At 35.6% G+C, this 60,948-nt stretch overlaps 4 protein-coding genes across 5 annotated transcripts; 2 read left to right on the top strand and 2 right to left on the bottom strand.

The window, feature by feature from the left end:
* The first annotated feature begins 14,092 nt into the window (after window positions 1–14,092).
* On the top strand, window positions 14,093–21,968 carry LOC115708259 (lysine-specific demethylase ELF6). 2 transcript variants are annotated; one of them, XM_030636480.2, is made up of 7 exons: window positions 14,093–15,928; window positions 16,159–16,237; window positions 16,439–16,506; window positions 16,919–17,069; window positions 17,262–17,839; window positions 18,653–18,844; window positions 19,060–21,968. In XM_030636480.2, exons 1-7 carry the CDS (start codon window positions 14,788–14,790, stop codon window positions 21,609–21,611), a joined length of 4,761 nt encoding a protein of 1,586 aa, XP_030492340.2. In that variant the 5' UTR covers window positions 14,093–14,787; the 3' UTR covers window positions 21,612–21,968. The 2 variants fall into 2 exon arrangements, with proteins under 2 accessions (XP_030492340.2, XP_060964464.1); XM_061108481.1 differs by having other exon boundaries at window positions 14,116–15,928; window positions 19,051–21,968.
* A 2,341-nt stretch (window positions 21,969–24,309) lies between these two features.
* Window positions 24,310–28,800, bottom strand: LOC115705494 (uncharacterized). The gene is made up of 3 exons (XM_030632833.2): window positions 27,016–28,800; window positions 26,145–26,584; window positions 24,310–26,030 (listed from the first exon to the last, which is right to left on the bottom strand). Exons 1-3 carry the CDS (start codon window positions 28,483–28,485, stop codon window positions 24,560–24,562), a joined length of 3,381 nt encoding a protein of 1,126 aa, XP_030488693.2. The 5' UTR covers window positions 28,486–28,800; the 3' UTR covers window positions 24,310–24,559.
* A 13,270-nt stretch (window positions 28,801–42,070) lies between these two features.
* Window positions 42,071–43,743, top strand: LOC115708340 (receptor-like serine/threonine-protein kinase At2g45590). Its single transcript, XM_030636582.2, has one exon. It carries the CDS (start codon window positions 42,311–42,313, stop codon window positions 43,667–43,669), a length of 1,359 nt encoding a protein of 452 aa, XP_030492442.2. The 5' UTR covers window positions 42,071–42,310; the 3' UTR covers window positions 43,670–43,743.
* An 11,682-nt stretch (window positions 43,744–55,425) lies between these two features.
* Window positions 55,426–56,287, bottom strand: LOC115707436 (3'-5' exonuclease-like). Its single transcript, XM_030635396.2, has one exon. It carries the CDS (start codon window positions 56,248–56,250, stop codon window positions 55,639–55,641), a length of 612 nt encoding a protein of 203 aa, XP_030491256.2. The 5' UTR covers window positions 56,251–56,287; the 3' UTR covers window positions 55,426–55,638.
* Between the last annotated feature and the right edge of the window lie 4,661 nt (window positions 56,288–60,948).

The following is a 60,948-nucleotide window of genomic DNA, read 5'->3' as shown; positions in this document are numbered from 1 at the left end:
GCGGGGACCATGGGTCTATATAACCGAGCTTCCAATAAGTAGATCAAGAATTTAGCACTAAAATTCACTAACTTATTAATTCTTCGTTGAATCCACGCATAGAACTTAGAATTGCACTCTCAGTATATAGAATGCTCTATATGTTCCACCATATAGACACATCATTAGTTATCCATTATTATAATCCTAATTTGATCACTGATCCTCTATATGAATGATCTACACTGTAAAGGGATTAAATTACCGTTACACCCTACAATGTATTTATTCCTTAAAACACTTGACCCCGTATAAATGATATTTCAGCTTATGTGAAATGAGTACTCCACCATTTATGTTCGTTTGGTCAAGCTCGAAGGAGATCATCCTTTGCTTACTATTCGCCAGATAGAAGCTATAGATTCCATGTTTATGATAGCACTCCCACTCAATTGCACTACCGTGTTCCCAAAATGTACGTTTCACCCTGACCTAAAAGTAGGCTTTACTAACAAATCAAAGAACACGAATAGCCTTTCAAGATTGAGCCTAATCATATCAGGATTAAGATCATTTGATCTAGGATCAACTAGGCGATATTGACTTGAATAGATATTACGGTAAGTTTAATAAATCTAAGTCAAAGTTCAATATCGGTCCCTCCCGATGCATACTCCATGCATCCAACCTGAGCTTTACTTTAACCAATGCTCTGGAAAGAACATAACACTTCTCCAAATGCAAGTAAACTCTGTTGTAGATTATCATATCAGTAAAACCCTATGCCTGATAAATCTAGGAAACTTTATTCACATAGTCATGTTTACTTTCCAATGTGTTGACGGCACAATAAACAGGATCAAGTATGTGAAAAGGGTTTCAGATGAATTCATACATTATGTACATATAATCATGAAATAAATCATGTGAACCATGCAACATTAAATGTTATTTCTGATCTATATTAATAAGTAAATCTGATTATATTGAAATGAGTTTTATTTAGGGCATAAAACCCAACAAACTCCCACTTGCACTAATATAAAACAAAAAGTGCGTTTCAAATAATCTCAACACCTTGATATATAAATTAAGTGTAGTAGTAGTAAACTCCTCGTAATAGGATATGAAAGGTTGAATTAAACACAACCTTTTCTCCACCATTACTCTTCCTTTAATCACAAAATCATTGATAATGTGAAATTCCTCTTCTATATGTCTACTCTCTTGGGATACTGGATTCTATACATACCTTTGGCAACTACTTTTGGTTAATCAGTAAATTAACACTAGTAGTTTAGGCAATTTGGAATGGTGCTAAAAATGTATAGAACTTTCCTTAGACTGAATAAGTACCTTTCCTGCAGCTTTAACATTCAGTCCCTTCCTGGTAGACCTAGAGACTTCAGATAGGTTTTTTTACACTTCTCCAAAATCACTATTCCACCCCCAGAGTAATCACCATCTTATCAGAAAGATTTTCTAGCACAAAGGCAAATTTCGAAATCTGATATGGTGTAGTCTAAGAGTTTTAAACACACCCTTATAGACTAACATATAGTTCCTCTTCTTAATCTTAAAATTTACTTGATTGTCTTCCAATGTTCTTCTCCTGGATTAATCGGATACCTACTCATTACTCCCACTCAACAGCAGGTGTCTGGTCTAAGGCATACAAAAGCATATCTAAGACCTCTCACTGTTGATATAAGAAATTCTTTCATGGCTTTATCTTTTCTGGGATAGTTAAGACTTTTCCTTAGATAAATAAAATCTATACCTAAGAAGTTGTGAAGCTTCTATAGATTGCTTTTAGAAAGAAAATGCTTCAGCATCTTACTAAAGTAAGTTGCTTGCATTAGAGTAAGTAATTACCAGGTATACCACAAGCCATAGGTTTAGATAAACTCAAACCTATAATACTAGGAACAGGAAGTTTGTTAAGTCCATTGAATAGACTTATAAACGAAAAATTTCCTTTCATGTCCTTGTAATAGAAAACTTTAGGTTATTCCATGTGAATGGATTAAACCATAGTTCTATTGGCTTTTCTTCTTAGTTTCTTATCTTGACAATCCATTACTTGTTTAAACTCACAATGGATTTTAATCACTAGTGTCTCCCAAGTCATAAGAAGGTGAGTTCCTAGAAACTCTCCCACTACGACAAGGTATCGTGAATTATGTCGAAGAAAACTAAATGGTATTAACCTCTTTGGTTGTGACAAGACAACAGAGGCAGTGGGATCATCATATGTCAAATAAGATGATAGAACACTTTTGGAATCAAGAAATAAATATCTCCTTTGTTTGCTACTTGATTTTCAGACTTAGTCATTTTCTTAGAAAAATAGTATTTGTTTGAACAAACACTTTCTTATCTATTGACAATGGGACGGTCCACCCCTAATCACTTAGAATAGCTAACAAACCATGGTTAACAGTTCTAGCTTTTCTTAAGATTTTGATTAGGTCATCCATGAATCTAGTAATGATTTACATTAAGTATACAATCATTACATCATTCTGAAATTGTATTACCATAGAAGGAATTAGGCAACGACTAGTAACTAATCATCAACATGCAACTCGAAATTTCTGGGAGGTAAGTTTGGATATAATTCAAAAATCAATTTAATGATCTTTGAACTGCATATCTACTAACTATTTCTCCACCCCTATCAGTTCGCAAGATCTTTAACCACTTACCTTAATGGTTTTAACCATTGCTAGAAATTAATGAAATTTTTCAAACATTTCAAATTTCTTGCTAAAAGGTATAATCTAGAGTTATCGTTTTAAGAATACAACGAAAAACTCATATCCACCCCTGAATGTACATCCATCTGCGAATGAGATGAACTACTTTCAGTGGATATAGGCATATTAACTCTTTGCAGAGATTGATCTTATCAAATCCACTATGAACAAGATACAAATGCCATAGATTAAAGAAATGTGGTAGTCTTTTGATGATTTAGGTATAGTTACATCAATGAGTTCATAGAATACTGCAAGTGGATCCTGGTCACAGAATACCTAAATCATATTCCATACAGTTTTAATCCATTAATAGAAGATGGATATTAAACACTTGAGAAAGTGTAACCGTATTGTATTCTGGAAGAAAATTTCTGTTTGGAATCTAAAATTAAAGTCAAAGACTTAAATTTATACCAAATATTATGAGTAATTCTATCTTGGACCACCACTATTAATTTAACTCTAAGTCTGATTTGCCCATACAAGTAGGAGATTTCTAAGATTGAGGATTTATATCAATTGGGAATAGAATTTCGGGATTATAATCATATGCGTCATTTAATTTCTTAAGAAAAAATATAGAATGACATGAAATGATTTATAGACCATTCATCCAATGATATGTTATTGAGCTAATTCGAAATGAATAAGCTAAGAGGAATTAGGATAATTTCGTTTATAAATAAGAATCCAACGATGCTTCGATTAGCGAAAGACAAAGTAATCTTATTTATGTAATCTTCTTGTTTCATATTGTAAAAATATTAGTCTAAAGTGTCATCAATTGATGAACAGCTAGATGTTGCATATACAATATTTATCTTTCGAGATCTTACACTATTATGTATGTCTAATGGTGAAAATCCATTAGGGATTTATCTCATTAGAAAAACAAACATGTTAGACCAACAATGAAGATTCGAAATTAAACTACAACTTAATAACAGAAAATAACATGGTTCAATATAAATTCATTCACAATTCAGAAATTATAAACATATAGCAAGTAGGAATGACTAGTGAAAATACTAAACCATACAATCCTAAATAATTTCCAAGGTTTTCAATAAACTGATACAGTATCTCGGTAGGCGAGAGTCAAAGTATCATTTATTGAATAGAGTTGTCAGCTCATCTAAAATAGAAATCATTCTAGCAACCTGTTATTCGATCAAAATAAGAATCCAACGTTGTCCCGGTAGGCGAGAGTCAAGGTTATTCTTATTTTATGAGCTTCCACCATTGTTTCATGTTTTATGAGTTTATCTCTAAGTAGTCACCGTAGGGGAGAGTCTAAATAGAGACGAAAACTCACAAAACACTTATCAAATGAAATCTTACGGTGTTAAATGCGTTCAACGAATAACCATCCATAGGGGGACGAAGTCTAGCGTCTCGAGGTTATATTGAAAACATTTAACTTTTGTAAGACCAACAATGGAGATCGAATATCTTAATAATAATCAAGCTCATTATTTAAAGTGAGTTGTATTTTCTTTGATTCTCTTTATTTAATTTATTTATTTTAAATATATATTTATTTAAAATTTCCAATTTAGAATGAAAAATTCTAAATATAAATTTTAATTTAATATTTATAAATTTTACTTAGATGGATATGAAAATAACATGAATTATTTCCATCTTAGTAATAATTTCCAATAAATATTTAAAAAAATATTCAATTTAAGTTGTTACAAAATTAATTTAAATTAATTTACAACTCAAATTTAATTTTCTATAAATATATATTGCATTTCGAAAAATTAAAGTATTCAAGGATACAATTTTCGAAAATGCAAGTTAAAATAAAAAATTAATCCTGGAAAAATTATTCTAATTTAATGTTGGCCCAAAATTAATTAATAAAATTAATTTACAACAAAAAATATAATTTTCCTATTTAATTAAATATATAAGAAAAATTTCAAATATTTAAATATGATGATGAAAATCAACTTAAATATTAATTTTCTATTTAATTAAATACACTAGAAAAATACTTTAAGCAAAAACATCATCTATCTAGATTTTCCTTTGACTAATTAATTCAATTTCTAATAATATACTTTAATTCAATTTATTTTAATTAATCATTAAATGAAAAAATTATTGATTTAAGTTGGTCCAAAATTAAAATAAATAATTTACAACTTTAATCTATTTTTCAAATAAAATTCGAAATTCCAGCATTTAAGAAATGCAATTTCGAAATTTGATTAATAAAATAAAGAAAAAATATATTTTGAAAATTATTTAAATTTAGTTGAAAAAAATAAATTTCAACTAAAAATAATTTTCTATTTAATTAAGTGTCATGAAAAAGAAATATTTAAGTATGATGATGAGAATCAACTTAGATATTTAATTTTCAAGTTAATTAAATTCAAGAAATAAATAATTAAGTGTAGAGAAGGCTTAATTATTAATCTCTAGTTTAATAATAGGAAAAATATACTTAAAATAAATTGTACCAAAATTAATTATATAAATAATTAATTTCACAATGTATAATATTTTCCATTTAAATATTAGAAATAATAAGTAGTCTAGAAATAACTATCTAGAAAATATCTTATTTGACTAAGTATCTTTTCCACAAAATTTGAAAAACTATCTAATTTAGGTTGTATTAGAAAAAATCTAGAACCTAAATATTTTTCAAATTTAAATTTAATTAAATATCAAAAATTAAGTTGTAACCACTTAATTTAAAAATATTCCATTTTAAGTTAATATTCGAAAAGATATTAACTTAAATAAAATATCTAAAGAATCTTAATAACCAATGCCTCAAATTCCTCAACTTAATTTTGAAATTTGAAATTCAAAAGATATTCAGATTTAAGTTGGTTAGTTGTAGATAACTAAATATCAACTTTAATAGGAATAATTAATGAAAAATTTAAATTAAGCTCCAGAAAGAATCTAGATGGTTATAATTCTATATTTAATTAAATACAAGAAAATACATATAGTTTAGCTTAGAATAAAAAATTCTTTAAACTATAATTTTCTTAAATTAATTTCAAAATAAATGAAATTAATTATGTTGCTAATCAATTTTATTAGGTTAAACTAGTTTAATTAACCTAGTACAGTTATTCAAATCAGGCAAATGGGCCTTCACAATTGAGGTGGTTCATGTGAGGGGGTGCTGGGTTCAGTATGTCGTACCCACTACTATGGCTCCCAACTCTCACACAAGGCCCAAAAGAGAGGAATTTAACCTTAAAATGAACATCTGTTATTAATTGAATAGGCCCAAAAACTAAATGGGCCTAAATAAAATCTATCAAGAACTATGATAATTTATTTTAGCAACAACAACCTATATGCATCTATAATAAAATTAAACACATAGGCTCACACAGGCACACTTTGGATGGGTCCTATCATGTTGCTAGGTCATACACAGATGAAAGAAGATTGTAAATATACCTGTTACAAATTATTATCTTGACCAAGGGAGCCATCAGATCAATAGATCTGGCAAAAGGTAACCATGGCTATTTGCAATCAAGTAATAATAGGTTTTGAAAATTTACACACAAGCTAAAACACATACTCCTGCAACAAGGTTAGCTGGATAGTTGGATGTAGGATTTATTTAATTTTAAATTAAATAATTAATTTCAAAATAATTAATAAAATAAATACAATATTTATTTTCGAAAATTTAAAATAAAATTTGAAATATTCGAAATTTTAAAAAAAATTAAATCAAAAATTAAACCTACAATTTTGAAAAATTAGGTTTCAACCAACCTAAATATCATTTCAAAATTTGCTAACTACTTTTAAAAATTAAATGTTATTTTATAAATAAAAATTAAATAAAAAATTAAAAAAAAATAAATGAATATCTTTTTCAGATTTTAAATGTAATTTAAATAAATAAAATAACAAAATTTAAAAGTTAGCAAAATATCTTACATCTATTTAAAATTACATGATTATAGTTATCTTATTTTAAATTTAAATAAGGTCAAATTATTTAAAAAAAAATAATTTAAAATATTTTAAATCTGACCTTAAATTTAAAAATAAGATAAGATATAATCAAATTTAAAAAATAAGATAGATTATTAAGCAAAAAAGATAGATACTAACTATTTTCAAATTCAAATTACACTAATATCTTGAATTAAATTTAAAAAATATTAAATTAATTCAAAATGATAATTAGAATTGAATTAGGAATAGTAATAGTATAAATACAGAACTACACAAAAAATCGGAAGTTAATTCCATGAAAAAGCATGAAAAAACGAAGAAAAACGAAAAAATTGTGAGTTGTACGGACAGTTTTCGCGATCGCAGGAGAATTTCAGCACAACTCCGATTTTTTTGAATCTTCAAAAAATCATAACTAATTCAAATTAAATCAAAATTGAGTTCTGTAAAAAAGTAACTTGCTTAATTTTTTCCATACTATCCAATAAAAATAATTCCAGAAACAGAATCGCAATTATTTTTCACGAAAAATTCACAAACATCAATCAATCATCAAATAACACTCAATACAACATGATACCATCCAAAAACAAACAAACAATCGTTTTAAAGTCCAAATTTCTTGCAAGTAAATCAATTACCATGGCTCTGATACCAGTTGTTGGAAATTATTTTACCAGGATCTTAGATCTACTCACAAGTATGTTTATTAACACCCTAAATATGAACTTTCTAAAATAATGAAATAAACACATATAAAGTTTAAGAAACCTTACATTGGGTGCAGCGGAATATAATGACTCCTTCCGTTCAGATATCTAGCCCTTGATTCCTTTCTGTAGCAGAGCATTATCAATATATGAACCTGGATCTCTTTCTCTGAATCTTTGATGCTGAAACCTCCTTCTTGCTGAAAGTCTTTCTTCACGATCTTCCTCACTATGATTGAGGTATCACTTGCTGTGTGTGGGCACTACTCATACACTAAGTATTTCGAAATCTCAATGAGGAAGAGAGAGAGTGGGTTCGGCCAAAGATAGGGAGAGAGAAGGTTCAGGTTTTTCTCTGAAGGAAAAATAAAAAATTTAAGTGTAATTTTCCTGAAGCCTTCACTATCTATTTATAGCATTCCACTAGGGTTAGGTTTGAATTATTTGGCATTAAAATAATGAAAATATCAGTGGGAAAACCCTACAAAAGTGGCCGGCCCTATACTAGTAGATTTGGGCCTCACTTTTTGCAATTTTGCAGTTTTATCTTTTCTGCATCTGATTTTCTCAAAAACGCCAATTTTCTAATTCAACCATTTAAATGCCAATTCTAACTATTTAATAACTATAAATAATTATTAAATAATATTGTCATTTATCATATTTATTAATTGAACCATACAAAGTATCATAATTAACAAATATGCCCCTAAAACTCTTTCTTTACAATTTCGCCCTTACTTAGTGAAAAATTCACAAAAAGACATAGTCTAATTTGAGAATTATAATTGATTAATCAAAACCAATTACATGAGTCTTACAAGCAATATTATCTCAACTAGTGCGGGGACCATGGGTCTATATAACCGAGCTTCCAATAAGTAGATCAAGAATTTAGCACTAAAATTTACTAACTTATTAATTCTTCGTTGAATCCACGCATAGAACTTAGAATTGCACTCTCAGTATATAGAATGCTCTATATGTTCCACCATATAGACACATCATTAGTTATCCATTGTTATAATCCTAATTTGATCACTGATCCTCTATATGAATGATCTACACTGTAAAGGGATTAAATTACCGTTACACCCTACAATGTATTTATTCCTTAAAATACTTGACCCCGTATAAATGATATTTCAGCTTATGTGAAATGAGTACTCCACCATTTCTGTTCGTTTGGTCAAGCTCGAAGGAGATCATCCTTTGCTTACTATTCGCCAGATAGAAGCTATAGATTCCATGTTTATGATAGCACTCCTACTCAATTGCACTACCGTGTTCCCAAAATGTACGTTTCACCCTGACCTAAAAGTAGGCTTTACTAACAAATCAAAGAACACGAATAGCCTTTCAAGATTGAGCCTAATCATATCAGGATTAAGATCATTTGATCTAGGATCAACTAGGCGATATTGACTTGAATAGATATTACGGTAAGTTTAATAAATCTAAGTCAAAGTTCAATATCGGTCCCTTCTGATGCATACTCCATGCATCCAACCTGAGCTTTACTTTAACCAATGCTCTGGAAAGAACATAGCATTTCTCCAAATGCAAGTAAACTCTGTTGTAGATTATCATATCAGTAAAACCCTATGTCTGATAAATCTAGGAAACTTTATTCACATAGTCATGTTTACTTTCCAATGTGTTGACGGCACAATAAACAGGATCAAGTATGTGAAAAGGGTTTCAGATTAAATTCATACATTATGTACATATAATCATGAAATAAATCATGTGAACCATGCAACATTAAATGTTATTTCTGATCTATATCAATAAGTAAATCTGATTATATTGAAATGAATTTTATTTAGGGCATAAAACCCAACAACAACTTGGCACCAATGTATCGCATCGCCTAACCAGACAAGCATGTGCCTCAATTTGACACTAATATATTGCATCGCCTAATCAAATGAGCTCGTGCCACAACCTGACACTAATGTATTGCATCGCCTAAATAGAGGAGTGCATGCCACAACCTGGCACTAATATATCGCATCGCCTAAATAGACGATGCCTGTGCCACAACCTGGTACCACTATATTGCATCGCCTAAACAGACGATACCTGTGTCACAACTTGGCACCAATGTATCGCATCGCCTAAATAGACGATTCCTGTGCCATAGCCTGGCACCCACAAGTCACTGCCGCTACCTAACCAGGATCGCCGACAAGAAGAAACCTAACAACAGTTTTATTTTAGAGTCATAACTTTATGACGGTTGCCTCACAAGAACAACCTGAATACCAGTATCCACATATCACATTGCCTACTCAGATGAATTCATGCCATAGCCTGGCATTCATATATCGCATCACCTAATCAGGTGAGCCTATGCCATACCCTAGCATCAATATGTCGCATTGCCTAACTAGGTAAGCCTACGCTCTAGCCTGGCATTCATATATCGCATTGCCTAATTAGGCAAACTCATGTCATAGTCTAGCATCCAAATGTCGCATTGCCTAATCAGGTAAGCCTATGATCTAGCCTGGCATCAATATACCGCATTGCCTAATCAGGCAAGCTCATGCTATAGTTTGGCATTCATATATTGCATTGCCTAATCAGGCAAGCTCATGCTATAGTTTGGCATTCATATATTGCATTGCCTAATCAGGCAAGCCTATGTCATAGTTTGACATTCTTATGCCACATTGCATAATCAGGCAAACTCATGCCATAGTCTTGTTGGGTTTTGTGCCCTAAATAAAACTCATTTCAATATAATCAGATTTACTTATTAATAAAGATCAGAAAATAATATTTTATGTTGCATGGTTCACATGATTTATTTAATGATTATATGCATATAATGTATGAATTCTAAGTCCAGAACATATGAATTTGTTAATGATTATAGTGTTGTCAGCACAATGGAATATAATCTTAATTATATGTTCGAAAGTTCATTCCCTGATTTGTCAGTTCACTAGATTTAGACTGGCATGATATAATCAGCGATAGGTATTCTTACACCTTCGATAAGTGTTATGTCCTTTCCAGGGCATTGGCAAAGTTTACCAATATCGAATGTATGGAGTATACATCGGAAGGGACCGATATTGAACTTTGATTAGATATATTAAAATTTACCGTAATATCTATTCAATTCAATATCACCTGTTGATCCTAGATCAAATGATCTTAATCCTGATATGGTTAGGTTTGATCTCAAGAGTATTATACATGTTCTTTGATTTGTTAGTTAAGCCTACTTTTGGGTCAGGGTGATATGTACATTTTGGGAACATGATAGTATAATTGAGTGGGAGCGCTAACATAAATATGGAGTCTATAACTTCTATAGGAATTTAGAAGTGAAATGATGATATCCTTCGAGCTTGGCTAAACAAAGATAAATGGTGGAGATCTCATTTCACTTCGCTGAAATATCATTTATACGGAGCTAAGTGTTTTAAGGATAAAATACATTGAAGGTGTAACGGTAATTTAGCTCCTATTCAATGTAGATCATCTATTAGAGGGTCATTGATCAAATTAGGATTATAACAATGGATAATTAATAGCGTATCTATATCGTGGAACATATAGAGCGTTCTATATGACTGAGAGTGCAATTCCAAGTTCTAAGTGTGGTACCAATAAGGAATTAATAAGTTAAGGAATTTACTTGGTAAATTCGGTTCGACTTATTGGAAGCTCGGTTATAAAGGCCCATGGTCCCCATACTAGTTGAGACCATACTGCTTGTAAGACTCAGTTAATTGATTTTAATTAATCAATTATAATTCTAAAGTTAGACTATGTCTACTTTATGAATTTTCACTAAGCAAGGACGAAATTGTAAAGAAAAGAGATTCTAGGTTTTATTTGTTAATTAAGAGACTTTATATGTCTAATTAATAAATATATTAAATGACAATATTATTTAATAATTAATTTTTAGTTATTAAATAACTAGAATTAACATTTAAATGGTTGAATTGGAAAATTAGCATTTTTGAGAAAATGGGATTGAGAAATGACAAAATGGCAAAATTGCAAAGTGAGGCCCATTATCCTCTAATATGGCCGGCCACTTTGTATAGGGTTTACCATTTATATTTTTCATTATTTTAATGTCATACAATTCTAACCTAAATCTAGATGGCATTCTATAAATAGAAAGTGATGGCTTTAGGAAACTATGAGACTTGCATCTTATTTTCTCTCAGAGAAAAACCTGAGCCTCCTAGCCACCCTCTTCTTCTCTTTTCTTCTTTTCAATTTCAAAATACCCTAGTGATAGAGTAGTGCCCACACAGCAAGTTGTACCTCAATCATAGTGTGGAAGATCGTGAAGAATCCAGATTTAACAAAGAAGGACATTCGGGCTCAGATCTTGATAATACTCTGCGACAGAAAAGATACAAGGGTTAAAGATCTGAGTGGAAGGAGACATATTATTCCGCTGCACCCAATGTAAGGTTTCCTAAACTTTATATGTGTTTATTTCATTGTTTTAGAATTCATATTAGGATGTTAATGAAACATACATGGTAGTAAATCTAGATCCTGGTAAAATATTCCCAACAAGTCTAACACCCATATACCGCATTGCCTAATTAGGCAATCGGCAATCAAGAAACCTATCATGCTATGTGATACATTATAATTTTCTTATCTTTAATCTAAATTCATGCATGTTGGCCAACCAAAGTGGAGAAAAATTCCCGATGGTCTCGGCCCTATGTCATAACAACAGTAAACTAATAAGTGTTTATTCTAAAACATTGCTTAATATTTGCAAAGGACAATCTAGGGTTTTCTACTAAACCCCGCGGTATAAATACACTAAAATAAAATTTATATTTTGGCTCTAAAACATATACCATATTATAGAGCTCGTCACAAAATTCGAAACAATATATAGAACGTCCAAACTGGACACCCGAATGAAAAGTTATGACCAAAATACGATTTTCTAATCTCCCTGATATTTCTAGAAACGAGAAACTGTTTCGGTAAAAATGGTGAACCGTTTCTTAGCACGAAAATCTCAAATTTTACACTCCCTGAAACACCACTGAAACCTATCCAAATTATTTCTAAATTTCATAGGACACACATATACCATATATACTACAGTACCAACGTAACAGAAATTAAAAACGAGCCCTTAAACATAAAATGCCATTAAAGCTCGTGCTTAAGCTCTAACAAGTTCCAAACTCAATTTCTAACTAAAAATCATCTCAAATTCAACAAATAAACATCAAAACTAGTTCAGTAGCTACCCAAAAAAAATTCATGAAGTCAAAATCTTCACAACTACTCTAAATAAAGTCAATATATAAAACCAACCGTTTTCAACTTAAAACAAAACTAATCCTTACCTTAACCTTTCTCTCTTTAATGATTTACTATCTCGCTACTACTGGAGCTTAAATCGCTGACAGCCCAATTGAAGAAATGTTCACAAGAACTCCTGAAATTTGTTCAAGAAAATGCAAACGTGTAGTGATTTTTAATCTTGACCTAAGAAATACCAATATTTATATTAATACATCTAATAATCCACAAGAGATTACTAAAAATATTAAAAATAACGACGATTATGAAGAGCCTGAGGTAATTTCCTTAATACGTTTTTCACAACAATCAGATTTTTATCGAGACATAATCACATGCACGATGCTCACCCAAACGCGTAAAATGCTTATATGGAAATCCTTTCAAGCGAATAGTCATTTCTCCCTTTTTTTTGGACAGAATAGACAAAGATTTTTTTCTTTTTCCGCACCGGTGAACAAAAAAATTCAAAATTGGTTATGGAAAAACAAAGAATTTTTAGTTTCAGATTATAGAGAAAAAAGGAAAAACAAAAGGATTAAAAAAAATGAAGAGAAAAAAAAAAGAAGAAGAACGTATAGAAAGAGCCGAAGCCTAGGATAACATTGTAGTTGTAATATCACTTAGGCATAAAAAAGTACATCCTAAACCCTTTTTTTTTTTGGCCCAACGTCTAGGTTGACATTATATGTCGACTTAGACGTTGGAATCAGAACAACCTTCAATAAAACAAACATAACTCACTCAATATTGATTCGATTGATGCGATTCAGCTTGCGTTTCAAAGTTATTTCAATATTCTATCAAGTCATGCCTCACACTCTAATCGCAATTCTGAAGTGATCAAGTTCAACTTTCGTCCTCAAGAGAGTTGCAAATTTAATCTATAACTTACCTTCAGAGTCTTTTCACCATTAGATTATCATCAATGGTCGAAAATAGCCTAAATGTATTTTTTTTCATATTTTATTATTATTTTAATAGGACCTCTTCTCCTATTAAAAGATAGCTCCTCTAACTCATTTTTTACATCCAGAAAAACACTCATAAGGTCAGAGCATCTCTCTAAAAATTAGAGCTTTCAAACTTAGCTATTTTTCTTATAATCAATCTCGTGAGAATAAAAACTTGAAGTAAATATAGCTCTATTACTATTGTGACACAGGGAGTGAATTATTATAAATTCTTATGCGTGCTCTCTATTTTTAACTTTCATCTCGTCTATACATATGAGCGAGTTGGCCAGATTTACGCGTCGCCACTAGTACCGAGCCTATGCCCATCACCGAACCTGAATATTGATACGTAAGATGGTGCTAGACACCGCTAGGACTTTTTAAGATTTCTCATAAGATGTGTCAGCAAAATCTTGTGGGATCCACTACAAACCACATGTCCTTCTACGTCACGACTGGTTTTCAAGATGGATGTCATGGTACAAATCATACACACCGTCGGTGTCGCTTTCTACCGCTTCCCACTAACATGCGCCCATTCGGTGTAAATTGACGCATGCAACCTATTGATAAGTTTGCGGATCAAGGCGAATAATAGTGATCCGACGGTTTACAACCATTGACTCTAATATGCGCCATACTTTCCCCGGTTCAGTTTAGATAAGTTTTATGAAAAAAACTTTATTTTGCGCAGGTTAAGAATGTCACACAAAGCCTAGACAAATACCTCACTGCCTCTCCTCTGTGTTTCTCTCTCCCTCTCTCCTTTTTGGGTGCTTTTGATTTTGATGGCATAAATCATCCACAGTCTCGTGCATTTACAGGTTCTAACAGCTCTTTTCTTCTTTTTTCTTTTTTTATTTTTCCCTTTTTGCGTTTTATTTTCTTTTTTCCAATCCCAATTTTCACTTTTATTGGATGTAATACCAAGTGGAAACCTCATTTTGGGAGTTCACCGGTGATTTACAGTCTAGGGTTTTGAGAAAATTGATGTATTTGGGTGGCTATTGGTATTGGGTTGAATTATTGGACAATGTTAAATGAGTGAAAGACGCTATCTTTGTGCCGTTTATCAGTTATGCTGTGGATTTGAATTGTAAATAGTGAATGGGTAATGTTGAAATACCCAAATGGCTAGAAGGGTTGCCTTTGGCTCCAGAGTTTCGCCCTACCGACACCGAATTCGCTGACCCAATTGCTTATATATCGAAAATTGAGAAGGAAGCTGGTGCTTTTGGTATTTGCAAGATTATTCCGCCATTGCCTAAACCATCTAAGAAATATGTTTTCAACAACTTGAATAAGTCGCTCTTGAAGAGCCCTGAATTGGGTTCTCATGGAAATTCGGTGAACAATCATTCTTTGTCAAAAACAGCTTCATTGGATGGTAGTAATGGAGAGGAGGTTCGGGCTGTGTTTACCACTAGGCAGCAAGAATTAGGTCAGAATGTGAAAAAAGCGAAGGGGGCAGTTCAAAATCCACCCCCATCTGTTCATAAGCAAGTTTGGCAAAGTGGGGAGATCTATACTTTGGAGCAGTTTGAAACTAAGTCCAGGGCTTTTGCTAAGAGCCAATTGGGTATGATAAAGGAAGTTTCTCCATTGGTTATAGAAGCAATGTTTTGGAAAGCTGCTTCTGAGAAGCCTATGTATGTGGAATATGCTAATGATGTACCAGGTTCAGGTTTTGGGGAACCCGAGGGTCAATTCCGCTATTTCCATAGGCGTAGGAGAAAGAGAAACTTTTACCATAGAAGTAGAGAAGGCAGTAATTGCAAAAACAATGAAGTGGTTACAAATGGAATAGTTGTTTCAAATACCAATGCGGATGCTTCTCATATAAATGGTTCTGATGTATGTGAAACACCAACTTCCATACCAATGAACCCTCTTAATGGAACTTCACAATCATCTAAAAAGAAGAGTCAATATTCTTCTTGTGAGAAGGAGGGTAGTGCAGGTTGGAAGCTATCAAACAGTCCTTGGAACTTGCAAGTAATTTCACGGTCACCTGGCTCACTTACTCGTTTCATGCCAGATGATATCCCGGGTGTTACTTCTCCTATGGTGTACATTGGTATGTTATTTAGTTGGTTTGCGTGGCATGTTGAAGATCACGAGCTTCACAGCATGAATTACCTTCACACTGGATCTTCAAAGACTTGGTATGCTGTCCCTGGGGATTATGCATTTGCTTTCGAGGAAGTTGTGCGTTCTGAGGCATATGGTGGTGATATTGACCACTTAGGTATGTTAAATTTTGGTTTGAGTGCTTGGTAATTTTGTGTAAATTTTCATAGACCTAAACAGACTTAAAACAAGAGTACACATCCCATCCACCGTCTGAGGTTTTAATCTGGGTTTTTATCGCCTAAATTTTCTTAAAGTCTGGTACAATGAGAAACTTGAAGTTAAAATGATGGATTTCATTATTTTTATAGCATCTTTGTACTCAGGTTCAGTTTCTCTTATTGTCAGCTGCACTAACACTACTTGGTGAGAAGACTACTCTAGTGTCCCCTGAGGTAGTTGTTGCATCTAATATACCTTGTTGCAGGTGAGATTCTGTGTTTTTTTTTTCGCTTTGTCTTTTGGTTTCATTAACATTTTAGTACTATTGTTCAAAAGATCTAATAAGAGAAGAGAAAGAAGATATTTTAACAAAAACATATAGTGGTTTGTAAAACATGGTTTGGTTTGTTCTTTTGGTTATATGGTTGTGACTTTTTGCTTACATCTTTCTTGGTTTCTTGTTTAGGTTGATTCAGAATCCTGGTGAATTTGTCGTGACATTTCCAAGGGCTTACCATGTAGGATTTAGCCATGGTAATTGCTTATATAATGTTTATTTACTGGATATTTGGGTAGAATAATTATAAGAAGATTATTCCTTGACTATGATGCTATGCTACTAGTTTTCTTGAAGCAGAATCATTGTAGATAGATAAATAATGTCTGGGAAAGCTTTTGAGAATACAATTTAAACTTGATTTTTCATTATATTTAGAACACCAGTAAATAAGATCTAAGATGCATACTTCCACCAATCAATGTAATTATTGTTAGTTTTATTATGGTGTTCTGTTTATGTCTAATATAATGTTTGCTCTCTAGTTGTCTCTGTTATTTACCATATTTGTTTTACTTCACTATTTGTAAGCTACTATGGTCAGGACTTGCCGCCCATTCCTTATTTATAAATTTCATAACTAATTATAGCGTTTGTCACTGAACTTAGGTTTTAATTGTGGGGAAGCTGCTAACTTTGGGACACCACAGTGGCTCAAAGTGGCTAAAGAAGCTGCAGTGCGTAGAGCTGCTATGAATTATCTTCCCATGCTTTCTCATCAGCAGTTGCTATACCTGTTGACAATGTCATTTATGTCAAGGTCAGTTTATGCTCTAAATTTGGAATCAAAACTTATATGTTTTTATAATGGCCATATAAATATCAATTTCAGGATATTCTCATAGTCTTCTTGATTTTTGTGTACTCGATATATTTGCATATTCTCTTTAGAAAAGAACTCAACTGCCCATCTAATACCTATTTATTATTTAATTGAATTGTTTGTATCCAGAGTGCCGAGATCCTTGCTTCCTGGTGTGCGGAGTTCTCGTCTGAAGGATCGCCTGAAAGAAGGAAGAGAGTTTTTAGTAAAGAAGGCATTTATTGAAGACATATTGAATGAAAACAATACCTTATCTATTGTTCTTCAAAAAGATTCAAGATATCGTGCTGTATTATGGAATCCTGATATACTAACATATCCAAGCAAAGAGACTCTTGCACCCACTGCAGGTGCCATTGTTAGTACAAGTTCAACAGCAACAGAAAACACTCCCCTCGATTATAGAAAACATGACAATGAGCAAAACAATCTTCTTGATGAGATGAATTTGTATATGGAGAATTTGAATGATTTATATTTGGGTAGCGATGATTTGTCATGTGATCTTCAAGTTGACTCAGGGGCATTGGCATGTGTAGCTTGTGGTATCCTTGGTTTTCCATTTATGTCTGTGGTACAACCATCCGAAAAGGCCTCACTAGAACTTCTTCATGATAATCATCTTCTGTTTCAAGAATGCCCTGGAGGATATTTGAACTGTTTTTCCTCTCTGGACCTCGATGTCTCTAATAATGCTTCTATTACAGGTACTGGTTACTTCACTGGTCTTGTATATTGTCCTTGATTTTTTTTTTTCTATCAGCATTCTTTTGTATGGAAAAGATTAGTAGTATATATTATTTTTTCGGCTCATTGATAACAACCACAACAGACATATTACGGAATAATGAGATTTACATGAGTAGTGTTGATGTAGTTGCAAGTGGATAGCTACAATTTTGAATGTCTAAGTGTCCACATAGTTATCAATATAATAAGACATTGGCTGCCCATTTGGCTTTGTTAAGGAATTCTATGTGATTCCGTTCTCTGATCTATATAGGGAACAACAATATTTTATGTAAAAAAAATTAGCCCTGTTTGAATTTGTTTTCTGCGGGTTTTTTCTAACCCACTTTTTTTTTTATCATCAATCTAATACAAGCTTGGGGTTTTGTTTCACCAGGAAAAAGAAAAAAGTTAGTGGAGTGAAAATAAATCCATTTTCATTTCATCCTTTGTTTGGTTGTTACATAAAACATGAGTCAGTCATTTTTATATTTCTCATTGTATACTTGGTTATTTTTTTATTACCTTTTTTTTCTCATTCAATTTAATTTCATTTTACTCCTATTCATATTCCCATTTTCATTTTTCTGTTTTCATTATTTCCAACCAAACCTACCCTTAATTGTGAATGTTTTACCGTCGATATAGTAGTTTAAGTGAATCACTGTTTTATTTTTTTTTTTCTTTTTTAATGTTTTTGTTTAAACACAAGACAAGTTTGCTTGCATTGGAAACATTTCATTGGATCTTTTAAACACCAAACTATATGCAATTCCTCTTTTGTTCTGTAGAGAATGTTTCTACGGTTTCCAATCCTCCTTCAATGGATCTTCCAGTACCTTCAGTTAACAAGTTTGATGGTGGTCAAAATGCTTACAATAAATTTCTGAGACCACGTAGCTTCTGCCTGGAACATGCTGTTGAAATTATAGACATTTTACAGGGTATAGGTGGAGCAGAGGTGCTTGTAATTTGTCATTCTGGTAAGATTGTCCTGCTACTTCATTGTCATTTGTACTTGCTTTTTCCATTTTCTTGAGTTGCTCAGTTTCTCTTATAAAAGGTGCCTGATGGCTCATAAAATTTAATGTCATCGTTGAAAATTGAATCGGTAACTGGTAAATGATATGTTTCATAATTTTTTTTTAACTCGTAGTTGATTATTTTTTTATTTTTATTTTGGGATGAGTTTGTGCAGACTATCAGAAGATAAAGGCACATGCTGCTGCCATTGCAGAGGAAATTGGTAGCCCTTTTAATTATAAAGAGGTTCCTTTAGATATTGCATCGAAAGATGATCTGAACTTGATAAATATTGCTATTGATGACGAACACGATGAATGTGGTAAAGACTGGACATCAAAATTGGGGATCAACTTGCAGCACTGTATCAAGGTCAGAAGAAACTCCTCCTCTAAGCAAGTTCGACATGCTCTTACATTGGGTGGGTTGTTCTCTGATAAACCGTCCTCTCAAGATTTCTCGCCTCTCAAGTGGCAGTTGAGAAGATCTCGTTCAAAAAAAATTTATGTTAAACCATTTGATAGTGCTCAAGTGAAGAAAGTAGTGGGTGAAACATCTTCCACCATTGAGAAGGAAAAAAAACTGATTCAGTATTCAAGAAGGAAGTTCAATAGAAAACCAGGTGGTTTAACAGGAGCAGGTAAATTTTGTGGACAACATGCTAAAGGGGGAGATCTTGATGAACTTGCCAAAAGAGCATCTGAAACTGGTAATGATGTTGGGAATTCCACAAGCTGTAAATTCTCAGCTTTAATTAAGATATCGGAAACACACAATGAAAACCAGACATCTGAAGCAACTTGGAACAATAGCATGAAAGCTAGCTGTGGAAGTGTTGAGAATCAAGTTTTGAAGGAAATGAATTTGGATAGTCAAGCTTGTCTTGTAGCAAGTTCTGATGCTTCTAAGATGCAAGATGAGAGCAGTGTTCCAACCCAAAAAGTCAGCATAACCGATAAGCTTGTTGAAAAACTAGAGGCTTGTCCATTTTCCCATGATACTAAGGAAAGCTCCGGACTTCTAGGAGATCAGCTTAAAGTAGGACAATCTAACAAAACTGATGGGGCTAATGTTGATTCTGAAGGGCACTCCAATGTCAAGGCTGGCAAGGAGGGTGTTTTGACTGATTTGAATTCTGATCTTTCTAACATGACAAACTCACATGCTATTGAATCCCAGGATGACAACTTGATGGGACAAATAAAAAATGCTGTAGTGGAGAATGTTTCCATGACTGTTGAAGTTTGTGATTCTGTTTCTGTGGATAAAGAAGTGACGCTAGTAGTGCATGCTACCAGAATTGATGACGGGGAACCAGTTTCTTGCAACTCTACAGTCATAATAGATAATATTGGTACTTCAAAGGAAGAATGCTTTAATTGTTCAGGAGAGATCTGTTCTGTAGAAGACCCCAGCAGCAATGGTAAAGCTCTTAAAGTTGAATCAGAAGAAGAAATTAAAACTAGAATAAACAAATACCCTCTTGCCTCAGTTGAAGAAACTTCTAAAGCTCGGAGCGAGACTCATTCTACAAAGGATTTTAGTGAGACCATTCCTGTCTTAATTGAAGAAACTTCTGAATTTTTAAGTGATCCTTCTTCTGCAGCTAAATTATGCTGTGCTGTGGCTTCGGAACAGATTCTAAAGCAAAAAGTTGGGACTTCAGATGGGAGTAGTGAGGAACTTGCTTCTAGTTCTGTGACACAAATGGAAGTCCACCACCGTCATTGTGTTTCAATAGAGGAACATTCTGATGTTCTCAGGGAAAGCTCAGTGGAAGACGACTTGGGAACGGATGTGACTTCAGATAATGGATTTCATAAGGAAGCCTCGATGAAAAATGGAGAGCAGAGATCAGTTTCTCCTGTTACACAAACAGTTGATCAGCCTACACCCATAAGTGTTGGAGAATCTGAAACTCCATGGAATCCTTCCAAAGAACATCCCGGTGATGGCTTGACTTTAGATGATAAAAAGAGGAAAAGTGAGACCACTGCTTTGCCAAATAGCATTTCCTTCCAAAAATGTTCAAGGGTTAGAAGAGAGACTCATACTAATGAAGACTTGTGCAACGGTAGTGAAGTTTGTTCGTCGCAGGATGATAGAGCATTGGATAGCGAGTCTAAAGATATAGACACTTGTTCAAACCCAGTAAAAGGAAGAAAGAGGAAGAAAGAGATAGAACTACTAACAGAAAACCAGTTCAGTTGCAATGGCTTTACGAGGAGTCCATGTGAAGGGTTAAGACCAAGGACTTTGAAGGATGCAACAAGTTGTGAAACTGATACCCTTAGAGAAGTCGAGAGAAAGCCTGCAGTGAAGGTAAAGAAAACTTCAAATGTTAGAGGTCCTCCTAAGGATAAGAAAGAAAATTCAAGGAAGCCTCACAAATGTGACTTAGAAAGCTGTCGCATGAGTTTTGACACTAAGGCAGAGCTAATGTTGCACAAACGTAACCGCTGCCCACATGAAGGGTGTGGAAAGAGGTTTAGCTCTCATAAGTATGCGATGATTCACCACCGTGTTCATGATGACCAGAGGCCCCTCAAGTGCCCCTGGGAAGGTTGTTCAATGTCTTTCAAGTGGGCATGGGCAAGGACTGAGCATATACGCGTGCACACCGGAGAGCGACCATACCAGTGCAAGATTGATGGATGTGGCCTCTCTTTCAGGTTTGTATCAGATTTCAGCCGGCATAGACGGAAAACAGGACATTATGTGAACTAGCCAGCCTTTCTGGGGGTGACTGGGAGGCCCTAGATTCGCACATCATTTGGTCTACTTTTCCAATTCTTGTTGATGAGAATTAGGTTAGGGACATTTCTTTTAGCAGTTCTCATTCACTGATACTTGAATGGCCCTTTTTTGGTGGGTTCCCCTTGTTAGCTTTTCATTTGAGCATTCTGAAATTGTATAATCTTCTGGCATAGCCACAACGGTTTGTATAAGTCGAGGCTTGAAAGGAAGTCTCAGAGTTGTGGCTCCTGAATTCTTGGCTGGATGTCTAGATGTAGATAATGATGCTCCTAGTTTCTGTAAATCATTTCTTTTTTCAAGTAAAATTTCTACAAAATTCTATTGTGAGATTGGATTAATATTTATTTTTCTCATTATTTTGAAACAAAATTCGTACAAACAACAAAACAACCAAAAGTGTAACCAAAGCTTACACAAATCTTTGTCTTAAACAAGTAGCGGAGTTGATGCATAGATTCAAGTGGTGGCAGAGCTGTGCAGTGGGCATGGATGGCGGAGAAGCACGATCGAAGAGAAATGGTGTAGCCAGGTTAGGGCCATCAGAGGGAATGCGGCTTGCCACCAGAACTGGTGGAGTTCCTCGATAGAGCTGGGTTGATGAATAATAGCAAGGAGTAAGAAAAAGAGAGAAAGGGGTTTTGAGTTCTTTTATTTTATTTCCATTTTTCAGTTATAAACTTTTTATTACTTTTTCCATATGAAAGTATAATTGATGTGGCAATGACATTTTTTGAAGCTTTGAGACCAGATAAAGTTCTTTTTATTCTTTAAAACTAATAAAATGAACTAACTTGGAAACCCAACCGGTTTTAAAAGTACTTTTTAGAGCGTTAGAAACACTATAATTTTTAAGAGACTGTTTGGCTATGTTTTTAGTTTTTTATTTTTTTTTAAAAGTGAGAATAGAAAACAATATTTTGTTATTTTAAAAATTGAATGGTGTTTGACTCAAGTTTTTTAAAAATTATTTTAAAATTTTTTTTCTAAAAAAAATCAATATTCTATACCATACCATGACATGAACTGATTCTACTCCGGACCAGACCTTGTAACCAAACATGGACTTGGACCCCTGACCCGAACCTGGACCCGAATTCGCACCCTGGACCCAGACTCGGATTTGGATTCTTCGACCCGAATTCGAACCCTAGACCCGGACTCGAATTTGGACCTTGAATCGGAATCTCGGACCCAAACCTTGACCCGAACTCGGACGCCAGACCCGGTCACCCGGACCCCAAACCTTAGATCTTGGACTTCGACCCGAACCCTAGACTTGGACCTTGAACTCAGACCCTAGACTCGAGGCTAGGTCCGAGGTCCTGGGTTGGGTCCGTGATTCGGGTCCGAGTTCGGGTCTTGGTCTGGGTCCAGGTTTGGAGTTTGGGTCCAAGATTTGGGCTCTTGAGTTTGGGGTCCGGGCCTGGGACCTGGGTCTGAGTACGAGTCCGAGGTTCGAGTATGGTCGGGATCCGGGTATGAGCAAAAATGTAAAATATATTATGTTAGACAAAAAAAAAAAAAGAAAAATTATTTTTGAAAATAAAAAACAACGTTTCGATGTTTCTGTTTTTTAATTTTTTAAAATTCAATTTTTAAAAAATTTGGCCAAACGACTCCTATTAATTTTTAAAATTCATTTTTTTTGTTTTTAAAAACTGAAAACAATTTTAAGTTATAAAGCTAAACAACGCCTAAGTCCAACCAACTAAGCATGATTATAAAAAAAAACCTAAGCCCAAGCTATTTGGCTGTGTTTTTCAATTTTCGAAATTTTGTTTTTAGAAGTAAGAATAGAAATAGTTTTATGTCATTTTAAAAATTTAATGGTGTTTGGCTCAAGTTTTTTAAAATTATTTTTAGATTTTTTTTACTAAAAAACTCAATATTTTACACCATACCATGACATGAACCAATCCTACTTCAGACCGAGACCGAGACTTGGACCCAACACCCCGACCCCAGATCCCACCCCAAGCCCATATCCCGGACTAAGACCCAGGCCCGGAGTTTTGGGTCCGGAGTTCAAGGTTTGGGTCTGGGTCTCGATCCAGGTTCGGGTCTGGGTCTTGGTCCGGGGCGGGTTTAGGTTCTGGTTTTGGTCTTGGTCTGAGGTCCGAGTCAGAGTTTGAGTCTGGGTCCGAGGTTTGGGTTCGGGTCCGAGTTCGAGTCTGAGATCCGGGGTCTAGATCCGTGTTTGGGTTCGGGTTCGGGGTTGAGTTTCGGGTTAGGGTCGATGATCAGGATCCAGGGTCGGGGTCCAATTCTTGGATCCGAATCCTAGTTTAGGTCTAAAGTCTAGATATGTGAGCCAAAATATAAAATAATATGTTAGAATAAAAAATTATTTTTAAAAATAGAAAACATTGTAATATTTTTTATTTTTTAATTTTATAAAACTCAGTTTTTAAAATATTTAACTAAACAACCCATATTAATTTTTAAAAGTTATTTTCTGTTTTTATAAAATAAAAATAATTTTTAAGTTATGAAAGCAAACAAAAAAGAACCATTTACACTAAAGTTGAACAAAAAAAAATGCACATGTAAAATGGTTACAATTTTAATTGTTCCTGAAGATTATTTGCATACACAGTAAAATTTATACAAATTGGAAATAATAAAAAAAAAAAACCACCTTATTTAAGACAAGAAGCTTGTATTCCAATTTCGAAGCAAATTAACAAGAATGGCATAAAATTATTATTTCAAAATTCTAGACAACAATAGATAATGATACAAGGACTCTCACCCGCAGAGGTATGTACACAAGCTTATTCTGGGTACAAAAAATTACCCTTCTCACTGTTAAACAAATATTTTGAAAGAATACTAAACAAAATGCCTAGACCTCATTGAACAAAGTACTCCCTAAATGGGGATTTATGAAAGACCTCCCCTGCCAAAAGAATATCATTCTATGCCAAAAATAAGGCCTCTAAATAATCATCTATATATGCCAAGCAAGGCCAATGATCAGTTCGAATTCGCACCAAAGTTGAAAAATCGCTTACTTCCATTTGGAAGAGGAGATGAAACCTTGGTGGAAGAAATATCAAAACCAAAAAACTACCCAAGTTTCTTTTACTGATATTGATGATGCTTTCCCTTTCACCAGCATCCTCAATATATGTAAGATGAAGAGGGCCTCTCTCAAAATCAGCCCTCGAGTCGCTATCATCAGGCGAAGCCATATCTTCCCAAATGATGTCCCTAATAATTCCCCCATCCTTCACAAGAGTGATGAGTGGTTCTCCGCTTACACTCACAACAAATGAAGCCAGGTACTTCTCCACAGACTGAACCAAAGATAGAGCAGGGACTTCGAGCAACTTCACTGATCGAGTCCCATTAATGGCTGCAATACCTTTCCCGCCCTTTAATGGAAAGGTCTCCCTTCCAGTATTGCTAGTACCACATGCTTCCCAGAGAGCATTGAACAATTCTGAGTAATAGCCAGGTATTTCATCTTCCTGGACATCAGGTGGTATAATAGCCTTGAGAAACATGTCTTCTATTCCAACAGTGATACCCTGAAGCTGACCACGAACAATCTGACCATTTTCTGCATTTGTTTCAATTGAAACATCAACCAGACCAGGCGTTGGCTCCCTCGGTTCCAATTCAATCATTACAGACGCTCTAAACCTTCTGTCTTCTCCAGAACCATTTTCTAAAGGAACAATGTCTAATGCAACGATTTGATCAGAGATGTTAGCATTTTTTGGAGGTTCACCAAGAAGAAAAGGTATATGATATGATGGAATAGACCCATAAGCTGCAGAGGATGAAAAATTGAGGACCGTTGCATACATAGCAGGAAGGGTGTCTACTGAATCCAAACCACCAGCTGGTAAATTTACTTCGCATGTGCGGTTAAAAGGCTCAGATTCAAACCTCAAACTACAGGATATTCTAACTTTAAGCCCTGCCATATTTCTAAAATCGGGAATGCATGAAAAATGCCTTCTTAATCTTCCTAAAATCTCAGAAATCTTTGAATCCATCACACGCAATGGCTCGGGTGGGTGATCAATCCTATCTTTTTCGGGTAAAATCTGGATAGTACTATCACCACCAATTTCCTCCTCCTCTATTATGGGCTCTGCGTCCCTGATGTCCTCTATATAGCCAGACTTATTGCTTCCAATAGTAAAAGATGACAAAGACAAGGACCATGATTGTTTGACTAGTAGGGGAATCAAGCGCTCTAGGTGGACAAAGGATGATATATTTCTTGGTGTCTTGACATTATGACTAGACCGAGGAGATTGAACATTAAAATATGAAGTCGGTGGAGAGGGAGAAATTCCAAGGTACTGTTCCCCAAGGTTAAGCATATTCCTAAGCTTATTTCCAGGGACGCAGATAAGCATCCGAAGGTAGATCCTGCAAAGAGCAATACTTGAAGGTGAGGGGAAAAAAATGGCAAACACTATCTATTAAAAAACAGAAAAAAGTTCTTACTTCTTATTGAATAGAAGAAAATCAGTTTTATTGTACCTTGCATTGTCACGAACTTCCAAATCAGGGAAATAAAGGCAAGCAAATGCAAGAAGACGAGATAGCCCAAGAAACAATCTAGAGCTTTTGTGGTGCAACAGCAGTGTTCGACAAATGCTAAGAACTTTGCTCCCCTGAGACCAGGTTTTTAATCCTGTATCCGGGCCATGTTTATCAACAAGGAACACCATGAAACTAGTAAGAAGTTCCAACAGTCGTCGAGGAGGGATTGTATCATTTTCAGCAATTCTATCAAACATAGGGAAGCATGTAACCAACTTGTAATCTATCTTGACTTTTAAGAATAAGTGCTCATCAAAAGTCTGAAGCAGCCTCTCTCCCAACCACTGGTGCTTTTGACAGCTCAAAAGGCGATCAATCAAAGCAACAATCACTGGAACCAATCTCTGACACTGCAATATCACATCTACTAGCATTCCCTGAAGAAGAAAAGAGAAATAAAGATGTAAACATTAAAATTTACGCAGATCTGAGGCTGAACATTGACCCTTCCTCCTTCCCCATCCCGCAAAGTACCATGAAATTCGTAAGCTAGTTCTTTTTGTTCTTTCCTAGTTACCAAGTATTCAGCACTGAGATTTGCAAAATACAGACAGACTAATGAAGAACATACACATACTGTGACATTCATAATAGAGTGGCGAAAACCCTTCTGAAGCAAAAAACATGCAGTTGATACTTGATATACTAATATGAACTAAGCGGTCTCTAACAACAGTAATTAGAAAGAAGAAAATCTGAAGGAACTGAACATATCCTATCATCAACAGGTTCAAGAACTAAAAAAATAAAGCTACTCCAGTCCAGCAGATGCAAAACCTCATATTTCATTTTGAAACACAATGAGTACCTGCACAGTATGAAAGATGGTTGACTCCATCAGAGTTCTTGTGGTGGAAGGATCGGTGTCAGAATGAGATGACGCGCCAATCAAGAACTTACGGAAGGTACGAAAGGCCAGTGCAGTTTCAGTGCTCTCGGCAGGCAGCCATTTAAAGGCTGACACAGAGACAAGGCCATCTTGAAATAGCTTCACCACTGTCTTTCCATTGCTCTCACCCCCAACCAACCCAGTCTCTATATTTATGATATCAAGACAAACGGAACAGAAAGCAAGCATGTCAAGCTTCATGGCTTTAAGAGCAAGGGGATCAAACACACTAGGATAGAAGTTTAGATTCATATCAACAAGTGACTTCGTTTTCCTAGCATCTCTTTTCAGCAGTAATTCATTGAAACCCAACAACCAATGAAGAGCCAGCAATCGAAATACCAACGAATGTTGTGTTTCTCTAGAAACCAACATAAGCCTACGGGCAATCTCGCCTTCCTGCCCGTCAAAAGCGTCTAAAAATTGGGAGTACATCATCAAAACAACGTGGCACAGCATAGGATCAAACGAATAAATCATTCCAAAAAACTGCACCTTTAACATTGATGCCTGCAATTCCAAAGCCACTGCCACCGGCATAATCATGGCCAAGAACTCCATCATAGCACAAGGAGTCAAAACCTGCGGCCACTCGAGCAAAAAAGCCAAAGCCCTCCTCAGCTCCTTGAAGTTCAACCCGGCAGAGCCCTCCTTGACTGAACCAAAACCACTCAGCAGAACCTGCGGCACGCTAAACGGGACCAAAGGCACAGAATTACTCAGGATGGAAACACTCAGCTTATGGGCAACGATGTTACGAACCACAGAAGTGAACAGGAGAATGTAGCTCTGGCAAGCATGAGTCCGCTCGTTCTGGCAGAGGCTCCACAAGTGGCCAACAATCTCCGAGAGCAAACAAGGGTAAGCTTGTTCCAACTCTCGGAGGCATTCACAGGCGACCACCCGAATCTGCCTATCAGGCCCATGATTAGGCCTATTAACAACCATCAAAAGCAACTCTACCAACCCCTCTAAGAGCCTCACCGGGATTCGATCGGAACAGGTTTCGAGCGAGATCAAAATCGAGGTCACAGAGACCATCATTTGCTCTTTAAGAGAGATTCCCACAGAGACTCCATCCACCGGGGTTTGGAGAAAGGAACGGAGAGTATCAATAACACGAAGGAGAGAATTTTCCCTGGAATTGGACTCGCCATCATCGTCAACCCCAAAGAGCGAGTCAGCAAACTCTTCAAGGAAAAGAATGATGGAAAGCTTAGAAGAGAAGTCCCGCCTGAGAATACATGAGAGAGCTTGATCCAGGAGGGAAGGGATGATAGCATAGGCTGCGTTCCACTTTCCGCGACGTGCACCGCCGAACTGGAAATCTTCGATTAGGGTCTCCCATTCTTGAGCTGAGAGAAGCTTCAAAGGCGGCTTATCAGACATAATGGGCTTTTACGAAACCCTAGAAGAAGCTGGGCATGATCAGCTAAAATAGGCGAAATTGGAGAAGATGAGGGAGACAGATGGTTAGGGTAGCATCATTGGAGGATAACCGTATCTCCGGTGAAGTTAAATCGGAGAAATACACCGGCGGCGAATTGAATATGGGAAAGTTTGAAGTTTTCAGTTCAGTAAGAATTTTGATTTTGGTTAGACTTGGACACAGTTGACACAACCATAAATAAATTTATTAGTAAGAATTTTGATTCTGCTACACACTTATTAAGAGCATCTCTAATTGTAAAAATTTAGAGAATGCGTAAGGAGGTGTAATATTGAGATATTATGTTATTAAATGTAATTCTACAAATTTAAATGTATATATTATAGGTTAAATATTATTTTGGATGTTTTGAAAAAATTATTGATTGGATCTTCTATTTTGTTAAATGACAAAATAGAACATGTATTTTCTAAAATGGTAAAAATCTGACTCTGAACAAATTTTTTATCAAAATAAAATTTAACAATAATCCGATCTAAAAGTGTTATGATAAAATTGTTTAAATTTTCTGTATCTGTTCCTATTTTCAAGTTAGTTATATTAAAAAAAAGTTATCAAAAATTAAGTTAAGGGTCCTATTTGTACCATTTTAGAAAATACAGAGTTTATTTTATCATTTAACAAAATAGAAGGTCCAATTATTAACTTTTGTAAAACACAGGGTCCAAAATGGTATTTACCCTATATTATAAAGGCTAATTATGATTTTTTTTCCCTCGAACTTTGACATTTACCAAATCATCTCTTGAATTTTTTTGGCCGTTAAAAATTCTCCTTGAATTATTGAGATTGTTAGATTTAAATTTTTTTGTCTAATTTTAGAAAAAAAAAAATTAATATGGATGAAAGTTCAAGGGCATGATTTAGTACATATCAAAGTTTGAAGGACATGATTTGGTAGATATTAAAATCTGCGGAGCATAGTTTAATACATAAACAATCAGTGAAACAGTAAAATTAAATAAAATTAGACAAAAATCCTTAAATCTAACGATCTCAATAGAATTTCTAAGACTTGACTACCAATCCATTACCAAAACTAAAACAAGACTAAAATTAAAACCAATTACAAATTTTCGAGAAGCTCCAAGACTCAATCATCAACCCACTACACAAAACAGTCACTAACCACTAAAACAAAATATTAGTCGCAATAAAAGCAGAGAATAGAATGAGAATGTTCAACATAACTGATATCATCGTCGGGAGAGTCGTCGCTACCGAAAAGCCACTGTAATTAGACATCAAAATTGTCACCGATGTTTGATGTAAGAGTTGTCGCCGAAGTTGGACCTTAGAATTTGACAAAGAGAAATTAGTAATATTTATCAGCTAGTTCAAAATATAACATTGAGAAACCAGTTATGTAGATTAACAAAATTAAAAACTAAATCTTAAAATCAGTTACATATAATAACAAAAACAATAATTTAATATAGAAACCAATTTCATATTACGATTAACTAAAAAATGAACAAACATATGACACCTAAAATAATGAAAAGATATATTAATTACAAAAACCAGTTACTTATAAAGAAAAAAAGAATACATACTATAAAATAATTTTTAATAATGACTTATAAACTAAATAACAAAAACAAAGATTAAATACAAAACTATTTACTAAATACAATTACCTAAAAATATAAATAAAAACATAAGAAACTTAAAATAATAAAATAATATATATTGAAGCAGAAAAATTAGTTAATTAAAAAAAAAAAAACAGACCACCGTAAAGAATTATTAACAAATAAATAAATTTAAATCATTAAAACGAGTTGCATTAACTAACCAAATAAAATCTTTGACACATAAAAATCAATTACATTAAACAACCAATTGAATTTTTGACACAAAGAAATCATTTACATCAAACAATCAATCCAATATCGTATAAAAAACCAGTTACAAACAATTAAAAATCTGACACAAAGAAACCAGTTACATTAAACAATCAATTAAAAATGTTTAATAGAGAAGCCAATTATGTAAAAAAAAATTGAACAAACATAAAACAACTAAACAATAAAAAAAATTGAAACACAAAAACGAGTTAGTAAAAAAAAAATATAGCACATTATTTTTTTTTTTAACACATAGCTTAGAAAATTAATTATCAGAAACCAATTTCACTTATCACCTATTTGAAAATTTTACACAGCAAAACTAGATTTTTATAATAACAAAAGAAAAAACAAAACTTAATGCTTAATTATGTACAATAACAAATCAGTGTCAAACATATGAATTCTCGTAACAAAAGATAACAAAACATAAAATGATAAATATAGAAGATAACTTAGACCAGTTCATCAATCAACCATATGAAAAAAAAAGTACACACACAAACAAAAAAATTTAAAAACTCGCAAATATAATTAAAATAACGTACACTGTACAACAAAAAATTTAAAAATAAAATATAAATATGAAATCAGTTTCAAATCTAGAAACAAAATAATAAAAAGAAATGTTAAATTAAAAAATATACAATAACTTCATAAAATTAAGCAACTACCCCATTACAGAACCCTTAATGTGAAACTAGTTTCGAACCTGCGAAACCAATTTAAAACAAAAACTAGTTGTAACTAAACTAAATAAGAAAACAAAGAGTTTATGTAAAGCCCGCTTAGTTAATTTGGAAATTAGCAGTTATTTATGTTAATCAGGAAATTATTTATAGCTATTTAAATAATTTATTATGGAATTCAGATATGCATGAGTATGTTATCAGCAGTTTTTATATTTCGCATTTCCGGTGTCCGGTATTTTGGAACGCGGCGTTTGGCTCAGTAGAAATCACAATTTAGTATGTTAGTATTTTGGGGACGGGTTTTGACATTGGGAATGTCGGGAATGGCCGGGAATTTAGAATGTCCCAAAAATACCCCTTTAGTATGTTTTTAGTGATTTTATGGTGGAGGGGCAAAATGGTCTTTTTGCCCCATTAGTATTTTGTCTTATATGATTTTATGAAATGGAAATTATATGTTGATTTTATTTATTCTTTTCTTGGCTGAAATTAAATGATTAATATGTTAATAATCCCTTTTTCCCTCATTTCAAACACTTAGTCAATTTAAAGGAAATTTCAAAAAACTCTCACACACACACAACTCTCTCTCTCTTTCGGCCAAACCTTGAGCAGCAAGGAGGGGATTTTTCTCCTTGGATTTTGGCTAGTTGTTCATCATCTTTTTGGGTTCATCTCAAGCTAGGTTGGTTCATGCCTCTTTCCCTCTTTAAATTCTTGAAGAAAATGTGTGAAAATGTGATTTGCATGTTGGATTTTTATGTTGTTGTTGCTGCTGTAATCTAGTGATTATTTTGTGTTTAAGCATGTTAGTTTAGGGTTATTTTGATGCTTGATTGCTAGGGTGAGCATGCTAGAAGTTTATATGTGAAAATTGATGATTTTTGTGAGAAAATGCCATGTTTAGTTTCTGTGTTATTGCTGGTTGTTATTGTTAGTTTGCAGAGGTGTTTTAATGCTTAGTTAAGTAGAATTAACTAGGCTAGGGTGCATGCTAGAGGGTTTAACCAAGTTTGAGTTCTTGAACTCAAAGCTTGGTCTTCAATGGTGAAATTTGCTTGTGAGGTTTCTGGGTAGGTTTGAGGCCTTGAAATGGTCATTTGGGACCTATGTAGGAGGTCTGGAAAGTTTGGGACCATTTGGGTTCGAAATGGTCAAGATATGGGAATTTTTTTGCTTCTTTGCGAGGAACCGGAATTCGGTTGAGCATCCGGAATTCGGATGGGGGTTCGAATTTTCGTAACCGGAATTAGGTTGGGCAACCGGACTTCCGGATGGGGGATTTTTCAGAACCCTAGTTTTCCTCGTTTTTGGGTTTTTAGGGGTATTGCCATGCTTTTTATCGATAGGGAAACTTTTAGTTTCGAGTTTTAGTCCCCGGGAAGTGATTTAGCGTGTCACTTATAGCGTTGTGGTTTTTATGGTTTAGGAGCCGATGTCCGCCGTTCGCCTTCGAGTCGAGTTGACCAAGACACCCGAAATCGGAATCCGTGTAAGATTAGTATAACAAGTATGCATATGTAGTTTACATGTTTAGCGTGCATGTAGGAAGCCCGTTAGTTTACATTAGATATGTATTTAGGCTTCGAACCACCCAACCCCGTCACGTCGGTACAGCCGGAGTATGACCCGCAGCCGGAGTATGACGGTTCGACCGATCAGTCGACACCGGTTGGTGGTTCGGTTATTGACCTATCCCGTCGGTACAGGTGGAGTATGACCGACGGCGGAGTATGACCGGTTCGACCGATCAGGAGGATACTTGTCAATAGTGCCGTCCCCTGAACGTTCAAAACTCAGTACCATGTTGGACATGGCAGTAGTGCTCAGTACCATGTTGGACATGGCAGTAGCGGGACTCAGTATCGTGTTGGACACGGCAGTCAGTTTTATGTATGTTATTATTATGCTTTTCTTACTGAGTCTGTCGACTCACAGTTTGCGTTGCATGTGTAGGTAAAGGCAAGGCGATTCTTGATGGACCGTGAGCGAGCTTATGGGATTGTACATGTCGGGGCGGTTAGGCACTGGAGCGTACGATCCTCGGGACAGGCTGGGATTTTTGTAACGGTCGTTAGATGACCTTATTTTGATGTAAAAGTTGAATAGTAAAAACGTTTGTAAATATTTTTATAAATCGGGATCCCGAGACTTTTTGGTAAAATGGTTTATGAGTTTAATGAATAAGCAAAATTTTAATTAATCACGTTTTTCCATAAACCTCGTTGATTAGCAACGAGCTGCACAGTACGTTTAAAAATCACGTAATACGCCTAAATTAGTTAGGGTGTTACAATTTGGTATCAAAGCCGCCAGGTTGTCTTCCGAAGATCGTCACGACATGTACAATCATCATCAGCAGTTAGCTCGGTTCACGGTTCAGTAAGCCTTTATTGCTTTAGTAGTTTATTTTATTCAGTTATGAAAAAGAAAAGCCTGTTAGGAAGCATGTTAGTAGCCTGATAGTAGAATAGGCGCATGTTTCATTTCTAATTTCCAAATTAAGCGGCATTAGTAAGCTCGCCTTGAATACGACCTGATATGCCAACTCTTGGTTTCGCAGGCGGTTCTAACTAGATGGACGCCAGGCGGACTACCAGGAGTCGAGGCAACTCTGTGGGGTCGAATCAGGGAGAGGGAGCTCGGTTTCCCCCACCTGCTAGGGGCCGAGGTAGAGGTCCCCGAGGCAGGGCTCGTGGTCGGGGTGATGAGAACCCGCCACAGGCTGCCCGAGCTCCCCGATCGGGGAGCCCGGCCGGGAGTTGCGGTTTGCGGAGATGCAAGCCGGGATCGAAGAGCAAGACCTCGAGATTCGAGAGGTTGAGACAGCGGGGTGCTCCTGCGTGCTTAGGTAGTTCCGGTGGCACACCCGCCGCCTGTGCCGAGATGGTAGTGGCGGCCCACGGATTGGAACCTTTATATGAGCGGTTCCGGAAGCAAGCACCTCCGGTATTCCTGGGAGGTCCAGATGTGTCGAAAGCCGAGCAGTGGCTTACGGTGATCACCAGAATCTTGAACTTTATGGGTGTCACCGGCAACGACAGAGTGGTGTGCGCCACATTCCAGTTCCAGGAGGATGCCCTGGTATGGTGGGACATGGTGTCTTAGATTCACGATGTCACCACCATGACTTGGGAGAGGTTCCAGGAACTCTTCAATGCGAAGTACTACAACGAGGCGGTTAGAAGCGCCAAGAGAAAGGAATTCGTTCACCTGACCCAGCGGGAGAACATGAGTGTCACTGAGTATACTACTCAGTTGTGAGTTGGCGAGGTTAGCCTCGGGTATTGTGCCGACCGACTTCAGCAGAAAGGAGAAGTATCTGGACGGGTTGAATCCCAAGATCAGGCATGACCTGATGATTACCACAGACGACAGCACCACCTACGCTCAGATGGTGGAGAAGGCACTACGAGCTGAGGGCGCAGTGGGATGTATGTCAGATTCAGCCAGTACTCCGGTTGGTGGCGGAGCTCCTACCCCTCCTGCATCAGGATTTAGCAGGGGGAGTAGTGGTTCGGCCATTGATCAGAGGAAGAGGGCACCCACTGCTTCCGGCGGCTCGAGTCAGAACAAAAAGGTTCGGGGGAACCGAACGGAGGAGTCGTCTGGTGGTAATGAGACTCGCTTCTCCTATCCCGAGTGCCCTAGCCGCAAGAGGCACCATCGGGGAGAGTGCAAGGGGCGGTGGATGCTTTCATTGTGGCATGCCCCGGCACTTCAAGAGGGAATGTCCCCGGCTCGGCCGGAGGCACCGAGAGCTCCGGCGATGCCCACTCCGGCCGGGGTATTCGCGATCACGCAGGCGATGCGGATGCCGGCCCATCGGTTGTTACAGGTCAGATTCTTATTAACGACTCGTTTTATTCAGTGCTGTTTGATTCTGGGGCTACACGTTCTTATGTGGCGGCCAGAGTCTTTAGTAAGTTGGGTAGACCCTTTGATAGATATGAGTCAGGGTTTGGAACCCTATTACCTGGCGGAGAATTGGTTATCTCCAATAGGTGGATTAGGTCTATGCCGATCAGGATAGATGGTAGAGAGTTGAGCGCTGATCTGATAGAGATGAGCTTAGTCGAATTTGATATTATTTTAGGAATGGATTTCCTATCTAAATATTCGGCGAGCATTGATTGCAAGAGGAAGATGGTGGTCTTCCAACCAGAAAGTGAAGAACCGTTCGTATTTGTGGGTTCGGTTCAGGGATCTCGGATCCCGGTGATCTCGGCTATGTCAGCGAGAGAATTATTGCACGGTGGGTGCTTAGGGTTTCTGGCCGTGGTGGTGGACACCACTCGGCCAGGCACCATTCGGCCAGAGGACATCAGCGTGGTTCGGGAATTTTTGGACGTTTTTCCCGAAGAACTTCCAGGGTTACCACCTCAGCGGGAGATTGATTTCGTGATTGACTTGGCACCAGGGGTGGATCCGGTTTCTAAAGCCCCGTATAGGATGGCTCCAGCTGAACTTAAGGAGTTAAAGATTCAGCTCCAGGGGTTGCTTGACATAGGGTTCATTCGGCCCAGTGTGTCACCCTGGGGAGCCCCGGTTTTGTTCGTGAAGAAGAAGGATGGATCGATGAGGATGTGCATCGACTACAGAGAGTTGAACAAGCTGACGGTGAAGAATAAATATCCATTACCGAGGATCGATGACTTGTTCGATCAGCTTCAGGGGAAGACGGTCTTTTCTAAGATTGATCTCCGTTCGGGTTATCATCAGTTGAGGATCCGAGAGGAGGACATTCCAAAGACGGCTTTCCGCACTAGGTATGGACACTACGAGTTCCTGGTTATGTCATTCGGACTAACCAACGCTCCTGCAGCATTCATGGACCTGATGAATAGGGTATTCAAGGATTTCCTCGATATCTGTGTGATTGTGTTTATCGACGACATCCTCGTGTACTCTCAGTCAGAAGAGGAGCATGAGTTACATCTTCAGATGGTACTGCAACGACTTCGAGAACATAGACTCTATGCCAAGTTCAAGAAATGTGAGTTCTGGTTGTCTCAGGTGTCCTTCCTAGGGCACATTGTGAGTAAAGATGGGATCAAGGTGGATCCCGGGAAGATCGAATCCGTCAGGGATTGGCCGAGACCGAAGACCGTGACGAGAGATCGAAGCTTTTGGGATTAGCTGGGTATTACCGTAGGTTCGTGGAGGGGTTCTCCAAAATTTCAATGCCCCTAACCGAGCTTACAAAGAAGAATCAGCGATTTATCTGGTCAGATAAATGCGAAGCGAGTTTTCAGGAGTTGAAACAGAGGTTGATTACTGCTCCGGTACTAGCTTTGCCTTCGGACAAGGAGAAGTTCGTGGTCTATTGTGACGCATCCAAACAGGGTTTGGGGTGCGTATTGATGCAAGCCGATCGGGTTATCGCTTACGCCTCCCGTCAGTTAAAGGATTATGAACAGCGATACCCGACTCATGATTTAGAATTGGCCGCAGTGGTTTTTGCACTGAAGATTTGGCGGCATTACTTGTATGGTGAGAAGTGCGAGATCTATACCGACCATAAAAGTCTCAAGTATTTCTTTACTCAGAAAGATTTGAACATGAGACAGAGGCGTTGGTTGGAGTTAGTGAAGGATTATGATTGCGAGATCCTCTATCATCCCGGAAAAGCCAATGTAGTGGCCGATGCCCTGAGTAGAAAGGGGCCCGGGCAGGTAGCTAGCATGGTTCAGATCTCACCTCAGCTAGCAGAGGATATGGTCGTCCGGCATTGAGTTTGTGGTAGGTCGGCTACACAACTTAACGCCGCAATCGATCTCGTTAGAAAGAATAAAAATTGCTCAGACGACAGATCCGGAGTTAGTGAAGATCCGAGATGAGGTATTGGCTGGTCAAGCCAAGGACTTTTCAGTGTCAGATAGTGGGATGCTTTTGTATAAAGCCAGGGTTTGTGTCCCGAACAGTGTGGACTTGAGGAACGAGATATTTGAGGAGGCTCATTCTACTCCATATTCTCTCGCATCCCGCACCACCAAGATGTACCAAGACTTGAAACCGTACTTCACGGTGGAACGGTATGAAGAAGAATTTGGTAGAATTCGTTTCGAGATGCCTCACGTGTCGGCGGATCAAGGCCGAACATCGAGACCGGACGGGGTTGTTACAGCCTCTAACCCTACCAGAATGGAAATGGGAGGATATTACTATGGATTTTGTGGTCGGGTTACCTAGGACCACGAGTATGTATGATTCCATCTGGGTAGTGGTGGACCGATTTACGAAATCTGCTCATTTTCTGCCGGTCAGAACGACATTTTCAGTGGATCAGTTGGCGAATCCGTACGTCGTGGAAATAGTGAGACTTCACGGGGTACCGAAGTCTATTGTTTCGGACAGGATCCGAAATTCACCTCCAAATTTTGGCAGAGTTTGCAACGGCAATGGGTACGAAGCTAAAATTCAGTACAGCATTCCATCCTCAGACAGATGGTCAGTCCGAAAGGACAATTCAGATATTGGAGGATATGCTGAGAGCCTGTGTTATGGACTTTGAGGGTTCATGGAGTAAATACCTACCGTTAGTAGAGTTCTCATATAACAACAGTTATCAGAGTACGATAGGGATGGCACCCTATGAACTGTTGTACGGTAGGAAATGTAGATCCCCTATTCACTGGGATGAGACAGGGGAGAGGAAATATCTAGGTCCGGAGTCAGTTCAACGGACCAATGAGGCAATAGAGAAGATTAAAGCTAGAATGCTTGCCTCCCAGAGCAGACAGAAGAGTTACGCAGATCCGAAACGTCGAGATGTTGAGTTCCGAGTAGGGGACCATGTGTTTTTGCGAGTATCTCCGATGAAGGGGATTAAACGTTTCGGGAAAAGAGGCAAGTTATGCCCTAGATTTACAGGACCTTTCGAGATTCTCGAGAAGATAGGTCGAAGTGGCATATCGGTTAGCATTGCCTCCGGCTTTATCGGAAGTGCACAACGTATTTCATGTCTCAATGTTGAGAAAATACGTTTCGTACCCCTCTCATATAATCGGTTATGAGAGCCTTCGGCGATCGGATATGTCCTATGAGGAACAGCCAGTGCAGATCCTGGATAGAAAGGATAAAGTCCTTCGGAATAAGACCATAGCGTTGGTCAAGGTTCTCTGAGAAACGAAGGTGGAAGAAGCCACTTGGGAGCTAGAATCGATTTGCGAGCTCGATATCCGTAGTTATTCAGGTTAGATTTCGGGGACGAAATCCTTTTAAGGGGGGGATAGTTGTAAAGCCCGCTTAGTTAATTTGGAAATTAGCAGTTATTTATGTTAATCAGGAAATTATTTATAGCTATTTAAATAATTTATTATGGAATTCAGATATGCATGAGTATGTTATCAGCAGTTTTTATATTTCGCATTTCCGGTGTCCGGTATTTTGGAACGCGGCGTTTGGCTCAGTAGAAATCACAATTTAGTATGTTAGTATTTTGGGGACGGGTTTTGACATTGGGAATGTCGGGAATGGCCGGGAATTTAGAATGTCCCAAAAATACCCCTTTAGTATGTTTTTAGTGATTTTATGGTGGAGGGGCAAAATGGTCTTTTTGCCCCATTAGTATTTTGTCTTATATGATTTTATGAAATGGAAATTATATGTTGATTTTATTTATTCTTTTCTTGGCTGAAATTAAATGATTAATATGTTAATAATCCCTTTTTCCCTCATTTCAAACACTTAGTCAATTTAAAGGAAATTTCAAAAAACTCTCACACACACACAACTCTCTCTCTCTTTCGGCCAAACCTTGAGCAGCAAGGAGGGGATTTTTCTCCTTGGATTTTGGCTAGTTGTTCATCATCTTTTTGGGTTCATCTCAAGCTAGGTTGGTTCATGCCTCTTTCCCTCTTTAAATTCTTGAAGAAAATGTGTGAAAATGTGATTTGCATGTTGGATTTTTATGTTGTTGTTGCTGCTGTAATCTAGTGATTATTTTGTGTTTAAGCATGTTAGTTTAGGGTTATTTTGATGCTTGATTGCTAGGGTGAGCATGCTAGAAGTTTATATGTGAAAATTGATGATTTTTGTGAGAAAATGCCATGTTTAGTTTCTGTGTTATTGCTGGTTGTTATTGTTAGTTTGCAGAGGTGTTTTAATGCTTAGTTAAGTAGAATTAACTAGGCTAGGGTGCATGCTAGAGGGTTTAACCAAGTTTGAGTTCTTGAACTCAAAGCTTGGTCTTCAATGGTGAAATTTGCTTGTGAGGTTTCTGGGTAGGTTTGAGGCCTTGAAATGGTCATTTGGGACCTATGTAGGAGGTCTGGAAAGTTTGGGACCATTTGGGTTCGAAATGGTCAAGATATGGGAATTTTTTTTGCTTGCTGCCTGCGAGGAACCGGAATTCCGGTTGAGCATCCGGAATTCCGGATGGGGGTTCAGATTTTCCCAGAACCGGAATTCCGGTTGGGCAACCGGACTTCCGGATGGGGGATTTTTCAGAACCCTAGTTTTCCTCGTTTTTGGGTTTTTAGGGGTATTGCCATGCTTTTTATCGATAGGGAAACTTTTAGTTTCGAGTTTTAGTCCCCGGGAAGTGATTTAGCGTGTCACTTATAGCGTTGTGGTTTTTATGGTTTAGGAGCCAGTAATCCGCCGTTCAGCTTCGATTCCCAAGTTGACGGCACACCGAAATCGGAATCCGTGTAAGATTAGTATAACGGTATGCATATGTAGTTTACATGTTTAGCGTGCATGTAGGAAGCCCGTTAGTTTACATTAGATATGTATTTAGGCTTCGAACCACCCAACCCCGTCACGTCGGTACGAGTGGAGTATGACCAGGCCGGAGTATGACCGGTTCGGCCGATCAGTGACACCGGTTGGTGGTTCGATCTTATTGACCTATCCCGTCGGTACGGTGGAGTATGACCAGCAGCCGGAGTATGACCGGTTCGACCGATCAGGAGGATACTTGTCAATAGTGCCGTCCCCTGAACGTTCAAAACTCAGTACCATGTTGGACATGGCAGTAGTGCTCAGTACCATGTTGGACATGGCAGTAGCGGGACTCAGTATCGTGTTGGACACGGCAGTCAGTTTTATGTATGATATTATTATGCTTTTCTTACTGAGTCTGTCGACTCACAGTTTACGTTGCATGTGTAGGTGAAGGCAAGGCAGTTGCTGATGGACCGTGAGCGAGCTTATGGGATTGTACATGTCGGGGCGGTTAGGCCTGGAGCGTACGATCCTCGGGACGGACAGAGTGGGATTTTTGTAACGGTCGTTAGATGACCTTATTTTGATGTAAAAGTTGAATAGTAAAAACGTTTGTAAATATTTTTATAAATCGGGATCCCGAGACTTTTTGGTAAAATGGTTTATGAGTTTAATGAATAAGCAAAATTTTAATTAATCACGTTTTTCCATAAACCTCGTTGATTAGCAACGAGCTGCACAGTACGTTTAAAAATCACGTAATACGCCTAAATTAGTTAGGGTGTTACAGTTTATATCAAAGCTAAACATTCATCATACAAAATTGGTTTTAACCAATTCACAAAATATAGTAATGCTACAAAGTAACCAAACTAAACTTTTAGCACTATAACCAACAACAAACAAATAATACTAAACTAGTTTCATTACATTAACATCAACTAAAAAATAACACATTAATTAATAAAAAAAGCACTGAAACTAGTTCCATCAAACACCGTTAACATAATTGACCAAAAGGAATGAATTAAAACCAGTTTCTATAAAAACATAACACTTACTCTAATTTGCCATGCTCATTTCATAATGGGCACTTTAACTTTTGTGGCAAGATCAATGTTATTTCCAGTATAGTAGGAGAACCGGTTTCTATTTGTTAAACAATAAAAACAAAAAAAAAATATAAATCATAAACATAAATTTTGGAGGTTGTAGAACAATATTTCCCATAATTGATTAGTTTTGGAGCTGGATTTAGTGCGTAGGCGAGTGGAGGAGAGTTACAAGGAGTTTAAGACATTGCTAGAGAATAGTGGTGGTCCTGGTTCTGGTTCCAGGTGAGTAATGGAGGGTTCGGTGGGGGCTTCCTCGACTAGGGAGAATTAGAGGATTTGTGGATTTTGCAATGGCTAATGGAGTCGGGGTGGTGGCGGATGTGTTCTTAGATGATGGTGGGGCTGTTAAAGCTGCTGGGGCCAAGAAGATGGTTGTTACTTCGGTGCTGCAAGGAGAAATGGAGACTTTGCGGTTTGGTGCTCTTTTGGCCTTGGATCTCCATGCTGAGGGGGTAGAGTTCTTTTTCGATAACCTTCAGCTGGTACAGTCTTTGGTGGCGGGTCAAGCTCTGAAGTGGGACTTTTTTTTTGTTTTGTTTTAATAATCTTGTTGAAACTTTGATGGATGGTAATTTTGTGGTGAGTTGGATTTCGCGTGTGTTTAACGAAACAGCCCATGCTCTTGCGAGATGTGGTCTGACTCATACTTATAATGGTTTGCTTAAATTTTGAGAAGTGAGTCCCCATGTACTCACTAAACTTATTGTTTTAGCTTAATGAAGTTGTAGTTTTCAGAAAAAAAAAATCCAGATATTTGAGAGTGTTTTTAATTAGCCAATTCATGTTGCTAGGGTTTTTATTTTTAAATAGCATTAGCTTTGTAATAATGAGGGTCAACAAATGTTAAACAAGCTATGCCACTTGTATTCCAGGGTTTTAAGTTCATATACACAATCCACACTGTAATTTACATAAACAAAAATGAAAAAAATCAGACACAATAGTTTATTACATAATTTACTAATTTAGTACTAATACCAGTCATAAAAAATGCAGTAGACAACCAACTTGACAAAGACAGTCAAAAATTGACTGACTCTTCACTTCTTTACTCTTTAAAAATTCTTTGACAGCAAGAACAATGGAACATGTTTTGTCAATTTGTTGTGTGCACGTACCTTTAAACTAATATTTTTTTAATTAATGTTCATGTTTGTAATAAATAAACTTATCAATCATTGCCATTTTCTTGCTACTAAAAAAAACAATTCCCAATTCACAAAAATGTTGTACTTTGAATTCCAATATATTTATTTTTTCTTTTGAAAAAATCAACTCTTATTCACAACTCCAAACATACATCATATATATACACATAAATTTTCCAAAATTCAAATCTAGAGCACAAAATTTCAAAAATTAAAACTGAAAATTAGACCAATCTGAATTCAATTTTGATTTTTTTCAAAAAAAAAAAGAAAAAAATTCAATTTTGATATGTATGTTATTGTTGGCAACAATCACCATCACAAAGATCAAAATTTGTGCTTAATCAATTTGTGTGTACTCATGTGCAAGTCTAAGAAGAGTACCCATGTAGTCGAACCCAAGATACAGCGAACCCCGCGAGCCTCCCGATCGTCGCCGCGGCTCTCCTCCGATGGTCCCTCCTCCTCCAACTCCAACATTCTCACCAGTAACAATTTCACCACCGGTTCGAGCTACAAAGGCTCCTCTTACTCCTCCATTTCCAGCTCCGCCTCTCTCGCCGGAATCAAAGCCTCCTTACCGGATAATCCTCATATCTATGACTTCTTCGACATATCCTCTGCTACCGGAAATTTTATGAGGAATCGATTTTCCTCTTCTTCTTCTTCGTCGTCTTGGCGGTGTTTTCTTAGGGGAAAGGAAGTAATTGTTTTTCAGAGAAAGTTTCGCCGTCCAATTGAGTACCCGGAGCTTCAGATCCGGCTTTCGACGATTTGTAGAAGCCATCATAATAGCTTGATCAAGCTTCTTGGTGCATCTATCTCTGGAAATTGTATCTACCTAGCTTACGAATACGTTCCCGGAGCGAGCCTTGCTGATTGTCTTAGAAACCCTAAAAACCCTAGCTTCACGATTCTCTCGACCTGGCTCTCACGAATGCAGATCGCGACAGACGTGGCTCACGGCCTTGATTACGTTCACCACTGCTCTGGATTGAGGTCCAATTTCGTCCATAACCACATCAAGAGTTCTAGCATCGTTATCGTCTCCGAAGAATCGATAAACGCGAAGCTCTGTCACTTCGGTACTTCGGAGCTTTGCGGAGAGATCGAGAGCGAAGTGGTAACCGATTCAGAAAATTCCATGGAAACTGAGAGTGAAATCACCGCCATTAAAAGGAATCCGAAAAAGTCGAGGAGTCGGGCATTGAAGCTGGAAGGTACGAGAGGTTATATGGCACCGGAGTTTCAATTAACAGGGACTCCGTCTCAGAAGTGCGACGTGTACGCATTCGGAGTGGTGATGCTTGAGCTTCTCTCCGGAGAGGAGCCATTGAAATACCAGCGAGTGGAGGAAGGTGAAGATGGTGGTTATAGGCGCGTGAGCGTGATAGAGACGGCGCGTGCTGCGGTGGAAGGTGGGGAGTTGAGAAAGTGGGTGGATTGGCGGATGAAAGACTCGTACCCAGTTGAAGTTGCGGAGAAGATGATTCGGGTCGGGTTGGATTGTGTGGAAGAAGCTCCTGAAAGAAGACCGGATATGGGTCGGGTTGCTGGATTGGTTTCGATGCTGTTTTTGGAGTCCAAGAATTGGGCTGAGAAGATTGGGATGCCTATGGACTTTTCAGTTTCATTGGCTCCTCGATGAGACTAGTTTTTTGATTCATTTGTACATCTCCACTCATACCAATATACAAATACTTTTTTTTTTTTTTTCAAAAAGGAATAGTGATGATAAAACAACCTTTTAGATGAGATTTGAGCAATTTTGATTTGTTATCATGGAATGGAAAAGTTTGTGTACTCATTTATTCTTCAAGTTATTACAAAAATGTTAAATTTTGGGTAATATTTATAGTTTTATTGATACAGAATTTTTTTAGAGAAATTTTCACGGTATACTACTTTTGCTATTTTTTTTATAAAAATACTATTAGACGGTATTTTTTATTTTTTCACTGTATTTTTTTATAAGTTTTATACAACAGTATATTGTGTTAAGTTTTCACTAGTGTTTTATAGTTGTTATACTGTTGTTTTGAGTTGTTCTGTTTTGTGTTCTACTGGTGTTTTATAAAAACACAGTATTTTTTAAAATATTTTCGTGTAACAGTATTTTTGTAAAAATTAATCTAAATTCTGATATTTTTGTAAATTTTTCATTTTTTTATAAAAATACTTTCTTTTTTATAAAATAATCCTAAAATAATAACACAAGAGAATTAAAACAACTAAAAAATAACTGTAAAACAACAATAAAAACTTAACACAGTATACAATATAAAATTTACACAATATTTTTTAAAAAAATTTCCTTTATTCTTCAATACTTGTAGATGCAAAACATTTGTTATTATGAATTTCTTCACTTTCATAAATATTAGCCAAAATAATAATAATAATTATAATAATAAATACTTCTCTTATTAGATCATTCACAATCATTCTCCACATCCCAATCATTCAAGAAATATCACATCAGAACCTTCATTTTTGCTCCATTAATTGGTTTGAATATGAGTTTGTTTCTCTAAGAACTCTCACAACATCTTCTATAGGAATTCTCTTCATTTTTAGCTAAATGTGATAAAAAAAAAAAAAAAAAAAAAAAAAAAAAACTTTCTTGAGCTCCTTAAAAATTTGAATCATATATGTATGATAGAAATTTATTATAAATAATATTTTATTTATGTATATTGTCTATGTGTTAAAAACTTATTATTTTAATAATGTAGAAAATACAAATAGTATTAATTTAATGTTACAGAGAAAAATATATATATATAAAAAAATAAATGTATCATATAATGTGAAAGTGTGTTGTAAAACAAAGAAAGTAAAATTTTATTATGGTTACGTATTTTAAAGAATAGAGTAGAGTTTCAATTGGGAGTGTTCTACTCACCTCATATTCTCTACTCTATTTTTCAAAGTACCTCACCAAGATATCATTTTTTTTATATTACTTCACACTTTTTACATTACATTATACATCATTTTTTCTATTTTTTATCTATACCATTTAAATATTATATATTTTTAATATATTTTATTATAAATAAACAAAATTAAATAAATTAAATGAAAAAAAAGAATTAAAATAGAAGTGAGAGATTATTAAAATAATGTTTGAAGAATGAATAGTGCAGAAGTACTATTTATTTATTTTTTTACGTGTAAAGAAGCACTACTCATAAGCTAAAATTTTAAATTATTTTAGCTCACTTGAGATATGAGTGTTCACGGTTGACTTTTTTCATTAAGGACCATTTTTGTGAGCTGATTGAGGGCTTTTTTTTAAAAAAAAAAATTTCAAATTTTGTTGCTGCTTTTAGTGTGAAGGAAGGGTTGAGTTGGATCAAAAATGTGTCACCCAATGATGATTCTAGAGTATGATTGTTTAGTGATAGTATTGAAGAGTATAGTCCTTTTGGCCTCGTTTGATGTATAAGATTGGATTGAATTCGACTATTTACTATAATTCAATTGAATTAGATTGGATTACTATGTTTGGTGTGCTGCAGACTAAATAAAGTATAAAGATTTTTTCTAATAAACATATAATTTTATAATTATTTTTTTGATAAAAATAATATTAAATGATTTTGAACACGAGATTGATCTTTTTCATTTATGTATTTATTGGAATATTTTTATTCCAACATGTAGAATTAGTTTCTATAAATAACAAGCCTCATAATTAGTTATGTCAATTAGTTAAGTTGTAACTAATTTAACTACTCAGATATAAAAATCAATCAAAACTACTCCGATACCAACAGCCTATAAGTACATCATTCCTCATTTCATTTCAACAAGAATTAAGAGAGAGAGAGAGAGAGAGAGAGAGAGAGAGAGAGAGAGAGAGAGAGAGAGAGAGAGAGAGAGAGAGAGAGATGGAATAGAGAAAAGAGTGAGATTGGAGATTACTTGTGTAACACCCTATTAGATTAGACACATTATTGTGATTTTAAACTATTGTGTGCTCCTTTATTAATTAAAGGGTTTATTGAAAAACATAAATAAATAAAATTTTCTTATTTAGATTTGATCTTAAATAGATAAGTATAAAACATAATCGGGGATCCCATTTACAAAGCTACCTCACTTTTCAAAATACAATAATTACAAAAATTGTCACCTACCGACTAATAAAATGAAGTCTGTTGTCCCGAAGATATGAACACTCTAGGTCTAACCGCCCATATATGTACAATCTTCATTAGCTCGAGCTCACTATTGTCCAGCCTTTGCTTTGCTTTTACTTACACATATAAATAATAACTGTGAGTTGATAGACTCAGTAAGATAAATATAAACATAACATAAATATAAATAAGATTATAACTAGGCGCCCATACACCCAATTACAATCCTATCTAATGTCCCACATGTACTGAGTCTAGAACGTTCGTACGATAAATCCTAGCTTATATATGTTGATATCTCAGTGCATCTCTATGTACAATTTACTAATATCCTGATATGCAACTCTAATGGCTACTAATATGCCTAACATATATTTGTTGGTATCTCGGTGCAACTCTATGTACACCTCTTTGATACCCTGATATGTTATTGTAATGGCAACTGACATGCACGCTAAAAATGTATTCATAAATACAATTATTATACTAATCTTACCTTAATTCTAAATTCAGGTGTGTCGGTCAACCTGAGTGGAAACTGCTGCTAAAAAATTTACAGGCCCTTAAGTCACAACATATGTAAAACTGATAAGTGATATGCTAAATCACTTTTCGGTGACTTAAACTCAAAACTAAAAGTTTTTCTGTCAATAAATAGAGTGGAAATACCCAAAATATCGAGAAAATACTGAAAAATAAGATTTCAAGAAAAATACTCTAAAAAATGGAAGGTCGTTTTTCCTAGTCCTGCTTGCTAAAAACGGTAGAATGTTTTTGGAAAAATGGTCTCCCGTTTTTAACTTCAGAATCTCATAAAGTCTCATTTCTCAAGAAATTCAATCCCAAATCACCAACAACTGTCTAGAATACCTATTTAGGCCATAATAAACATAATCCAACTAAAAATTCCATCATCAACTAACAAAATAAAAAACCACCATTAAAAGTTCAAGCTTGATCTTAAAAACTCAACTCAAGTTTAAACACAACCAAAGCCAACATAACATGCTTAAAGAAACTCAATTAACTTTACAATATCCCCAGAAAATAAACCCAGTCATACAGAACCTAGCTCCAAGAATTGTATGAAAAACTAAATTTACCTTAGAAAATTCAAAGAAAACTAAGAGAAGAAGCTTACCTTGACTTCCCTTCACTAACTACTGAGATTAGGTACTGGAGTAAGCTTGGTTTTTTATCTTAAAAAGTTGAGAAACCACTTGGCTCTCCTTGGTAGTTTTGGCCGAATAAGAAAGTAAGAAAGAGAGCTTTTGCATGCTATCTAATAAACAAATGCCCTTCTGTGCCAAACAATTTTAAGACACCTCAAGAGGAATGGACATGAAAGCCACCGAGGTTTGAACATTTAAGAGTGTTTGGTTGCACAACCTATGTGCATATCAAACAAGACAAATTGAAGCCAAGGGCTCTAAGGTGTTTGTTTTTGGGATATCCATAGGGATTCAAGGGCTACAAACTGTGGTGCCTTGAACCAGGTGACAAGATATGCTTGATAAGAAGAGATGTTGTGTTTAAGGAAGAGGAAATGACAATGAAGACCAAGGTTAGTCCTGAAATTGTTCAAACAACATTGCTGGAAGGAAGGCAGATTGAGGTGGACCAATCACATGACAACTCTTCACAGTTAGAAGACACAGCTAAGAATAAGAGTGGTTAAGGTGATCTAAGCAGCTACCAACTAGCAGGAAATAGAGAAAGAAGATAAAGCAGGCCACCAAACATGTTTGGTTATGCTGATTTTATTGCTTATGCATTGACTATGGTAGAGGAAATGGATAGCTCTAAACCAACTAGCTATCAAGAAGTAGTTAATGGGAAAGATGGAACAACCTGGTTACAAGCTATAGTTGAGGAAAAGGTCTCTCTAATGAGGAATAAGACCTGGATAATGGTCAAAAAATAAGAGGGGTGCAAATTGGTAGGCTGCAAGTGGATTTTCAAGCACAAAAAAGGAATTCTTAGTGTTGAACCCACTAGATTCAAAGCGAGGTTGGTTGCAAATGGTTTTACACAAAAAGAAAGTGTAGATTTTAATGAGATATTCTCACCTGTGGTCAAACAAGTCTCGATTAGGGCCATGATGTCCAAAGCTAATAATTCAGCCTAGAAGTTGACCAAATGGATGTAAGAACTACTTTCTTACATAGAGAACTTGAGGATAAAGTCTACATGGAGGTTTCAGAAGGGTTTGACAAAGAATATTCAGACCAAGTTTGCTTACTTAAGAAATTACTCTATGGGCTCAAGCAAGCTCCAAGACAATGGAATCTCAAATTTAACTCCAACATGATCAAGATAGGATTCATCAAGAGTGAGTATGATCCTTGAGTCTATTATAGTGATCACATTTACTTATTATTATATGTTGATGATATCCTAATAATTGGAAAGGAAAGATCAAAGTTAAATGATCTCAAGATGAAACTCAATGAAGAGTTTGAAATGAAAGACCTTGGAAAGGCCAAAATAATTTTGGGAATAGACATACATAGACCTACTCAGACTTGTATTACTCTATCACAAAGCAGCTACCTGCAAATAGTTCTAGACAAGTTCGGTATGAACAAATGATAGCCAGTTGCTACTCCTATTGCTCAACATTTCAAACTATCAACATCTCAGTCTCCAAATAATGAAACTGAGAGAATCAAGATGACCATATATATTCCCATATGCCAACTGTGTTGGGAGTCTTATGTACTCCATGGTGTGCACCATACCTGATCAGGCACATGCCATGAGTGTTATTAGCAGATACATCTCAGATCCTGGCACAAAACACTGAGAAGCATTAAAATGGATTATGAGATATGTAAAAGGTATATTAAACACATGCATTATGTTCAACAGTGAATACCAACACAAAGAAAAAGTTACTGGCTATGTTGACTTAGACTTTGCTGTAAGTATAGAGACTAGAAGGAGCATTATAAGCTATGTGTTCACTGTGTTAGGAGGTTGTGTAAGCTGGAAGTCTAACCTACAAAGGTTATTGCATTGTCATCCACAAAATTAAGGAGGATATATGGCAACAATTGAGGCTATCAAGGAGGCTATCTGGTTAAAGGGATTGACAAATAAATTGGGATTCAACTCAGAGGACATTACTTTCCATTGTGAGAACCAAAATACTTTACATCTCATGAAAAATCCAAAGTTTCATGAGAGGTGAAAACACACATTGACATCAAGCTACATTTCATTAGAGATGTAGTGATGGCAAAACAGGTTCAGGTAAAGAAAATTTCTACTTGTGATAATCCTGCTGATATTTTCACAAAAAGTATAACTATAGACAAATTTATCCATTGTTTGAGGTTTTACCATATTCCGAGTTTGGGTTTGGGTTTGGGTTTGAGGTAGGATGAGTTCATGTCATGGTATGGTGTAGAATATTGAATTTTTTTTAGTAAAAGAAATCTAAAAATAATTTTAAAAACATGAGCCAAACATCATTAAAATTTTAAAATGACAAAAAATTATTTTTTATTCTCACTTTTGAAAACGCAATTTTAAAAACTTAAAACTGAAAATAATAGCCAAACAACCTCTAACCTATTCTGTTCTGCCTTATCCGAGGCCTAAACAATATATAACACTGCACTTACAACAACAACAAAAAATACAATTTTGAATATTTTAACAATTTTGATGATTTTATCTATAATCTTTTGTAATATTTTTATGTTATATTTTTGTTAATTAATTTGTTGTTGTTTTTAATTATATATATATATATATTTGTTTTTATGTTATTTTTTGTTACTTTTATGTTGATTTCTTATTATTTTCGTGTTGTTTTAATCTAACATACCGTAAAAATATATAAAACAAAAATTGAATATAAAAATAAAAAAAATATTTTATGTAATTATATATTCCTAATGTTTATTGGGTGAGCCATATAATGTCAAGGGCATCACTACTTAACAATAATAAATCTTCTAAATAAAATTAAGGAACCCATTTATGTCTATTTATATAAGAATGCCAACGTACGTATGAAAATACTATATATTGACTACAAACGATAGATGAACATTAATTAATTAAAATGAAATAAGAAATTTCTGAGAGAGATGTCCCATGCATGCATCTGGAGAAGGTAGAAAATATATAGCTATTAATTTCCAGTCCCACCCATAATCCCAAGTCCACCTGAGCCAGATCCTGCGCCTCCTAGTTGTGCACATACGGCTCTACAAGCCTCCATACATTGAGTTTCAGATGTACCAGTTTGGTTCTTACAAGTTGGCGCGCAATCCTCGGCGCAATCCGCCATTGCCTCACGTGTTTGAAGAATTGCCCCACTGAGTAGCACTAGCATCATCAAAACCACTGAACTCTTCTCCATTTTTTATTGGGTTTTCTTCCTTCTTTGATCTGTATTGTGTTTTGTTGTGTTAAGTGCTGTGTTTTCTTGATAATTGAATTGAATAATGGAAGTTTATATATACATGTATGTAAGAAAAGTAGGAAAGAGAAAGGTTTTGTGTCTTCTTTTTTGGGGCTGTTCTATTGTGTGGTATGGAGAAAAATAGGAAATAGTTTGAAGTAATTAAGTTCATAACTTATCGACTTCCACGGTGAATATATCCACTATTTGGGGTACTATGTGTTCAAGTGGACCAAGTTAGTGAGTTTTACACCATTAATTAATTCTAAATATAGTTCCCTCCTTATAGAATGGATTTGATTGTTTGGTGAATATGTACACTTAACATATTCCTGTCTTTTTTTTTAATGGAATAGTTAAGTGTTTCAATAAAAGAAATAAAAAACATTTTCTTGTTATGACTCACCCAGTCACCCTACCTACGTGTGACTTAAATAATTATATATATATATGAAAAGAAATATATAAAAATATATGTTAGACATTTCTTATATTTTTAGACATTATAAGATATTTTTATGATGCACTCTCTAAAAATAGGTGTCGAGGTACATGTTCAATACTTTAATGTAATCAGTAGACGTATTGTATTAATCATGTTATATGTAAGTAGAATGATACTTAGACTGTTAGAGTGAAGGGTATACTCTCTAGACCAATGTATCACCAATGAGTGGATAATTTACCCTTAAAGGAGGTGACTGTCTAACCCACCTTCAGGGATAGTCACCCATCTCATCCTTTCAGAAGGTGTACTCACCCTAGGAGTGGTTGCTCAAACATACTTTTGGGATAGTTACTCACTCTAAGAGATGATTGCTTAAACATACCTCTAGAAGATAATTACTCACCCTCATGTAAAATTGCTTAAACATGAATATATCTCAGAGGGTATAACAATTTTACATATTTTTCATTAACTGAGTCTTAATATTCTCGTGTGTCATTATACTTGTTACATCATCTTTGCTAAAATTTAAATAAACAGTAGTGGGTAGAGAAGCTCTAAGCTTAAATCATCAAAACCAAACTAATATTTTTAACAATATTTATCAATTTTACTTACATGTATTATGATAAATAAAAAGCTATTTTTTTTTAATAATTTTTTTTTGGGCGCTCACCTTGAGCTTTACGAGGGTCCACCTCTGATTTGAAACATGAGACTTTCAACTAAATTTAAAATTTGTGTTAAATTGAACACAAATTTAATTTATGTTATATTTAACTCACTATTTATAATTATACTCTAATGAACAAAGTGTAGTATAAAAATAATTAATAATATTGATGGTCATTTAGTATTTTATTGAGAATATATAAAAATTATTTATTTTTTATTCTTTTATATTATTTAAATATAGTAATATGGTAAATAAAAAATATAAAAGTCAATAAATCATAATAATTAGTGATATTATAGTAAATAAAAAAATAATATTAATTGTGAGTAAAATTTGGCACAATCCTATATTTTAAGCCAAATTTAATACAATTTTTAGCATGTGCCAAATTTAGCACATTTTTTAAAACACATTAGAGTAATAGAGGTTATTTGGCTTTATAGTTTAAAAACTGTTTTCTGTTTTTTTAAACTAATTAAAAACAGTTTTTAAAAACTATTAGGAGTCGTTTGGCAAAAATTTTTAAAAACTATTTTTTAAAAATTGAGTTTTAAAAAATTAGAAAACAGAAAACATCAAAATATTATATTCAATTTTCAAAAATAATTTTTTTTTGTCTAACATATTATATTTTATATTTTGCTCACATACTAGAATCCTAGACCCGAAACCATACCCGAGCCTAGACCCGAATGACTTAATGTCATGGTATGATGCCAAAATATTGATTTTTATTCGTAAGAAAAAAATCTAAAAACAGTTTTTAAAAATTTGTGCCAAACACCATTAAATTTTTAAAATAACAAAAAATTATTTTCTATTCTCACTTTTAAAAACACAATTTTAAAAACTGAAAACACAGCCAAACAAACTCATAGTTTTTCTAAGTATGCTAAAATATAGCAATACACCATATTTTTAACACTCTATTAGACATTTGATAGGCCTCCACTAACCTTTGTTTACAGCCGAAGGAACAGGGTAAGTAAAATAGACAGCACCACAGAGAAGTAAGGAGTGATTTGGCAAGTTAGTTGTGTGAGTTTTGATTGTGTGTATGCTTGTGAGGGTACACCCGGTTATAGGAATAAAGGGGTTTTTGTTTGTATGTGTGAGGTGTGAAGAATTTGACTTGTTTGTAACCTTTGTTGGGAGAGATCCAGGCTCTCGAATTCCTGGGTAGCGAATAGAAGGCGATTCAGCCATTTTCATCAATTCTGCACTATTTTCTTCTTCTTTCTGCTTGTTGTTGCTACTGGTTTGACAGGAATTCCTATCAAATTGGTATCAGAGCATTGATTTCATGGGACCGAAAAAAAACACGACTGGTGAAGCCATGGATGAACGCTTGGAAGCTCTACGATCGGAGGTACAGAAGGAGATTGCATAGGTGAGGTCGCAGCTGGGGAAGGAAGTGTCGGAGACAAGATCGGAAGTTCAGCGTCTTCCGGAGATCATGATGGCTCAGCTGACCCGATTCTTTGCTGCTGGGAAAATCCCGGCAGAGACCACCACGGCCAGCAACGAATTCCGTCATCCCGTAACGCACGGACTGGGATCATCTTCCTCGGCGCCGATAGGACCAGAGGTGCGTTTCCCACAGTCGCCACCACCTCGGAATAACTTCCCACCACATCCACCGCCACATCCCAACCCATTTCAACCAACGCCGCACCACGGGGGGGAGTATCGACCGCCGAGAATGGAGATTCCCGTGTTTTCAGGAGACAACCCAAAAGGTTGGGTATATCGTGCTGAGAGATACTTTTTGATTTGTCGATTGACGGAGCCGATGATGTTAGAAACAGCCATTGTTGGGTTGGACGGGGATGCCTTAACCTGGTTTCAGTGGGAGAATCAACGCAGACCAATCAATTCGTGGGAGACATTGAAGCATCTTTTGCTTCACCGATTTCGGGCAGTGCCGATAGGGTCTCCGTCGGAGGAGTTTCTCTCAATCACACAAACTTCAACGGTTCGAGACTACCGTTTGAAGTGGGAAGCTCTAGCATCAAGAGTTCCCGGAGTACCTGAACACATATTGGAAGGTAGTTTTATGAAGGGACTCAAGGATCATATTAGGGGATCTCTTCACATACTCCAACCAATGGGATTGGCTCAGATCATGGACGCTGCCCAGAGAATTGAGGATGGGAACCAATTATTCTCTACGGGACTACCTACCAAACACAGCAAACTGCAATTGAGCCCGATAACACCATTTCAACAAAAACCCATTTATTCCTATAACCGGGTGTACCCTCACAAGCATACACACAATCAAAACTCACACAACTAACTTGCCAAATCACTCCTTACTTCTCTGTGGTGCTGTCTATTTTACTTACCCTGTTCCTTCGGCTGTAAACAAAGGTTAGTGGAAGCCTATCAATACATGTAATACGGCAGTGGAGAAATTTTTTTTGCTGGGACATACAGCAGTGAAGAATTGGGAAAAGAGTAAAGACGATGGGCAAAATTGTATGTGCTAATTATTGTTGGAAGAGGTCTGTGATGCTTGAGAATCTCATTCGATCATACTTACCCACCAAAGATAAAGTTGTCGTCTCAATCAAATTTTATGAATCATAGCCTGGAACTGCAGGGTCACATACTTGTAATAATAAACTATATCAAGCCAACCCAAGAAAAGTGCCTTGGACCACAAGCTATTCTCTCTCTCTTCCTCTTTCTCACACACATATATGAAAGAATGAAAGAAACATGATTCACTTTGAAATGAGAGAGAGAGAGAGAGAGAGAGAGAGAGAGAGAGAGAGAGAGAACGTGTATTTTCTCCTACAATGTTTTGCCAACTTGCCATGATAATACAAAAAGTAAATAGTACTCTAATATGTAATATATTTCTTCACTGGAATATATCACATCCTCGCATCAAATATTAATCTTTGTTCTTAAACTACTATCCAGCCTTTCAAAACAATTGTATATAAAACATTTTTTTTTTTTTGAATGGAAATTTCATCTTATTACACATTACACATTAAAACACAAGATGTGTTTAGATTTTAAGTAACAATTAGGAATTATTATTTTTGTGTTAATAATAATGTTAGACAAAAACGTTAGTGTATTTAGAAAGTCCATGTGTACAATTTGCGAAAAAAAATGGTAAGTTTGGTGTCTTAATCATACAATAATTATGTAGTTGGACAGAATTGATTCCAAATATGTCCTTCGTAATTACCCATAGAAATAATATTATCTATAATATCAGTTATATAATTTTATGAAGAAAGTTTTAATTTCTATACAAAAACTATAAGGTGATTCTAAAATGCACCCTTTAAAAGAGATGTACCGATGCATCCTTAACTTGTTTCGGTATCTAGAAAATGTTTTTAGTCTAATTTTTTTTTTTATATTCATGTACGTTATAACTATTTAAAATATCCTACAAAATTTCGAAAAATTTAGAATAATTTACAATATAGAAAACAATGTTCAAACCGTCTATTTTACACACGTATAAAATAAAATAATCACGCGTGCAACACACTGTTTGAATATAATTTTCGGCGTGTTAAACTATTCTAAATTTCTTAAAATTTTACAGGATGTCTTAAATAACTATAACGTACGTGACCATGAAAAAAAAATTGATTAAAAAATTATTTTCATGCTAAAATAGGAGTGCATTTTTAAAGGGTTATATTGAAAGAAACAACTACTATATTATATAGCTAGAAAATTGAATCATCAAACCAGAAAACTTCCAATTCCTTCCATTCAAAATACCACAATGTTGAAAAAGTACTTCTCTAGAAACGCCCATTAGTTCAGTTATTATTAGAATATAAACGCAAAAGAACCCTAAATTGTTCTTCCCCATTAAGAAACTACTGGCATTTTCAACCCCATTTCCAGCCTTGTAAAACCCTAAACACAAGCAATTAAGAACACATTTTCAACCCCATTTCCAGGCTTGTAAAACCCTCCCAATCTCAAAGGACACAAAAGCATCAGTGCATGCGTACTGTACCTGATCAGACGACAGCCAGCGTACATCCCAATTGCTCAGCGCCACGTTCCGCGGTTTCTCCATATTCAGTTGAAGAAACTCCCGAGCCAAACCCTTCAACCCAACATTCTTCATGCTCCGGTTGCCGGTAACTTCCGCCGCAAGGCCACCGAGATCCACGCAAGTAGTCACGTCAACGCCCTTCTCCGACATGAGCCTCCTCGCATCTTGGTGAATTCCAACCCCAACGAAAGTGTACGCGCCGGCTTCTAAGAACTCTCTAAGCGAGTTAGGGATGTAGGGTGCGTGGATGAGCTGGAAGATGAGGCAACGGCGGCCGACACAGAGCTGGAGTACGGCGATTGGGTTAACGCGCGTGAAGTTAGGTCTCCACTCGATGTCGAGGCCGACAACAAGGCGATTCAGACGGCGACGGTGGATACGCTCGATGTCTTCAATCCAGGAATCGACCATGTCAGGGGCATTGGTGACCAGTGTCTTGACGGTGTCGTCTCCGACGTCGATATAGTGATCGGTGTAGGTGAGTTGATTGGGCATGGTGAGAAATGGAAACGTGAGAGTTGAAATGAAAGATATGATTGGAGAAAGGTTTATGATATTTATATATAATGGGAGTGGGAGTAGTACGCGCGTACGCAAAAAGGGTTTTGGTTTCAAATTGAAGAGGGGATTTTAAGAGAATCGGAATCGTGGTTGTAGCGCGTGTGATGGACCCAATAGGGGAATTAGATAGTGGTGAAGAGTGTAACCACCAACCTGGGAGGGCATTTTTTGGACACTAGACAGACAGGAAACCAACCGAGCGGTTTTAAATTTTTCCTAAAACAAAATATTTCTTTTAATTATTTAACTTACAATGTTAATAAATAATGTTATTTAAAAGTTTCATATATTTATATTATTTTTATTTATTATATGAATATTATTTTCTATCTTTTTATTTTATTTTTTTTGAAGCAGCAGGGACATATTTTAAATATATATATGTTATATATTTTGATGTTCTTTTTAAATATATATTTTATATATTTCTGCTCAAGAGATTATAGTTTATATCGAGGATGGACAAGACTCAATTGATTTGCTTTTTTATTTGATAGTAGAGTTTAAAGTTTAATAAAATTTGATTACTTTTTAAAATATATATATATATATATATATATATATATTTTGATGTCTTTATTAAATAGGAGTATTTTTATATTTTAAAATAGTTCTTTTTTTTTTTTTTGTATTTTTATGGAATTTTACACAGAAATTCATATAGCAATTAACGGAGCAATCTAATTCGTAATTAAAATCCATATAGCAACCCAGATGGAGAAACCACCGGAGCAACGCAAATCGTAAATTTGATAAAAAAAAAAGTTAAAAAAATAGTATATGGGGTAATTCCCCTATTAAATATATGAGTAATTTGCAACATAAATACTTAATTTAACTTTCGGTTGTAAGTAAATAACTAAATTTAATTTTTAGTGGTAATAATACTTAAGTTATAATTCTGGAGCTTTTGTAGGTACTTGGCTATTAAATGCTAAGTAAATTGCCACGTGGCAATTCCTAATTGGTCCAGGTCATTAAAATTTTATTTTTTTAAAAAAAAATTAGTTAATAAGAAAATGACATGTGGATAATGACTTGACATTTAACGGTGAGATACCTAAGAAATTTTAGAATTATAAATTATGTATTATTACCGCTAAAAATTAAACTTCGGTAATTATTTAGAACCGATGGAGTTAAAATTTAGTATTTATATTGCAAATTACTTTTAATATATATTTTATTCAACTTTATATTTAATATAGATATATTTTATGAAGATTAATGCTCAAAATATTTATTATATATATTTTTTGAACATTAATAGTTTGATGCTTTAGGTCTTAGCAATGAGCTCGTATATTTGGAGGTTCTCTATGGTGACCAAAGTCTTCACTTGCAAAACGTCTGCGAGAATCTTTCGATATTAAGCTTCCTGAGTTACCACGGTCGGGGTTAGGGGTGTTTGTTCTATGTTGGCTACAAGGTTAGAACCTCGTTCATAAAAAAAAATAGATGTAACACATAAGAGAACGAACGAGAATAACAAAAAATAATTGGAATGCTTACACGGAGTAGAAAAGTCCAGGGATAAGGTTAGAACACTCTTCACCGAAAATCCAGTGGTGAAGAACCAATAGTCTCGAAAGTCTAGGACATATTTGGTGAAACCAATAGGACAAGTTAACTTGCTGGAATGCTTTTCTAGCCTATCAAACCCAATTTTTGTCTTGTTTTGCATGGGTTGCGACTTGACTGCATAAAAGTACAAAACCTCTTCCGAACTCGGAACTTCTAGCTCTCGGAGCTTGCACAAAATATACCATCTAACTAAAAGCTTGTAGGATTGCGGGATAAGCTAGTAGGGTGTGATCCCTACATGGGCACAGAAGCTGGCGAAGTAACACCGCAACGACAGATGGGCTCCACAAATAATATGCGCCCAACTCCATGCTCTGAAGGCTTCAATGCACTTAATTGGTGACTCTCCCACAAGGGAAAGTTTGTGCCAACATAGTCTCGGAATGTTGTTGACACTACGATGTACGTTGTATCGTTAGAGCATGTCGTAGCTCCTGAATTTATTTTAGATCTGGTCCATCTCCTAGACAGATGAACTGTAAATTATTGGGGTGATTTTCTTTCGGCTTTTCCTCTTTGGAGACGCTTCCAGGACCACTTCTTCTTCTAAATCCTCCTCCAGTTGTCCTGTCTCAACCTCTTCCTCGACAAGGTCCACCATCTCTAGGTCAAATTCATCGTTGGACATAGTAATATCAACTAAAAGAAGAGCAAAGTCCAAACAGTTAATACCCTAAACCAAAGAAGGATAGCATGGGTACTGGGGAAGGCCTCCCCTAAGAACTGCTTGGAGAGATCTCTAGCAAATATGTCATCCAGAGGCTCAGTTTGACCCTCACGGAGCTGTACCTCTAGACAATCAGTCGGGAATACAAGAATAAACGATATAAACCCAGGTCTTTCATTTGGAACCCTAGTGATTCCAAACTAAGGAATTTAAGTCTGATTCAACACATATACAATTCATATCCAACCAATGCAGGAAAACAAATTGCGAGCCAAAATACACAAAATTTTACCTATACTTACACTAAAATAGCTCTATGGCTTCGAAATTGCCCAAAAATTACACACTCAATCCTCACACTCACATGCAAACAGCTATCCTTAATTAAAATTTGAGCACACATTTCTGTAGAAGAAGGAAGTTATACAGTTCGAAGAAGAAAAGGGACTTACTTGTAGAAGGAAGTGGGGGTAGCTGAGTGTGGTGGTGACTGGCTTGAAAAGCGAGTGTTAATAGGATGTATGCCCTAAAAGTAAATAATTAATAGATGATATATTAGAGAATATATCAAATACAATTATGAGATTAATGATATATTAGTAGTATAATTATTAAATATTTGAAAAATTCCTTATTCATATGGAGAATGTATAATCTTGCAAGGATGTATAAGAGAATTAAGATTATACGATATGAATAAAAAAAGTCGATAGTATATTAAAGTAATGGGAATCTTTAATATGAAACTGCTAAGTACGGTTCACTATACACTATACTTGTAGTGTGTGTAATTTTAGAGCCACTCATATGTGGATATAGACATGTAGTAAAGGTGTGGTGTATAATTTGATTAGCATGACTGGACCGATATGCAATAAACATCTTTATTAATGTGATGTTTACCATGAAAGAGTTATTTATATCACAACGATGATCATTAGTAGATCAACTAAAATCTTGAGTATACATGAACTCTTGTTTGTATTTATTGAGTTCTTTGATTCACTCGTTAATATTTCTCAGAGAAGATGATTCTTCCAACTTTTATTATAAGAGCTTAATAACATGAGTACCTGGGAACATGTTATACAATAGTAGAACCCAAGCTTTCTTAACGGGTCGAATATTAATTCCCTTATAGTGTTAATTTTGGGAGTGATAACAATTGTATCTAAATCTATAATAAGTTATAGATTAACTGTTCACATTGAATCGATGGTACATAAGGAGTCAAGAGATAATTGAAGGGTAAAATGGTAATTTTGACCAACTCTAATTATGAACTAATAATTGGAGGGCAAACTACATATATTGATTATATCAATGGATTACAAATAAGAATTTTGTAAATATAATTATGTATTGTCAAAGAGTGCAATTTCATATTTATAATAGAGAAATAATAGAATTAATAAACTGGACTATTCTATTGATGAGATCGATAATAATCAAGTATTTGTTGGAGTTTTGAAATATAGGTTTATGGTCCCCGAGTCACCTCTATACAACACTGTACAGGTAAATATTTTATTTGATGAGTAAATTTTAGTGAGAATTAATTTTTATAAGAAATAATTTTTTAAGGGCAAAATAGTTATTTGTGAAATTATTATTTTGAATAATTATGAAAAATATGAATTGCATAATTAATAGTATTTAACTATTTAGTTTTATTAGATAAAACTATATTAATTAATTAAATATAATGTTATTTTAAATAATATTAAAGAGAGAAATATATCATTTTAGAGAAAATAATGATTATATATTTTGTACACCTGACAACACGAAGATCACCAGCATCGGGGATACTCAGGATTCAGAGATACAGGTCTTGGAGACAGCTCCAAAACTAGTGGAGAACCAGAGACAGAGAAAATGGCCTAGGTGGTTCGATGAGTACACTGAAATGAAGAAGAAGTCCAGGGCATCGAAGGCACATGTGAATGTGGACCCACTTAGAGTCGTTGATCGAAAGCTGCTCTCGACTTTTCATAGTTGGATTCTCAGCCAGATTGGGAACAATTACCCGAGGGAGTGTTACTCCAGTAGACACAATTCAGCTTGGTTCCTCCAACTACATACTCTGAGGACATGGCTTGGAGACGATGTAAGTTTTAAAGACTTTTTACGTTTTTAGGTCTTAAAGACTTTATCTAATTTTTTTTAGTCTCTGACATATTTTATTTTCATGTTTTAGTATTTAGATGCAGCATTTCATTTGATGAGGAGGTGACAACACTTTTATCCGAAGGTGTACCCACATACATGTATCGCCATGCTTTCCATCAGGAGTTATTGGTAGGGGTGTTCGCAGTGCGGGTGGTACGGTTTTTAACTCTTTTTTTAAACCAACATGCACATGCAGTTTTTCTAATTTT

The sequence above is a fragment of the Cannabis sativa genome, chromosome 1 (assembly GCF_029168945.1).
Source record: "Cannabis sativa cultivar Pink pepper isolate KNU-18-1 chromosome 1, ASM2916894v1, whole genome shotgun sequence".
NCBI classification, from domain to species: Eukaryota; Viridiplantae; Streptophyta; class Magnoliopsida; order Rosales; family Cannabaceae; genus Cannabis; species Cannabis sativa.
Note: the sequence above shows the minus strand (reverse complement) of the source record. Positions and strands in the feature narration are given on the sequence as shown.

Excerpts from the sequence above, each read along its gene's own strand:
- LOC115708259 (XM_061108481.1), top strand. The coding sequence starts at position 14,788 with ATGGGTAATGTTGAAATACCCAAATGGCTAGAAGGGTTGCCTTTGGCT. Across the intron at positions 16,507-16,918 it reads CCATGTAGGATTTAGCCATG|GTTTTAATTGTGGGGAAGCT; the intron begins GTAATTGCTTAT and ends CACTGAACTTAG. Across the intron at positions 17,840-18,652 it reads TAATAATGCTTCTATTACAG|AGAATGTTTCTACGGTTTCC; the intron begins GTACTGGTTACT and ends TTTGTTCTGTAG.
- LOC115705494 (XM_030632833.2), bottom strand. The coding sequence starts at position 28,485 with ATGTCTGATAAGCCGCCTTTGAAGCTTCTCTCAGCTCAAGAATGGGAG. Across the intron at positions 26,585-27,015 it reads CCATCTTTCATACTGTGCAG|GGAATGCTAGTAGATGTGAT; the intron begins GTACTCATTGTG and ends TTTCTTCTTCAG. Across the intron at positions 26,031-26,144 it reads GAAGTTCGTGACAATGCAAG|GATCTACCTTCGGATGCTTA; the intron begins GTACAATAAAAC and ends TGCTCTTTGCAG.
- LOC115708340 (XM_030636582.2), top strand. The coding sequence starts at position 42,311 with ATGTATGTTATTGTTGGCAACAATCACCATCACAAAGATCAAAATTTG.
- LOC115707436 (XM_030635396.2), bottom strand. The coding sequence starts at position 56,250 with ATGCCCAATCAACTCACCTACACCGATCACTATATCGACGTCGGAGAC.